Source organism: Triticum urartu, chromosome 3A, assembly GCF_056163025.1.
Source record: "Triticum urartu cultivar PI428250 chromosome 3A, HENAU_Tu73, whole genome shotgun sequence".
Lineage (NCBI taxonomy): Eukaryota > Viridiplantae > Streptophyta > Magnoliopsida > Poales > Poaceae > Triticum > Triticum urartu.
The window spans coordinates 712,152,726-712,213,673 of NC_141875.1; the positions used below are offsets into that span (position 1 = coordinate 712,152,726).

Sequence of the window (60,948 nt, forward strand, 5' to 3'; positions counted from 1 at the left end):
GGGGCCACACCCCGGAGCCGCGTGCTATCTCTTCAGACATGCCACCACACCTTAAGGCATGTATGAGGGCCCCGCATGATGCTCCGGTGGCATTGCTACCCCCCAAGGCCCCCGTCCTGCCAAACCCTGCAGGAGTTGACTAGGAGATCTAACCCTTTGACTTTCACCAGACGGGCTTTGACCAACGGACCTCTCCACCCGGTTGTGGTAGGTCAGCTCATAGTAACACTTCGGAACAAGGTCCAGGCCAAACCCATTGCAAGATTCCCTCCGTGTCGACCCGACGCAGCCGTTACCCCCTCCAGGTGCCGGCGGCGGCGCCGTCCGTGAAGGAGGTCACACTCCGCAGACGCGTGCCGGGTGTTGGCTCCCGCCACCACACTTCTAGACCTGTAAGAGGCCTCGACGCAAGATTTGGTGGCTTGGCTAGCCCCCGAAGGCCGCCGGCCACAATCGTAGACACGCAAGAGCAATCCGCGTAGAGGGAAGTGTTCAGATACTTCTGCATCACCAGAAATTATGAAAAATTACCATCCGTACTATATCACATGTGCCCACGCGGTGTAAGAAAATCATGATTTTATCGCGCTCAAAGTATTCAATAATATTCACGCCGCACCGTTGCCGCATAACGTTTAATATACCGTGTCATCGTCGTCCGTGAGGGGGGCCACACCCCGGAGTCGCGTGCTATCTCTTCATACATGCCACCACACCTTAAGGCATGTATGAGGGCCCCGCGCGATGCTCCGGTGGCATTGCTACCCCCCAAGGCCCACGTCCCGCCAAACCCTGCAGCAGTTGACCAGGAGATCTAACCCTTTGACTTTTGTCGGACGGGCTTTGACCAACGGACCTCTCCACCCGGTTGTGGTAGGTCAGCTCATAGGAACACTTCGGAACAAGGTCCGGGCCAAACCCACCGCAAGATTCCCTCCGTGTCGACCCGACGCGGCCGTTACCCCCCTCCAGGTGCCGGCAGCGGCGCCGTCCGTGAAGGGGTCACACTTCGGAGACGCGTGCCGGGTGTTGGCACCCGCCACCACACTTCTGGACGTGTAAGAGGCCCCGGAGCAAGATTTGGCGGCATGGCTAGCCCCCGGAGGCCGCCGGCCACATTCGTAGACACGCAAGAGCAATCCGCGTAGAAGGAAGTGTTCAGATACTTCTGCATCACCAAAAATTATGAAAAATTACCATCCTTCCTATATCACATGTTCCCACCCCGTGTAAGAAAATCATGATTTTATCGTGCTCCGAGAATATTCAATAATATTCACGCCGCACCGTTACCACAGAATGTTTACTATACCGTGTCATCGTCGTCCGTGAGGGGGGCCACACCCCGGAGCCGCGTGCTACCTCTTCAGACATGCCACCACACCTTAATTCATGTATGAGGGCCCCGTGTGATGCTCCAGTGGCATTGCTACCCCCCAAGGCCCCCGTCCTGCCAAACCCTGCAGGAGTTGACTAGGAGATCTAACCCTTTGACTTTCGCCGGACGGGCTTTGACCGATGGACCTCTCCACCCGGTTGTGGTAGATCAGCCCATAGGAACACTTTGGAAGAAGGTCTGGGCCAAACCCACCGCAAGATTCCCTCCGTGTCGACCCGACGCGACCGTTACCCCCCTCAAGGTGCCGGCGGCGGCGCCGTCCGTGAAGGGGGTCACACTCCGAAGACACGTGCCGGGTGTTGGCACCCGCCACCACACTTCTAGACCTGTAAGAGGCCTCGACGCAAGATTTGGTGGCTTGGCTAGCCCCCGAAGGCCGCCGGCCACAATCGTAGACACGCAAGAGCAATCCGCGTAGAGGGAAGTGTTCAGATACTTCTGCATCACCAGAAATTATGAAAAATTACCATCCGTACTATATCACATGTGCCCACGCGGTGTAAGAAAATCATGATTTTATCGCGCTCAAAGTATTCAATAATATTCACGCCGCACCGTTGCCGCATAACGTTTAATATACCGTGTCATCGTCGTCCGTGAGGGGGGCCACACCCCGGAGTCGCGTGCTATCTCTTCATACATGCCACCACACCTTAAGGCATGTATGAGGGCCCCGCGCTATGCTCCGGTGGCATTGCTACCCCCCAAGGCCCACGTCCCGCCAAACCCTGCAGCAGTTGACCAGGAGATCTAACCCTTTGACTTTTATCGGACGGGCTTTGACCAACGGACCTCTCCACCCGGTTGTGGTAGGTCAGCTCATAGGAACACTTCGGAACAAGGTCCGGGCCAAACCCACCGCAAGATTCCCTCCGTGTCGACCCGACGCGGCCGTTACCCCCCTCCAGGTGCCGGCGGCGGCGCTGTCCGTGAAGGGGTCACACTCCGGAGACGCGTGCCGGGTGTTGGCACCCGCTACCACACTTCTAGACATGTAAGAGGCCCCGAAATAATGAAATAAGGGGAGAGCGTTTCATTTATAAAAACAATGAAATAGAAATATAAAAAATACAATAAGATGAAAATAAAATAAGTATAATACAAAGACAATAAAAATAAAATGCAGAAATTATAGACCGTGTATTTTTCTTATTATTGAAATAATAAACATTTATTATTGAAATAAAATAATAAACTTTTATTATTGAAATAAAATATATTTTTTATAAACCGTGTATTTTTCTTTGACACTCGGCTTGCTCTTTTGTTGCGCACGGGACTTATCGAAAATAGACGCGCGAAGAGCTCAACTTCGGCCCAAATCGACCGTGCTCTCATAGCCAGGCCGCCCCTGCCTCTTCCCCTCCGCCCCTGTCTTCCCCCAAATCTCTGCCCTGCACTCCCCGCCGGCTGCGCCGCCACCCGCTCCCGCGCCACCACCCGCCCCCGCGCTGTAGATCCACACCTCGCCACCTCCCTCTCCTAGCATGAGCTCCCCCAACCAGGCCCTCCCACCGGCCGCCGCCCTGCCTCCCCTTGCCGTCTGCTAGGGTTGAGGTCGCCGGGCCTTCTCCGCGGCGCTACGTTCCCTCCGCCGGCAGGTACATCTCTCTCTCTCTCTCCCTCACTCTATCTCTTTCTCTGTCCCTCTCTCTCTCTCTCTCTCTCTCTCTCTGACCGGCCCTGCTGCAGATCCGGTTCGGCTCCTTCGGCGGTAAGGTGCTTGGCGAGGAGAAGGACGCTTGGAAGGTGACCCAGACGCAAGTTGCTTGGTTCCTCCGGCGGCAAGGTGAGAGGCAACATGTTCTCTGTACACACATATGTTCAGTACAGAGCGGACGTTTAGGTTCAGTTTGCATCTTCAGTACATACACATGTTCGGTTCAGTTTGCATCTGTCCATTCCAGTAGAAACTAATAAACTGCTGATCTCCTCCTCCTCTGCAAGGTGCTCCGGTGGCAAGGTGCTTCGGCGGCAAGTTGCCCCTGCTGATCTCCTCCTCCTCTGCAAGGTGCTTCGGTGGCAAGGTGCCCCTGCTGATCTCCTCCTTGTCTGCAACAACAGCAGCAGCAAACCAGGTCTTGGCTCTGGTCCCTCCCACAATTGCATCTTCAGGAACCAAAATTATGGCAGTACTTATGTTAGGCTATGGTAATCGAGACAAAACCATTGTTAGGCTATGGGAGTTGAGAAGAAACAGTACCCATGTGGAGTTGAGAAAAAGTATGTTGTGTTCTAGTTTGTGCATGTTAATTATGTTTGATCTTAGATTGCACTTTATTGCAGGACACACATTAGTTTGATGTCGGGACCGTCATCGTAGGGCTGGGCTTCTTGCTGGAGGGACGACCGGCACCAAACACAGTTATAGGGTAAGAATCATTCGCCTCGTAGGATTTATGTATATGTAAATCATGTAGCTAGCTAGTCGCATTACCTATGCATCTCCCATTCGAAAGAGTTACATTATTTATAAATATGCAACTCTTTGCATATTTATAACCGTAACTTTTTCGAATTGTCCAGCGTTTTCCACGGACAGCCCGAGGGTGTGTAGGCTAGCTTCGTTTTCATGCTCTACTCCGATCCGATATAGAATTTCGGCGGCGTCTTCCCATTGTTCTCCGGATGCACATTCTCTCGACTTGTTGTTGAGACGTGTATTTGGAGAACAGCGGGGATGTGCTGCCGAAATTCTGTGTCGGATCGTAGTAGTGCATGAAAACGAAGCGAGCCTACACAACCTCGGGTGGGATTAGGACCTATCCTTGCCTATTATTTAGTTTGAGTTCATGTCGTAAAACCTAAATAATTATATTTAATTGAACTAATACTGGGTGAAACTACTTGGTCAATGTAAACACATCAGATGGAGGATCGTGAGTGGATGTATAGTGGTTGGCTGAGTGGGGGGTGGGGGTTGTGCTTCCGGAATGGATTACAAAGATGAATCAGTTCTTGGAAGCAGCATTTGCCAGACACACGGGACGTGGTGGAGTGTGGTGCCCTTGCACCATTTGCGGCAACACGAAAGAAAAAACAAAGGATGAAATGGGTAGGCACCTTCTCAAGAATGGGTTTATGCCAGACTACCACCGATGGGACGCACATGGTGAGTTTGAGCCCCAGCGTGCGAGAGAGGAGGTGGTACGACAACGCACAGGCTCACCCGAATATGTTACTCATGCTGAATTCATGCTAGAGGACCTGGAAAATGCTGCAGCGCCTGAAAATCCAGCCGCAGGTGAAGAGGGGCGGAGGGAGGAGGATGAGGAGCAAAGGACTAGCAAGTTCTATGAAACTTTGAATGAGGCACAGAGGCCCCTACACGGGCATACAGAGGTCACTCAACTAGATGGCATCGCACGCCTGCTTGCCGTGAAGTCCCAGTTTGGCTGGAGTAGATCTTCCTTCGATACACTTTTGACCGTTATTCGCACTCTATTGCCGAAAGAGAATATTTTTCCAAAGAACATGTACGAGTCAAACAAAATCTTCCATGAACTTAAGTTGCCATATGAGCGAATACATGTTTGTCCAAACGCATGCATCTTATTTCGGAAAGAACATGTGAATGCAAATTACTGTCCAGAGTGCAAATCCTCTAGATATATTGAGGTCGAGGTGATGATGGTCAGAAGAGGCAGCTCACAATTCCCCAGAAGGTCCTTCGGTATCTTGATCCCATACCAAGGATCCAACGCATGTTTATGTCCGCGGAATCTGCCCAAAACATGAGGTGGGCGGCAGAAGGGACTAGATACCGCCCTGGAATCGTTATACATCCGTCTGATGCTGAAGCATGGAAGGATTTCGTTAAGCGATACCCATACAAGGCTGGCAAAAAAGACTGTAGCAATTGCAGTAACAACCGATGGGTTCAATCCATTTGGTATGACTAATGCCACATATAGTTGTTGGCCCGTGATTGTTATTCCGATGAATCTGCCCCCTGGCTTCTGCATGAAACGACAGAACATGTTCCTGTCGCTGGTCATTCTAGGTCCTAGATATCCGGGGAAGAAGATGAGTTTGTACTTGGAGCCGCTTGTGGATGACTTGATTGTAGCTTGGGATAAAGGGATACGGACATACAATGCCCTAACAAAGAAGCACTTCGATATGTATGTTTGGTATTTCACATCCCTGCACGACCTACCGGCACGTGCGATTTTCTGCGGCTGGTGTGTACATGGAAAGTGGCCTTGCCCGGTGTGTATGCAGAATCTAACATTCTATTGGCTGAAGAAAGGTGGGAAGTTTACCTGCTTTGACAAGCATCGCCCGTTCCTTCGTCCTGATCATCCATTCAGACGAGACAAAAAGAACTTCAAGAAAGGAAAAGTTATCGATGCTCCACCCCCACCTATAATGACGGGTCACATGATCAAGGCTCAGTTAGATGCTCTCCAGCCCAATGCCAACGGGTCAGGTTTTGTGGGATATGGGGAGACACACAACTGGACTCACATACCATGCCTGTGGAAGCTCCCTTACTTTCAGGATCTCCTTCTCCCACATAACATTGATGCGATGCACACTGAGAAGAATATCGCTGAGGCCCTTTTTGGCACAATATTCGACACGGAGAAGACGAAAGACAATGTCAAGGCCAGACTTGATCAAGAGAAACTATGTGATAGGCCGAGTTTAAATATGATCGAACGTGGACCCAGAAGAAAAAGGTGGCGCAAGCCACCGGCCCCGTTCTGCCCTGTAAGGAAGCACATGAAGGTAATGATGCAGTGGGTCTTGGAAAAATTGCGGTTCTCTGATGGGTACGCAGGAAATATAATGAAGGGAGTGAATATGAGTACATTGAGAATAGGTGGGCTCAAGAGCCATGACTATCATGTCTGGCTTGAGCGAGTAATGCCAGTGATGATTCGAGGCTATGTCTCCGAGGAGATTTGGCGAGTGCTGGCGGAGTTGAGCTATTTCTTCCGTCAGCTTTGTGGTAAAGATTTAGACCCAAAAGTTATTGAGAAGCTGGAGAAACAGGCACTAGAGTTGTTGTGCAAGCTAGAGAGGATCTTTCCACCAAGCTTCTTTAATCCGATGCAACATATGATCTTGCATCTTCCGTCTGAGGCACGATTGGGGGGGGGGCCTGTGCAGTACCGTTGGATGTATGCACCTGAGAGAGAAAACAAGAATCTTCATGCCAAATGCAAGAATAAATGTCGTATTGAAGCATCCATAGTCGAGGCCTATCTCAACGAGGAGGTGTCAAACAACACGACAAAGTACTATGATCCCAATATTCCCACTCAGCATAATCCAGTCCTTCGTTACAATGTCATCACCCCAGCCGATCTACCCCCACTTAGCATCTTCGCAGGGGTAGGTGGCGGAGCAAGTGGCAGAAGACCCAGGCACATAAAACATCCAGAGTGGACAACTATTATGTCGTATGTGTTGACAAACATGCCAGAAGTACAACCATACATTGAGTAAGTGCTTCCTATATTTTTCGCAAATAATCAAAATTAAGTTTGTGTCTAACTTCATTTGTTTCTCATTGCTATAGTGAATTCACACTTGAATGTTGGAACCTAGAAAGGCCCCCTACCGAGGAGGAGAGGGAACATATCTTTAAAAAAGGCGGTAAAGGAAATGGCGGCTTCATTCCTTGGTTCGCGGCAAAAGTATGCCAATCTGTCCAACCTTCTTCTAGTGCTGACATTTCAAGTTGGTCTTACTTCCAACTCATACATCAAACTTTTCTTATTATAAACTTGTAGGCAAAAAGGGACCCTATGAGAGCCCATTTGAAAGATTTTTCCACAGGCTTCGTATGTTCCGCCAAGAAATTAAAGGCTTATGATGTGAATGGGTATCGCTTCCATACCCATTCTTATGACATGAGTCGGCCCGGTCAAAAAACAATAAATAGCGGGGTTGTAACACCAGGGACAGATGGACTTCAGTACTATGGAAGAATCGAGGAAATGATCCAGCTGGATTATGGTTTCGGCAACCGGCTGAACCCCGTTGTTTTCAGATGCCATTGGTTTAACCCAACCAGAGTCAGGCGGTACCTAGACATTGGGTGGGTCGAAATTCAGCGGGCATACAAGTATGATGGAGATGATGTCTATATTTTGGCTAACCAGGCCAAGCAGGTATTCTATCTACCGTACGCGTGCCAAAACGTGAAGTACCTAAAGGGCTGGGATGTTGTGTACAATGTACCCACGCATAATAAACCGGCTGCTCCAACCAATGAAGATTTCCAACGCATAAACCCCAACACATATGAGGGTGAGTTCTATCAGGAAGATGGGCTCACAGGTGAATTTAGTATTCACTTGCCCACTGATGATGATGACATGGAGGAAGACGATGAGGAAGATGAAGATGAGGGCATGGAAGCAGGCGATGAGCCAGACAATGATGAAATCATTGAAGATCCCATGGACCTGAATTTACTTGAACGAGTCCGTCTAGGTGAAGAAGATGAGCCAGATGGTCCACCTCCAGACTATACTCCGGAATGGTGGGATGACATGCGTGACAGCGATGATGAAACTCTCGGGCCAACTAATGATCCAAACGACGAGGACTATGACTTTTGAAACTTGTAACAACTCTATGTACTATGAACAATGAGTACAACGTGCGTGATAGTGATGATGTACTTTTTGATGTAAACCAACTATGTACTATGAACTTGTACTCTTGAATGTAAACTTTGCCGAATCTTAACTATTCAATGTACTTCTAGATGTAAGAAAACTATGTACTATGAACATGTGCTTCTCAAGAAGTTCTTCCCTATGAGTTTTAACTTATGCATATGATTTTTTTATGACTTTTAAACATGGACTTCTCAATTGCTCTACTTTTGCATATGAATTTTTAAACATGGACTTCTGAATTGCTCTACTTTTGCATATGAACTTTTAAACATGGACTTCTGAATTGCTATACTTATGCATATGAATTTTTAAACATGAACTAATCGAAATACTCTTTCTCATAGCAGGTGACTGAACGATGCCAGGAAACAAAAAGAACAAAGTTGCGAGCATCGATAATGTGATTAAAAGGTTAGGCAAGGTGACAGGGGCCATAAAGAAGGGCACCGGTGTGGCAGCTTCCACACAGGTGGGCAGGGCCAAACCTGCTCAGCGAGCCACGGTGGATAGTACCCGGGGTAGACGATGTGGTCGTACCACTGTATCCCGTGTTGCTAGCCCTATCCCCTCTGCCGATTCTGAGGACGAGTCAGAGGAGGGGGCAGAGGAGGATGTAGAGGAGGAGCCAGTTGTGGAGGTGGAGCAGACGAGGTCTCGTTGTGATTGGCAGCATGTGAAAGGGTCATCACGTGGTGCGACTCAGGAGGAGGAGGAGGAGGGGGAGGAGTTGGAGGAGGGAGAGTATGAGGTGGAGGTATCGGCAAAGGACATGGAATGGCCGGTTCCTAAGGAGACCAAAATATGGTTGCGTGGGGTGTCCACGCTCCCTTGCCGACCATATCCACATAAGGGGCTCATTGTCAAACCAGTCGGTGTGAGGTAAGTGCTTCTGTGGACTATTATTTGCGTCTTTACATTCAAGATTTTTGTAGATACTAACTTACTTGCCTTTCCATTGTGCAGGGCCTTGCTGGTTGTAGGAGAAGACATAAAGGTGCCACGCCAGCCAAGTAGCATCATTGGATGTCTTTGCAGGCATTATTACCCTGGCTTGGTCCCCATAGGAGATGGTGAGGAGGAGCCAGCTTGGTCTTTGGAGCATTGGAAACGCGCTCCGGATACCAAAGACAAGTGGGACAGGGAGTACAACAATGCTGCCGACCAAGTGGTCAACGATTTCTGGGTAAAATTTCTTTGTCATTTTTCATAGTTATTTCTTTGCCAATATTCAAAATTATTGCATTGATAACTATCTTATGCGGCTTTATACACTTGTGTAGGACTTCTTTACTTGTGCCGAGGGTATGAAAGATGAAGCTAATGAGGTCGTCGAGGCGATTGCCAAGAAGATTGTCCAAGACATGCACTACGAGGGGCGCGTCGATGCCGTGGTGAAGTATTTCGCGCATGAACGCAACATGCTTCTCAAAAAGCAACTAGCCCGGAGAGTCCATCTCACCCGTTCGATGTACATGAAGGTACTTTCCATTTGCTTATGACTGGTTGGATCAAAACAACTTCATTTCATTCCTAAGTTGGATGTATTTGGCATACCCTAGGCGGTTCCCTCATGGTGCAACAACAAGATTCCTTGCTATCAGCAAATCATATCCAAGTGGATAAACCCGGAGTGGAGGGTCACACATAGAGCGTGTTCGGAGCGGCGTGCCTTGATGGGTGGTCCGGTACACCTTCAAGGCAACCTCAACCTCCACGCTTACGTGCAGAACAAGGTAATAATATCATTCGGCTTATGAACTTCTGAACTTGTGCCCTTATGGATATTATTGCTTCTATTGCAGAACAGGGAGAGAGGCGAGGGAGAACAACCTCTCAACAGCTTCATGGGATTATGTCTTCCCCGCACGTCAAAGAAACCTGAAGGGGGGTGGGTCAACCCTGGTGCTGGTTCGAGGATTAAAGCATATAGTGGGAAGTTCAAGGAGTGCAACGGGCCCGACTCTGATCCGGCCTCACAGGACATTGACGTCATGGTTTCCCTCATGTCGGGAGAAGGCAAGAAGGGTGGTCGGTTATATGTTGGTGATGGTGCCATCCGTAAGAAGGACATTCCAAAACTCGCCCACCTCCGTGCTACCACCTCGAGCTCAGGTCCTTCTATAGAGCGTCGCCCATAGCCTGGGCTGGATATGCTGCATCAATTCGAGGTATATTTTGCTTTACTGATATTCCTTGTGATTTTTTCTTTGCATTGCAATGATGGTGAACTTGTTGTGATGGCATATTGTAGGCATGCCTACAGGAACAAAACAAGTTGCGGCAGGAGGCTCAAGCCAATGCCCAACTTCAACAGGACCAAGCCATGAAAATGCAACAAGCCCTCCTGCAACAACATGAATTCATGGTCAAACAACAGTCAGCCCTGCAGGAGACGTTCGCTCGGTTGAGAGCTAATATGCAGGGTTCTACTTTGCCAGATCTTCCTCCTCTTCTGCCTCTTCCTACTTTTAACTTTGTAAGTCTTCCAACTTTCTAATAATGCATCTTACCATCATGCTTAAAGATCATGAATCTTACCATCTTACCTTCTCATGCTTTAAGTGTTCTCAGTCGGGACAAGACTCAAATAACTTCGTGGTACCTGCACCCATACCTACCCAAGCAAGCCCAGTGACTCCCACTACAGCTCATGGCGCATCGACCTCCTTGCAACAATAATCACTCGAGGTAGTTGTCTATGTTTGTGCATTGTTGATGCTTGAGTCTTGTCTTTGTGCTTCTCAACTTACAACTTGTGCATTGTTGATAGTAGAGCCCACAAGTGTTGATGCTTATATTGTTCATACTTCTTAGCTTCAATTTGAACCTTATATGTTGATGCTTGTTGACTCTTGTGCCTTATCGATCATTTGAAACTTAACTTTGAAAACTCATGCGTTTGGTAATGGACTTATAGGTTTGCATCGTGGATGCCATTGACGGTGGAGTTCATTGCATCTTTGAGGTTCATGCTTGGTGTGAACTTGGAACTCATGCTTTTGTTTGTGAACCTTGTTGGATATGCATGTATGTTGTTGTGAACCTTGTTGGATATGCACGCATGTTGTTGTGAACCTTTGTTGGATATGTACCTGTGTGGACTTTGACCTCATGGTCAATTTGTAATCGTTGTCAAGTTGTAATATATTGTTGTTGTGAACCTTCATTGTAATATACTTGTTGGATCTATATATTGCTGGACATTTAGCTTGCTGGATATATAAGCCATGTTGTCGTTGGATAAATATATTGTTGGACGTGTAGCTTGTTGGACATTTGGCCTATAAACCGAGTGTCCCAGGGACATGGCACCTGGCTTATAGGCATATTATGCCACGGGAGATGTGTAAGCCGAGTGCTCCAGGTGCCAGCACCCGGCTTATATGCAACTTTATATAACAGCGGCTGGACTATAAGCCGAGTATAGCAGGAGTTGGCACTCGGTTTACATAAAAACCGTGTGGCTCATTTCGGCACTCGGTTTATATAAAAACCGTGTGGTCTAAGCAGGCACTCGGTTTATATATAAACTGTGCTCCTCATTTCGGCACTCGGTTTAGAGGTAAAACGTGTAGCGCTCGCCAGCACTCGGTTTATATATAAACCGTGTGGCTCCAGTAGGTACTCGGTTTATAGAGACGGTGACACGTGGCCGTTATCTCCCGGCTGCCGTCATGTTACTTTAGTAAGCCGAGAGCCTTGTATAAACACACGGCTTAAATGTAAAGCGAGTGTTTTTGTGAGGGCACTCGGCTTATACCTTATAAGCCGATGGAGTGTAAACCGTGTCATATAAGCCGGAAGTTTTATTCGGTTTATATATAAACCATGTTCATATCAATATAAGCTGAGTGTATTGGGTACACGGCTTTAAAGTTTTTTCCTGTAGTGCATCCCTCGTTGAAGAAAAGATGGATACCAATGGGATTGACGCAGGTCAACGAGCAACCACCGATCAACCCTAGCAGCAGGCCTCACCGCACATCGGAGACAAATTCTTAGGATTCCTGCTCCGGCAGCCAAGGTCAGCATAGAATAATCCGATCTACTGCTACGGTGATGATGACCATGTACGGAACTATAGATCCACATGCCTTGTTTTCTCTCAGTCACATGGTACGCTCACACTAGTGTACCTTGTAACCACCGGTCCATCTATCCATCAAATATACTTTTTACGTTTCAAATTACTCGTCGTGGTTGTAGTTTAAATTAAAACTAAAATCACGAAAAATAATTTGAAACGAGGGAGTATATGCGATATGCTCGGACTGCTTGCCCGTGGCATTATTTTTGGCAGCAATGATGACGGACTAACGTGCCATGCTCTGGCTGCCAGCAACGAGGAACGCGTGGCGATGGCGATACATGCATGTAGATGCATATAAGCATGGGACGTATGATTTGTTGCATGCGGGTGACACGTCAGGCCGGGTCCATCCGGCAGCATCCAATAAGCATCATGTCGATCTAGAAAAAAACAGAAAGGCCAATCATCAAACGGCGTGTAGTGTAGCGCGTGTTGCATTCTCCGAGTCCGGTGTTCAAGTTGCGCAAGTTTCTTTTGTTTTTACACAGTACCCTGCATAGGTCCCCTGCTTCTGGCCAACTTGGTCTACTCCTTCCGTTCCTAAATTTTTTTATAGATTTCAATGTAAACTACATAAGGAGTAAAATGAGTAAATGTACGCTCAAAAATATGCCTATATACATCCATAGTATGTAGTTATTATTGAAATCCTTAAAAAAGACTTACATTTAGGAACGGAGGAAGTATTTTATAGCTTATGGGGGGAGCACATGCCTAAATGTCAAACAATCCAACCAAGAACATCAAACACTCATCAACGCGTACAAGATTGCTAGACATACTGCATATATAATTAACCTCTGCGGCCACCATATAAGTTTTTCCAGATTCAAACATTTGTGAACATTGACAATGTTTATAGAATTGTCTTTAACATTTACAATGCCATTAGATTCATCATGAAATATGTTTTCATCTGGTACATATTCGTTAGTGTGCTCATATTTTTCTTCTGCAAACTTGATCAAAGCCTAAAAATTTGACTCCAGGGAAAAACTTATATACACTTCAATTTGGTAAAGAGATAGTAAGACATTGCACACAGCTTGTACAAAAAATATCACATTTTAACTAGTGCTCTTTATCTTATTTTTATTGGTAGACAATAATTTACCATTAAGGGTACTCCATTCTAAGATAGGGTAACTCGATCGTAACTAACTAGTGTAGTCATCGCAACTATTATGTACTTGTAATATAGTGATGATGAATTGACATGTGCAATTCCGGCCCATGCATCGATCACACGTTGGCGGTGGCGGCAGCGGTGGCATTAGCGGTGACGGCGGCGGCGAGGCCGAGCTCGGTGAGGTGGAAATATGTGTCTTCTGGGTGGCCCTCAACATTCCTTGGGCGATGCGGCAGCATCCACCACCCGCCCTTCGTCCTGGCCATGCCCTTGCTCAACTCCTGCCGCCACCCGTCCGGCACCATGTGCTCGTCCATCAAGAAGTCCATCGCCCTGTTCACCAGTGCCGGATCCTTGCCCTCGAGCTTGAACTTCTTGTCGTGCCCCTGGTAGTCGGACGATGTAAATGCATCATTATGTAGTTATATGAGTTTGTATGAATTTGAGGTATGCTAATTAAGGTGTCCGGTTGTGAGAAGGTAATTTAAGGCTTAACCGGTCAGTCGGACGCGCTCAGGTGCCTCCGTAGATGTTTGAAGGGTCGGATTTATCAAGTCTGGTTGTAGATGCTCTAATGTGCTAGCAACTGAGGTGCCCATGCATGCGTGCATGTTCATTAGCATAAGCACGGGATGTACGATTTGTTGCATGCCGGTGACAGGTCCGGCCGGGACCATGCACGCACGACTCAAGTGTTCGCCCGGTTATATCCATTTGGCAGAATCCAATCAGCACCATATCGATCCAGAATAAAACGGACAGGCCCATCACCAAACGGCGCGTAGTGTAGTGTGCGCGTGTTCCATGCTCCGGTGTCCAACTCGAGCAAGTTTTTTTTTGGTCAGGCAAGTTTTTTTAAACACAGTACATTGTGTAAGTCTTTTTTTTTTGACAGCATACATTGCCTAAGTCTTTGGATGGATGTAGCATCACCAACTTGCGCAAATCTTTGGTTCGTTCTGGTATGACCAATACCAGTTCAGTTAATGATTTGATTTTCTGGAGTTAATTATTTGTTAAATAGCACACTGCTCATTGCATTTTAGGCTTCTTTTTTGAGGGGTTCATTGCATTTTAAGCTAATAGACGTGTAGTATTGGTGGTGAAATTTTTTCTCTTGGCAAAACATTTGTATTTTCTTACCTGGAATCATTCCTCTGATTTGGAATAGTAAGTTACTACCTTGTTTTCATAACAATTCTATCCGTGGAAATATCCATAAGCCTGCTATATTTTGAGTTGTCATCCATTATTTCATCTTAGCTAACTTCAAATCATTCATATCTCTTAAAACCAAACTTTGATTTCAAAACTTTTTACATATTTGAACTCCTGTTGCAAAGACCTATAAAACAAGACTGATTTTGGATGCATTTTCAAGCGGTTCAAAATTCATGGAATATATTTCACATAAATAACATCCATTTCAATTGTAAATTTTTGAAATAAAATATTTCATTTTTTGAAATAAATTGTTACACATTTTCAAATAATCAGTTTCACAAGATGGCATTTCAGTTTCATATAGTTGCCATTTTTAGAACCCACATTTCACTTTTCACTGGTTTGTTTCACAAAAATTACATCTAGATTCCACATTTTTGAAATAACATATTTCAATCTTTAAAAAAATTGTTACACATTTCCAAATAATCACTTTCGCAAGTTAATATTTCAATTTCATATTCTTATCCTTTTCAGAAGTCACATTTCACTTTCCACTTGCTTGTTTCATAAAAACCACATCTATTTCATAAATTGACATTTCAGTTTCATATTTTGAATAAATAGATTTCCAGTGAAATATGTTGGCTTCACATATTTCTAGTGAAAATTAGGTTTGTTTCACATTTTCTAGTGAAATAGGTTTGTTTCATATATGGAATGTGAAACATAAAAAATTAAACGTGTTTGAAATGTATCCAAGATTGTTATAGTTCTAAAGGTCATTTCGCCAGGAGTTCAAATATATAAATTATTTCACAAACAAACTTATATTTTCAAAAGATATGAGTTATTTAAATTGTCTAAGATCAAATAAAGTTCATGGATTTGTTTGGGAGGGAGAGAGAGAGGAGAGATGTGTAACTGGCGTACTACACTGACAACAAGATAAAATTAAGTCTATGCATGTGTCCTTTTTCTGACTATAGGTAAACCCCGTGCATTGATTTGACTCTAAAATATAAAAGGCTAGTCATAGTGAGAGTAACTTAGCTAGTAACATAACGCATCCCAAAACAAGTTTACTTATGTGGCACCTAGTTAATGAGGAGAGAGGTGTTTGGAGTAACATATTATGTTACCATCACATAGCGCTTCCCAAAAAATGTTGAGTCTATGAGCTAATAAATAGAGCAATCTATGACGCTACTACTATATTACTTTGCACTATGAAGGTAGTAACTTAGACTAGTGTCACACTAGTCTGAGTTACTCCCCACTATGACCAGCCTAAAAGGTAAGGTGCACAATACACACATATACAACCGCCGAACCACACTGGGCCCTAATCGCACAAATCTTAAAGAATGTGGACAGTGGCAGATGTGCCCGCCCGGATGTACAGGTAACAGACTGATTTCCTATGTAGCGCCCTGTCTTGGCAGGTTCGCAAGATTTCTCTTGGGGAACTCAACTCTACCAGTCATTTAATTGCAATCGTGAGCTCGTGACATTTTGTACTTACCCGTTGAGGAAAATGTGACATAACATACATACTATTGCCACATATACTGCATAGACAATTAATCTATTTTGCTAAACTACGGTACATATAAGTTTTTCTAGATTCAAAAATTTGTAAACATTGACCAAGCTTATAGAAAAATTATCAACATTTACAATACTATTAGATTCATCATGAAATATGTTTTCATTTGGTACATATTCGCTATTGTGCTCATGTTTTTCTTCTGCAAACTTGATCAAAGTCGAAAATTTTGGTTCCAGGGAATAAATTATATACGCTTCTATTTGGTAAAGAGATAGTAAGACTTTAACTAGTGCTCTTTGCCTTATTTTTATTGGCATACAACAATTTATCATAAGATTATTTGACGATCCAAAATTCCATGAAGGCTACTCCATTCTAGATAGCGTAACTCGTAACTAATTAGTGTAGTCATTGCAACTACATATATACTTGCAATAGTGATGAATTGACATGTGCAAGTCGATACGGTGCGTCGATTGGTCATGTGTTAACGGTGGCGGCAGCGGTGGCATTGGCGGTGATGGCGAGGCCGAGCTCGACAAGGTGGTGATCGGTGTCTTCCAGGTGTCCTTCGACATGCTTCGGGCGATGCGGCAGTTTCCCCCGCCCGTCCTCGGTTCTGACCATGCCGTTGTTCAACTCCTGCTGCCACCCGGGAGGCACCATGTGCTCGCCCATCAGGAAATCCGCTGCCTTGTTCACCAACACTGGGTCCGTGCCCCCGATCTTGAACTCCTGGCCACGGCCCTGGTAGCCGTCGAGAAGGTGGAGGTGCGCTTCAAGGTTGTGGTAGCACGCCAGGTCAAATACGTTCTTGAGGATGGGCGAGAGCATGTGGTCGAGCACTATCTCCACGCCGATGTGGGAGTAGACGCTGGGTAGGCCGAGCGCACTGGCCATCCGCAATAACGGCATTGGGAGGACTGCCTCGGTGAATATGTCGGGCACCTTGCGCACCAAGTCGTGCACCTTTGAGGATGGGCAACGCATTCAAGCCAAGCTCCTCCTCGAACCGCTCCTTGAACCTAGGGTTCCCCACGCGTGAGCCTGAGTAGGAGAAGATGCAGACGGGCGCCTTGGCTCCTCCGGTGGACACATTGGAGCCTGTGTCGGCGATGTCCTAGGCGCAGAGGACAACCTTCTCAGAAGCCTCAGGATCCTTTAAAGTTGCCAAAAGGCTGCGCTTTACGAAGCAAGCTCTCTTGATGAAACCCCATTCTATTCTATCAAAAGATTTGACAAGATCCGTTTTTAGCATAAAAGCTTTACGTTTCCAAGAACTAAGTTTAAAAGAATGAATAATCTCTTGAGCAACAACAATATTATCAACAATTCTTCTTCCTTGGATGAAAGCTTGTTGAGATTCATGAATGTAATCCGGAAGATCTTTGAGCCTATTAGCCAAAGTTTTAGTGATGATTTTATAAATTACATTACAAATACTAATAGGCCTAATATCTTATGCTAGCTGAGCATTGTCTTTCTTAGGAAGTAAAGTGATGTTTGTTTTATTTAACTGAGGATGAAGCTTACCTGTGGTGTAGAATTCTTGCACCAACTTTGTGACATCATCTCCTATCCACTTGCAAGCAGCAAGATAGAAAGCCACATTGAGCCAATCTGGTCCTGGAGAAGCATTATTTTTCATTCTTTTGTGAACCTGCAAAATCTCATCTTTGTCTGGCATGGTTGGACAGTATATCATATTATTTAAATTATTATGGAGAGAAGGAAGAATATTTAGATTAGGATTTATAGAAGTAAAAAGATTTGAAAAGTATTTAATAGAACATGAAGCAATCTCCTCGGGATTTTGAACCATTTTATTATTCTGATCAAGAATCATACTAATTCTATTTTTCCTTCTCCTCTTTAGAACGGAGTTATGAAAATAATTAGTGTTCCTGTCTCCTTCGGTGGCCCAATGCCTTTTAGCCCTTTGCCTGTAGAATTCTATTAGTTTAGTCATGGTCTTGTCGTATTGATCCATAGGGCTAGCTTCCAAAGTGTGATCCTGGAAATGACCATTTCTAGCTCTTTGTGTATGGAGTTCAACTGTTGCTTTAAAGATCTCCTGTTTCTACTCCATTTCTTTAGGGTACTTGCAAGTAAAGAAGTTCTAACATGGTATGGTTTGTCATTAGTAGTGATCCAGATATTATTGGCTATATTATGATAATCGTCTTCAAAGAGCCCCCAATTTTTGAATTTAAAGTTATATTGGTTTTTACAGTCTTAGGTTTTGAGATAGTAAGAATAGGAGCATGATCAATGTACATAAAATAGGAAGGTTGTAAACAAAAGTATTAGGAAATTTATTACACCATTCTGCATTGGCAAAACAACAATCAAGTCTCTCATAAGTAGGCATAGAAGTAAAACGCTTATTACACCAAGTGAAAACAGGACCATTATAACCCATGTCTATAAAACCACATCGTTTAACATGATTGAAAAATCTAGCCATATGATGATAGTTTGGAATAACATTACTGTTCTTCTCCGAGAGATCAAGTATATCAATAAAGTCTCCCATGCAGTACACTGGCTTCCGTGGAGAACAAGACACAAAATCCTCAATCATCTTCCAGATATTCTTAGTTTTATCCCTACGATGACGAGGATCGCCATAAACACAAACTAAAGCAAAAGTAAAGTTGGTGCTAGTATGAACAACTGACGATAATGTTCACTCGCATTATATGTCTTTCAGTTGTAGATTAACTCCATTCCATCTGTAGCAAACCAATCCTTGCCCCATAAATACTAAAGATTTAGCTTGTTAGCAATGTATACATAGCAATCCATATCTATTTTTATATCTTACACAAACAAACCCCACCAACAATCATTAATTGCTATTTTGTTGCCTCCACGTCACCTAATGTTCAGTGGCCATTTGATTCAAAACGTGCGCTCCAGATGTGCCTCCTCCTTCCCCATTCCTACTGGTGCCACCAAACCAGCTCCAGTAAAAAAAAACCTTCACCCGGTACAAAAACCACTGCCCAATGCATGATCCGTGAAACTGCTCACATTCATAGCATGGGACATTCAATGTGTCCGGTACTTGTTCACCCCAAAAGCATACCTAGCCTAATACAAGCATCAATTGAAAAAAAAACACATCTAATTCCCAGCAGCAAATCAGGCATGCAATCTACAATATCAAGATAGATAAATGCCGCTTTCGTTTTATGCATCTTTTGTTCAAGTAGTAATCTTTGTATTTTTTTTGTAATTTAAGCTTCGGTGTTGGTTTGCTATTTCTAAAAATAGTTTCGCTAAGTCTCAGTCGACTGAGACTTCTTGTGTCCCAGTCGATGCTATATTCCTTTGATCTTGCATTGAGATTCGTACACACTTCTTCTTTTCAGTTTTCCTTTTTTTCCCTTCTTATATACTATGTCACTTGACTGTGACTTGGTTAAATTTCAGTGGACTAAGATCTAGTCACACCCTTCTAAGAAATAGCTATACTTGTTTTCCTAGGCCACACCCTTCTAACCCGGTAGATATTTTGTACTGGGAAATGTGTACTGCCACATGGTTTATTTCTACTGGCGGGGATTCGCCGATTTTTGTCCCAAAAACTCGGTGAACATTCGTGCCACGTGGCTCTTCCATTAACCGCGCGGTCATTCTGACGGTGAGGTTCGCCGAGTTTTTTGTCACCGAAACTTGGCAAACATTGTTGACATATGCACTGAGTTCTTGATAGAATGCACTTGGTAGTATTAATGATTGACGGGCCCATCCAGGTAAGTGCGATGCGCCGAGTTTGGCACTCGGTGAAGATGTCGCCAAGTTTGATAAGTGCTCTGCCGAGTTTCTTTGGAACTCGGTGTAAACGTCGATTCTAGTAGTGTATTTTCATTCACGACTATAAGAAAAGCATGGTTATTTGGGTAGCAAGTTATTTTCAGCAATCATGCAACAAAGTGCAAAGTGTTCGCCAATTTCTTTTAGCATTACCGCAGCAATGCACGGGGTGACCTTCTGGTTGTCTTAACAATAAGGATCATCGTAATATGCGAGTGCATGCATGCACGGCAGCATAAACACATACGTACATTCTCCACACAAAAGAAAAACATGCGTGCAGTACCAATGCTTTAGCCGTGCATGCCAGGTTTAGAAAGAGGAAGCACGTCTCTAGTCACATGCACGCGGGAGTTCTATGTTGCTAAACTCTGAGCTAGGCCAAGGCCAAGGATCGCCGGAGGCGAGAGGCACCGGCGGTCTCCCCGGCCGACAAGAAGAAGATGCGCCCAAGATGAAGAAATGCTTCCGATATGTTGGCGGGCCCAGAGCCTAGCGATCGCTAATTCAAACGTCCGCACCACACACGTACTATTCTTGCTCTTGGCACTTGGCAGGGTCCATCAGCACGATTCACGTGTGCGTCCGGCCAATTCCCAGTTTTGGCAGCTTCCAAAGAAGCGCCATGGACCATGCTTGGATTCGTATTTTCTCGGACGGTAATACCCAATCACCATCAGGGCCGTATCCGAGAAAATGGAGGCCCGGTGCGAAATCAAAAATTAGACCCTCAATATAACAAATAGCAATCAGAAAAATCAAAGCTTGTATCTGCACTCTGGTTTTCACAAGAAACTATGATTTTCACAAGTAACTTCGATTCTTTTGGTAAAAACTTATCAAGAGCACATTTCCGAGGTTGAATTTTGTGCCTTTTCTTACGTTTTTCATAAATTGACTCGAGATTTGTAATTCTAGGACCAGAATACATTTCAGAAATAAAAAACAGGATGCGAATATCATGCATTAAAAGTTAACTTAGGAACAAAAATTGATGAAACAACCTTCGATTTATTTGGAAGGAACACCATTCGGCGGCAGCGAGGCTAGGGTCTTCCGGTTCCTCATCTCGGTTAATCGGCAACCTAGCGTTTGTGGCATGCCTCCAACTCCGATCAATGCATCCAGGTCGCAGGTCCAGCAGCAAGCAACAATTGGGATTAAAGGAAGCAGCAAAGATGTGTGAGAAGATGAGACAAAAGAGAAACCGGATAAATAGATCGACTGAGTGTAGAAAAATATCAATTCATTGAATAAGGAGATTTGTTTTGGGGAAAATGCGAAGGATTTGATCCGCTGGAATGGAATAGAATCGAGACTTTTGGTGGTGTGATTGGATCATGGGGAGAGAAAGGGATTTGCGCTAGAAGCGAAAGAGAACGGAGAGAGAAGAGGAGACGTGCGTGAGATGGGGCCTCCGCCTTGGAGTTATTTCGTTCCAGGTTCCAACGTATTAATATTTGCTGATGCGTTGATTACCCACCTTTGAGTTGGATTACCCACACCTAAACTAGTCATCAATGTTCTACATATAAAATTTGGCCCTGTCAATTTGGGGGCCCTGTACAGTCGAACACTCTGCACAGGTGTGCCGTACGGGCCTGATCACCATCAATCGGATACAACACAAGATCCACATGCGCCTTAAAGCAATTCTTTATTTGAATCAGAGCCTCATAACAAAAATAGCATGTTCTTCATTTTGTTTGCCTGCCTCATAAAAGGGAAAAAGTGTACATTTTAAATGTTTTAACATAGTACAGACGCAAGCGCTCATATATACGCGCATACACTCATCCCTATAAAAGAACACACGCACACCCTATCCTATGAGCACCTCCGAAAGACTGAGCTGACATATCATCTTTAGATTTTACGAAGTCATTGTATGTGCCTCATATTTGACGGGAATGTCTCTTTCCACTGAACTTGCATCGCTGTAACTCCTGAAATAAATTCAGGATAAATGCGAGCACCAGCACTTGAACTCTGGTGGGCTACAGATACCACTGTCCACCTAACCATCCAACCACAGGTTGGTTCACGGTGTACATTCTAATTGTTATGTAAAATCTTGTCACATTTTATATTTTAATTTTGACACGTGACATATGTTTACCATATTTTCTTACTTTGTTTAAAACATAAAAACATGCCAAATGCCATGAAGTAATGGAAGCTGACTGTGCATACAACTCGATGTACCATACCAAATTATTCAAACTTTGTGTTGTTCAGTGAGTTTACTCAAATCATATGAATTGTATGCATGGCTTGCTCCACACCAAACTGCTTCTACACCATATCGGATATACATGTAGGAAATGGAGACTGACTTATTCCTTTACTCAGCTCCACGTCATCCCGTCCAGACATTGGTTTGTGTTATTAGTTTGGCTAAAAAAAATCATCACATGGTCACAACGGTGCCAACAGGGGTAAAGGTAATCCCTCCAGCCACGTATATGCGATATCTCTTCAAAATCGACTTGTACACAAATATAAGGCCACATGTCCACATCTTCTTCCCACTCCCTTTCACGAGATAATTGAAAATTATTTTCCAATCGCCATGTGTCAACGCACGATTTGCGTAGATCATGCATATCGGGAAATATGTAGTCGAAAACGCATTAGTGGGGCGATACAAGGACCTCACACAATAAATCTCCAATAAGATCGAAAGAAGAAGACACATAATTTATCCAGGTCAGTCCCCGATGCGGGTAATAACAACCCTCGATCATGCATTGCAGTGATCTTATAATTTGAAGATTGTTACAAGGTGTGTTTGCTGGCAAAAATGACCAAACCCTAGATCGGCCAGGGCTTCCGCGGTGTTTTTGGTTCAATAGTTTCTCACACTTCTCGTGGTCTCCGAGTCCTTTTCAGTTGAAGATCAATCATATCTAGTGTATAAGATCCTACCAAGCCAAGGAGATGTATCTTATATTCTTGTATGGTTTGCCTAGACTCTTACAATTCCTTTCTTATCTACACTCGCATCCCTTTGATCCTTGCTTTTGATCTTACAACACCTTTCCCTGCATGGTCTGGGGTATGACCTTCTAAAAGATCCTTCCTCACATAAAATATTTTGTCAGGTCTTGGGGACTATGGAGCTATCTAAAACTAACTAAACTGGACTTGCGGACCCCACCTATTTGCCATTTACATCCATACTCACCAGCTAGGCACGGCGGTCCATCCATGTGCGTGTGAACCCTAGCGACTTTGGAATATCAGAGCTGTCGCGAACGTGTTCCATGCTGCGCATGATATGAAGAATAGCATCAATTACCGAGTCATAGGTAGCCACGGCTCGATGACCGGCACACATCGCATGTAAGTCTTGAACAAGAACACTTATTTTAACAATGCAAGCAAGCAAACCATTGTCCAATTGACCAACAAAGGCACACATAAATCTACAAATAATCAACAAATGTTTGACAAAAAGGTAGCAGCTCCAACAGGTTGTTCAGTGCTCACTTTTTCTGAAGAGAAAAATATGCATACATAATTGATGGCATATAACACATCAACCAGATACGTACAGTATATGATGCAGCCTACTTTTCAAATGAAGCACATGAATCCTACTATGAACATGGTTGGATGAACAGGAGGTAACGAATGGCTCTCACCTGTACAGCAAGCAGCCCGGTTCCAGTGGCATGGCAGAGGAAGCAGTGGCATGTAGCGCTTGATAACAAGCAGCATGATGATGCCCACAAAGTCCTGCAAATCCAGTGATGACACAATTATCCACGGCAACAACCCAATCCTGAAGTGTAAGCAAAGCAGCATCAAAATTATCAAGGACAAATACTATTGAATACTTTTATAAAAAAAGGGCAGCCCAGTGCATGTAGCTCCCGCTTGCGCAGGGTCCGGGGAAGGGTCCGACTACTTTGGGTCTATAGTACGCAGCCTTTCCCTACATTTCTGTAAGAGGCTCTTTCCAGGACTCTTATATTATTGAATACTATTATATTCCAGAAATATATTTCGGTCTGTACCTTATAGTCTTCTGGTTTTAGACTGTTATCAGCAATAATAGCAAAGCCTTTCTTATTTGCATCATGTATAAACAATACATGTTAAAGGAGCCGATGATATGAAGAATAACATCAAGTACCACATCAAACAACCCACCCTAACTACTGGAACAGACAAATCATGCTCAGTCTATACAACAACGTTAATATATGCAGCAAACAATATAAGAAAAAAGTTGTTGAGAAGATGGGATAAAATTTATGTTCGATTAGGCGCTTATTCAGTGGAGCTAATGCAATCTATGTTCAATTCAATACAATATAGACTAGAAGTATATCAAAATGGAAGATATACATAAGAGGAATACCAATTGCATAAGAGGTAAGATGGCAGTGAAAGATTAAAAAAACACTGAACAAAGGAGCGACTTCATATTGGCTCGGCTTCATGTTTAAACTGTAAAAGGTGATGATTCGGTTTCATTGGAATAAGATGTGGTGAGACTGACGCACTTGCCTTTCAAAACGAATAGGGAATTGATTTGTTCATGTCAAGTGCTAAGTAATTCAGCAAAAAGTACAAGGGGCGGTAACAACTACAACTAACTCCCTTCCCACCATCCACCATCTACAGCATAGATTTTCTTCCCTTTCCGCGGCCTGTAACAACCACAACTCTCAGCCTTTTCTTCTTTACATAGATATGCTCTCCTGCGTGAAATATTCAAAAAAGCTCTGAGTCAGGCCTCTGTCCCTTATAAAAAGAAGTATCTAGAGCACTTTCTAAGTGACGGCCCAGGACCTAAACAACCCAGAAAAGATAGAATCTACCCGTGATGAATATAAATTATCAAAGCACCACTATATTAATCTATCAACCATAACCGGATCATCTCCAATTCCTTAGGAAAGAGAATGCATGGTTGTTCATTCCACGCACTGAATCGGCACATGAGAAGCACCTAGCATCACAAGCTGCTGGAATTAATCATCAGGACAAAAGGACAGTTCTGATTCTCCTAATTATGTCGATCTCTGACTAATTAATTAGTAATTACTAGCCAATGAGCGCGAATACGATGACGACGGAGTATGAGTATGAAACAACAATGATGATGATTGACAACACAGCACAGAACTAACATGTTAAACCACTGAAGCTAGAAGCTTAGGTTTTCCTGCAGTTGAAGATCAATCATATCTAGTCTAAAAGATCCTACCAAAACAAGGAGATGTATTTTATATGGTTTTTAGCCTACACTCTTGCAATTCCTTTCTTATCCACACTCGAATCCCTTTGATCCTTGCTTTTGATCTTACAACACCTTTCCCTGCATTGTCTGGGGTATGTCCTTCTAGAAAGATCCTTCCTCGTAGAGATTATTTGGCTCTGAGGGACATTGCCCTGACACACATAACCAGCGTCCCCCACGTCGCCCTCCCTGGCGGCGACGGGGGAACCCAGATCCGGCGCCTTACACCCTTCCCACCTCCCTCCCCACCTCGCCGCCACCGGAGGAATGGCCGGCGAAGCCGGCGCCGGCTCCCGGGGTGGTGGCGGTGGGGCGAGACCGCTCCCTTTCGGTGGTGAGGGTCCGGATCTGAGGCGGCGGCCTCGTTGGTGCGGACGGCGCTCCTCCGGCGGCGGGGAGTGCTCGTCGGTGAGGTAGGCCGGATCCCCTCGGCTGCGCAGGCAGCGAGGTCCCGATGGGCACAGGTCATGGCGCGGGGAGGCCCCGGGCTCCCCTCGCAGATCGGAGGCGATCCTGGTCTGCTCGTGATGCATGACCTCCGGCCGGCCTGGATCTCCAGCATAGACGCGCCTGCTGATGTTGTGGCTGGTTCGGTGGTGGAGGCAGGGCGCTTGGCCGGGGAAAATCCTTGGCCGCCGGTGGCGGTCACGGCGTCGATGGCGTCCCGGACGCCATTCCCTCCTTGGTGGCGGCGCCGAGGCTAAACCTCCCCTGCCTCCCCCCTTCCCCTGCGCCCGGGTGAAAACCCTAGCCCCGGTGGCTAAGCGGCGGCGGCGCCACAGCGTCGTCACCTTCTTGAAGGCGCCGACTTGGGCATGGGGATGCTGGGTGTGCATGGCGATCTTGTCTGGTTCCTGGTGGCGGCCCGCCTGACTACTGCGTCGCAACTCCGGGCAGTGTCTCGGGGCTGCGGTGCTTCTCTTCCGGCCGTGTCTCCGATGGGGACCTCGCCCTTCCTCACCTTGTACATGCCATGGTGGAGCGGTACTTCATCTCACTCATTGATGGCGGCGAAGATTGGCGGCATGGCGCTGTGGAGGCTCGCCGCCCGATGCGCGGAGATGGACTCGCGCAGGAGGAGGTTGCTGTCTGGCATCATGGTGACGTCGATGGCAGAGTGGCCAGTCAAGGTAGAAGCCTCAATATGATCTGAAGACGGATCTGTGGAAGATGGCGGTGACGACACACGAGTGCGTCTGACCGGATTGTGCCCCAGACCCGGTATGTGGCTCGGCTGAGGCTTCCGAATATGTTTCGGTTTCCGGCTTTTGATATTAGGCTTAGGTGAGTGGTTTGGGTAGTGGCCCAGCTAGCACCCCTTCATCATTTTGGATAGAAGTAGCGGCATGTGTTGCCAAGATGGTGGATTCAGACTCATTGTTGTAATATTTTGTAAAGTCCTGAGAATAATCAATAAAGTGGCCGTATGCATCTCCCAGATGCAGAGGCCGGGGGTCATCCTCCTTTTCTAAAAAAAACTAACTAAACTGGACATGCGGACGCCACTTATATGCCATTTACATCCATAGTCACCAGCTAGGCACGGCGGTCCATCCATGTGCGTGTGAACCCTAGCGACGTTGGAATATCAGAGCTGTCGAACGTGTTCCACGCTGCGCGGGCGTGTATACATACTCGCGAGGCCGCGACCCAACCTCTCAAACCTCATCGACCATCCACCATCAGCTACTCAAACAGTGAGTGAGTAGCTGCTCCAGCTCTAGTACGTACTCAACCTCACACACCGACGTACGCCCATCGATCAGCTAGCAGTTAACCAGCAATGTCCACCATGTCATGCTCCTCTAACCTCTCTCTCAACGCCCGCGCCCTCCCAGGCAGCGCTGCCGCCAGCCGGAGCGTGCCCCCAGCCGGCCGCCTGCTCCTCCCGCAAGGACCTCCCACCGGCACCCGCGGAGCGCACGGCTGTCGGCCGCGCCGCCTGTCTCATGTCACGTCGGCGGTGTCAGCCGACGAAGCGCCACCGACCAAGGAGAAGAAGGCGGACTCCTTCGTCGGAGACATGGAACGTGGCACCCTGGCCGAGGATTCCGGCCGCTCCGACGGCGAGCTGACGTCGCGGTGGCGGGAGATGCACGGCTGCAACGACTGGGACGGCCTGCTGGACCCCATCGACAGGACGCTCCGCGGGGAGCTCATCCGGTACGGCGAGTTCTCGCAGGCCTGCTACGACTCCTTCGACTACGACCGATACTCCCGCTACGCCGGCACCTGCAAGTACCCCCAGGAGTCCTTCTTCAAGGACGTCGGCCTCGCCGGCGTCGGTTACCAGGTCGCCCGCTACCTCTACGCCACCTCCCACGCCCGCTTCCCCAGCTTCGGCGTCCGGAAGCACAACCCCAGCGACGACAGGATGTGGAGCGAGACGGGCACCTTCATCGGCTTCATCGCCGTGTCCACCGACGAGGAGACCGTCCGCATCGGCCGCCGGGACATCGCCGTCGCCTGGCGAGGCACCGTCACAAAGCTCGAGTGGATCGCCGACATAACCGCGTTCCTCAAGCCTGTCGGCCAGTTCGGGCTGCCGTGCCCTGACCCCAGCGTCAAGGTGGAGGAGGGTTTCGCGGAGCTTTACACCAGCAAGAACCCGGATTGCAAGTACTGCAAATACTCGGCGCGGGAGCAGGTGCTCGCCGAGGTGCGGAAGCTGGTGGAGCGGTACACCGGGCAGGGCGAGGAGGTGAGCGTCACCGTCACAGGCCACAGCCTCGGCGCCGCGCTGGCCGTGCTCTGTGCCTACGACATCGCCGAGACACGAGCCAACGTGTCCACCGGCGGTGCCAAGGCGCCGGTTTGTGTCTTCTCCTACTCGGGCCCGCGCGTTGGGAACCCCATGTTCAGGGAGCGGTTCGAGGGGGAGCTGGGCGTGAAGGCGCTGCGCATCCTCAACGTGCACGACTCGGTGCCCAAGGTGCCCGGCATCTTCACCGAGGCCGTCCTCCCCATGCCGCTGCTGCGCGTGGCCGGCGCGCTCGGCCTGCCCAGCGTCTACTCCCACATCGGCGTGGAGCTGGCGCTCGACCACAAGCTCTCGCCGTTCCTCAAGGACGTCTTCGACCTCGCGTGCTACCACAACCTAGAGGCGCACCTCCACCTTCTCGACGGCTACCAGGGCCGCGGCAAGGAGTTCAAGCTCGGGGGCAGGGATCCCGCGCTCGTCAACAAGGCCGCCGACTTCCTCATGGACGAGCACATGGTGCCCGACGGGTGGCGCCAAGAGTTGAACAAGGGCATGGTCAGGACCGAGGACGGGCGGTGGATGCTGCCGCATCGCTCCAGGAATGTTGAGGAACACCCGGAAGACACCGATCTCCACCTCGCCGAGCTCGGCCTTGCCGCCGCCGTCACCGCCAAGGCCACCGCTGCCGCCACCGCCAACGTCTGACTGATCGTTCCATCATGGGCTGGCCGGACATGCACGTGTCCATTCATCATCACTATATTGCATTGCAAGTATATATATAGTTGCGATGAATACACTAGTTAGTTACGATCGAGTTACCCTACTATATCTTAGAAAATGGAGTAGCCTTAATGGAAATTATACGTGGATCACCAAATAATTGATCTTATGGTGAATTATTATTGTATTGTATGCCAATAAAAATTAAGACAAAGGGCAGTGGTTAAAATGAGGTTTATTTTTTTGTACGGAGCTGTGTGATATGTCCTTTTACTACTGTATCTCCTTACTTACCAAATTGAAGTGTTTATATACGGTTTTTTTTTTTTCTAAAGTCAAATTTTGTAGACTATGATCAAGTTATTTTCAGAGGAAAAACATGATCACAATGACGAATATGTACAAGATGAAAATATATTTCATGATGAATCTAATGGCGTTCTAAACGTGGATAAGTTTTTCTACAAGCGTTGTCAATGTTTACAAATGTTTGAATCTAGAAAAACTTGTATGCATTGTAATTTAGCAAAGAGAGAGTAGTTGTCTATCTAGTATTTGTGAACAACTTATAGTTCCTCCTGATCAAATTATGTTTTCATTATGCTCACTCAGCAACAACACATCCGAGGATGCTTAATTATGGTGTGCCCGGTGTCCATATCCTCTGATGAGTGTGTATGTTATGTCACATTTCCCTAAACGCGTATGTGTCTATTTAACGTCATGAGCTCACAATTGCAACTAAATGACTAGAAGTGCCCACTTTTGGGTTTTCCGTCAAAGTTTAGCGCGGATATATAGTTTTCTAATATAAGACATTCCAGTTGAGGTAATTGTCGACGTAAGGCACCATGAAGTTATGGTTTTGGTTAATAAGCTCGTCAGAATAAAAAGCATAAACTAGTTGTATATTCCAGCTTCACCCCAGGACATACTCCTAGAGTAGAGTTGACCAAGAGAAATCTTGTGGACCTGCCAAGATGGGGTCCTACATGAGTAGTCACTTTGTGTCTCTCACTCAACAAGATGATATAGTTTTCTTTCTATGGTAGCCGGATGCATGTACTCACCACGCATCTTTCAAATAGCCCCATTGTTCAGTCGAGCTTGAATACTATTACAACAGATCAATAGACATGTACTCTCTAACACATACACATGAGTGCGCCCTAGGCACTGGCCGTTAACTACTCTGAAAGTGTAAACTGCAGTGCTGGGGTTAGTCACAGATGAAGACAACCCAGGGTTTGGTTAGCCACATACGCAAATAGCTAGTATAGGCTCATGCACTAGACAATAACGAACTTGTTCTCCATTAACCATCCCTCCGAAACACCTATGATGAGCAATGGTACCGACATTTAATTTAATTTTGCAAAACACAGGTTACAAGATATTATCGTCGTGTTTGACGTTCTTAATTGAAATATTTGACATTTAGGCATGTGCTCTTCACATAAGCTATAAAATTGACGAATCTGGCCTAAAAATGGGGACTTGCATTCATAAGATTGGTCTGTTGTCCTATTTTGCAATAGTTTGATTATCCACCTCGTTGAAGAAGACCAACACTATTCAACAATTAATGACAAATCAAGATATAGCAGGCATATGGATTATTCCACTGATAGAATTGTTAACAAAACAGGGCAATCTACTATTTCCAAATCAGGGGAATAATTCAAGGAGAAAATACTCCCTCTGTCCTATAATATAGACGTTTTTTAAGCTAGCTTTTAGTGTAAAAACGTCTTATATATATATTATGGGACAGAGGGAGTACAATGGTTGCCAAGGTCAATTGTACTCAATTTCCTGATATTCTAAAATGCAAAAAATAGTAACATTGCCACTTTGACTATTGAGATACTTTCTATCGAGGAGATCCACAAACTAGCCATATATTAAAGCATGCATTCGATGACTATTTAGCGACCATAGGTAGATTGGAATTTCTGAAGGGAATGGTTTTTCAATATATTATTTTGAGCTTGCATCTAGGGAATTATGTTTGGCCCACCATTTTGTGGCACACGATAACCTATCTAAGCCTCCATTTAAGACATATGTATCCCACATGTTTCTGGCCCTTCCATGTGCGATGTGCGGTGTTAATAGGCTTGATCCATAGTATTGTACTCAACTGCTATAACCTTCCATGGACATTATTGTTTAAGATCATTTCATTATTACCATTTTATATAAAAGGCCTAGGCCCAACTTTATAAACAAAGCCGACAGGCAACAAACGAGTTCACAACATCTAACCACAGCCCCAAGGGCCGGCAACAGGACATGTGAGTTTGAAGGACTGCAACAGCAGCAAACATAACAGTTTAACAGCATGCAGACCAGCAGCCTACTAGCAAAATACTACAACGACGACCACCAGGAAGAACCACAACCCATCCTAAGACGCCGTAGCATGCTCTTGATCGTGATACTTTCATTATTTTTACTTCTTGTTTTAACATTGAGATATTTCCAAAGTTATACCTCACAATTTTGCAATTATGGTACCTTTTGGCAGCCTGTTTTTATTTTATGAATCTCACCCACCTAAATTACATGTCTCTATCTTAGCCTAAAATGCAATGAAAAGTGTGCTATTGAGCAAATAATTAACTACAGAAAAGTAAATTATTAACGGTTTTGTTAAAAATATGCACTAAGTATTGCACATTGAAGTCATATGTCATTGATTTTATGCGCAGGTTCGTGCACGTATTTTCCTTTTTTCTTTCTTTCTTATAATTTAATTTTGATTGAGTCATTTAGATGTGCAATAATTAGGTAACATCTACACGTGCTCTAGGCAGACCCAATTATTAACTTGATGCCTTGGTCCTCCCTCTTTTTTCTCGATCGATATGGTGTTGATTGGATGCTGCCAGGTGGATATAACCAATCGGACGCGTGTGTGGACCTGGCCTGACCTGTCACCGGCATGCCGAATCTACATGCATGCACGTATCGCCAAGGCCACGCGTTCCTCGTTGCTAGCAATCTGAACATAGCACGTTACTCCATCGTTGCTGCCAAAAATAATGCCATCGGCAAGCCAAGTCCTGGCATATCGCATATATATTGGATGGATGGATGGATGGACCGGTGGTCACGAAGTACAAGTGCATGTAATAGAGGACCCATAGAACGAATTAGTACTAGTGTGCACTCTGAACGTACCCTGTGATAGAAAACAAAGCATGTCTATCTTTACCTCCGTACATGGTCATCATCATAGTGCCAGCGGGCCGGATACTCGATGCTGCTGACTTTGGCTGCCGGAGCTGAGATCCAAGATAATTTGTCTACGGTGTGCGTTGAGGCCTGGAGAATCTATCCCAGGACAATCTGTGCATGCAAGGCAATGTACCCTAGCTTGATCGGTGGTGGTGGGAATTATCACGGGTTAAGCTGGCTGCAAATGTCCGGCCGCGTCACTCCCCACATGCGAGATGAGAACGCCACCGTATGTGTCACATGTATTGATGTAGCATGTTGGCATTTTTCGATAAAAGACGCTTTTATTATCTTAAAATGTAGCATCAAGCGGATACAAATCAGGATGAGCAGGCCCGAGCCTAGGGGGGTGCAACCTGTGCGGGCGCACAGGGCCCCCAGGTTTTAGGGCCCTCAGATTTGCCATGAGTAGGCTTTGTCCTTTGTATATGGGCCTCTGCCCTTTAGGCCGCCATAGCGCTGGCGCCTGAAGCAGGCCTCAATCGCGACCAGCGTCTTCTCGGCTTCTCACCCCCACCATCCAAGCGCCAATCGAGAGGAGCGAGCGAATCACGGCGGCCCTTCCTTCGTGGCTTGGATAGGTTTCTTCGTCTGGCCGCCAGCGTGCAGCATCCCAGGATCCCAATGATACAGATCAAATCAATCAATCGATTCATCGGGCTTAAGGAGGGGCCAATGGCAGGATGAGAAAGGCAGTCAGCTGGACAGGGCGGTAAGGCAGGGGAGGTTCAAAAAGTTCGAGCCATCTGCGATTTCTTAGGCGTCCTTGCATCCATCGATCCCGTGAGCCCTTTTCCCCTTGATTTTGAGTTCCAATTTCCGCCTGATATTTAGTTCTCGTAAATCTTGTGCAGTAGCTAATTTTATTCTTTTCACCTATTGGGCTTTTAGTATTCCAAGATTCAAATCATGTCTTCATTTAGAAAACATGAATCTGGTTACCAAGAGTGTTTGAAGAAACAAAAAATATAGAGGATTTAACTCTGTGTAAGAAAGGAGATATGGATAAGTTTGTCATAAAAAATCACAAGTGTCCACCAATAATCAATGGCTTGATCAAAAAATCATTTCAAAGAACACTAAGAATGATGTTGTTTAAGTGAAGACTATACAACCAAGAATTGGTATGATTCTTTATATGTTACTTTGCTATGTGAGACATTATGATTTTTATATTGTAGTTATATTTATATAGTAGTTTTTTAGTGAGGTAGGGCCCATTTTAGAGTTTGGCATAGGGCCTCGGATTTTTCCGGCTCGGCCCTGAGGATGAGCGACACCCAGCCTCTTCATAGCTAAGTTGCACACAGCCACAAAAAGGGCTGAGTTCGGTTAGAAAGGCATTTGAACGTAATTTTGATAGAGCAGTTTTGCAAAGAAACCAGGTGGTAGCTCCCCGGGTCGTTGGCGCCAATCTTTTTTGGGATTAGAACAATGAAAGCTTTGTTGATTCTTTTAAGATCTGCGGAGCCGTTGTGGAAACTGTGAAGCAAATTGACCAGGTCATTCTTGACCAAATCCCAGTTGGCTTTAAAAATGGCCGGGCCAAAGCCGTCCGGGCCAGGGCTGGCATTGTCGTTCATTCCCCAGAGAGCAGTTTTAATTTTGCAAAGCATGAAGGGACGGACGAGGCTAGCCGCATCAAAAGGGGAGAGGGCAGAAGAAGAAACTAGGCTCTGCAGGTCGAAGTTGATAGACGAGGCAGCGGTTGTGCCAATGAGGTTTTTTGAAGAAGCTAAGTAGAATTCTCTCCTTATGATTGTGGGCGGTGAAGCTCGAGCCCTCAAACATCAGAGACTTGATTTGGTTTTTACGGAATCTGACTGAGGCGCAGACATGCAGGTAGGCGGAATTCTAGTCACCAAGAGTAAAATCTCTAATTTTAGCGTGCTGACTCCAATAGATGGCCAAGATTTTGTTGTGGCGGTGAAGGGAGAGCTTAACTGCCACCCACGGCTGAAGCTCCAAAGGAGAAAATCTTCTAGATTCCTCCAGTTTGTCTAGCCTCTTAATGGTGGTGGAGCAGTTTTGGGCAATTATCTTCGGAGACTTAGCGTTGAAGGCCCATTGCTTAGCCATGTTCCGGGTCCTCTTGGTTTTGAGGCAGAGAGTACCAGCAGGGTCTAGGCGATCATTGGAGACGTTGGACCAGTTTTTCAACACCAAATTTTTGAACAAAGGAAGGTGAAGATGGTTGTTGTTTAGCCGAAACACTTTGGGCTTCGGGATCGAGGTGGACGCCGAGAGGCAGAGGGGCACGTGGTCTGAAGTTGTCCGAGTGCAAGAGAGGACTGAGGAGTCTAGGAAAGCCATGGTCCAGTCCACATTGATCAGAGTGCGATCAAAATGGGGTTATCTTGCTGGTTGGACCAGGTGTAAAGGCGATCCAGGAGAGGAAGTTCTTGCAGTTGCAACGATTGAATCATAGAGGAAAACATTGCCGCCTCGGAGTGATTAAAGTTCGCATTGGATTTTTCGGACCGACAAAGAATCAAGTTGAAATCGCCGATAATAGTCCATGGGCCGGAGATCATGGTCTTCAGACTAGAGAGGGAGGCGAGGAACTCAGGTTTACGCGCGTGATCCGAAGGACCGTAGACATTAGTGACAAAAAAAGAGATATCCGAAGCCCTAAACTCAAACCAGCATGTGAGGGAGTGTATATCGGAATTTTTTTTGAACCGGGCTTTACCCCTTTCCATTACTAAGAATGGAAATACAAACCAGTTCAAGATAACAGGAGGACGGAAAGAGGGTAGAGCGAGTTCAAGCATTACTAGGAAACCCACCACATCCGCCTACCATCGAAACGGATGTCATGGGGTGAAAACCTGGTAACACTAACATCAAGTCTATTACAGCGAACAAAGAACGACAAAACAGACGCAAACCACACATCGGACCGCCCGAACTGGCAAGACTAGACAAAAGTATCAGACGACGAGATAGGACGGAGAGGATCGCCTCCAGCTCCAGTTTTCCACCACGCCGAGGCCGCATCTTGGTCTTCATGTCTGGATCGTTTGCTTGACAGGGTCACATAGTTTCATCAGCTGCAGCGTGCCGTTCCTGATCATCACTGCACATGCACGAAGCTCTCCAGCCGCCTCTCCTTTCTGCAAACCTGTCTAGTACAAAAGAAACGAACAGAGGGAGAAACCAATCTCAAAAGGAGTCTTAATCTGTTTTTTCTCAAAGGTGGCTCGATTACGCGCCAGCCAGATGGCCCAACAAGTAGCAGCTAAGCCCACAGTATAGAAGGTTTCTTTGCCAGGAAGAAATTTACTGCACCAGACGAAATATTGCCAATAGTTGTTACGGCATAGATCAGTGCCCAACACCACCCCAATAGATCTCCAAACCACCCTAGCAACAGGGCATGTGAAAAAAGGTGGTTAGAGGTTTCTACCTCCCTGCAGAAAGAGCAATGAGGATTCCCTGGCCACTTTCTTTCCCTCATCACTTGTCTTGTGAGTACCGCGTCTTGAGATAACTGCCATAAAAAGATTTTGATCTTGAGAGGAATTTTTGCTTTCCATATCCACTTATAGTTACACCCAGCGAGGGGTTTTTCCAACAGTTTGTACACAAATTTGGTAGAAAACTTTCCGTTCTGGTTAAGCCCCCAGGAGACTTTGTCACCATCTCCACTTTTAGCAAGAGGGATGTTATTGATGGTAGATCGCAACGCTTCCCACTGCTTAAGCAGATCAGGGGTAAGCCTGCGTCTAAAGAAAGAGCTGGCATTGTTGCCAGCCAACTTCTTCACAGTACAATCTGAAAAATTGCAGATATCAAACAACTGAGGGAACTGTTCCTGAAGAGCAGGAGACCCATTAATCGAGTCTTTCCACATCCTAGTGATCTCCCCTATTTTTGTTTCTATTTTTCTGCCCAACATATATACATTTTTTTACATTGAGCGGTGATTTCCAGCAAGGTGAGTAAGAGAATCTGGCAGTAACATCCGCAACAGTTTTGTTGCGAAGGTATCTGGCCCGGACAATATCCTGCCAGAGTCCTTTTTGTGTTTCAAGTTTCCACCACCATTTGACCATCAGACTAATGTTTTGTTTCCGCAGGTCCTTGATACCCAAACCTCCTTTATCCTTGGATCTACAAATTCTACTCCACCTCACAAGGTGGTATCTCTTTTTCTTATTACACCCTTGCCAGAAGAATTTCCTTCTGTATTTATCCAATCTCTCAATAAAAGTTTTATTCATAAGCCACATCGACATATGATGCAGAGAGATTTGTGTAACCAAGGAATCTAACAGGGTATGTCTCCCACCCATCGAGGCCGCATTACCTATCCAGGCCTCGAATCTCCTTAGGTACTTGCTCACAATGAACTCCCAATCAGAGTTTTTCAGGTTTGTATAGCTCACAGGCATGCCCAAGTATTTAATGGGAAAGCTGCCTATCTCACAGTTAAACAACTCCGCATACTTTTTCATAGTTTTTTCATCCCCCCCCACGGTGAGAATTTCACTTTTCTGAAAGTTAACTTTTAACCCAGACATCATTTCAAACAAATATAGCAGCAACTTCAAGTTAACTGCCTTATCGATATCATCCTCCAAGCAAATTATGGTATCGTCTGCGTACTGCAGAACAGCCACCCCCTCAGGAATGAGGTCAGATGCCAGACCTGTGATCAACTTATTATTCGTGAGGCATTCCACAACCAAGTTGAGCAGAAAAGGAGAGTGGGGGTCACCTTGGCGGACCCCTTTAGCACTTTGGAAGTATGGGCCCGTACAGTTATTCAACTTGATGCTAATTGTCCCCTCGTATAGGATTTATTTAATCCATCCACACCAGGTTTCATTGAAGCCACACATTTTATGGCATTCAAGAAGGAAATCCCACTTTACTTTGTCATAGGCTTTTTCGAAGTCCAGCTTAAGGACAATTCCCACTTTTTTCTTGACATGTGTATAGTTGAGAATCTCATGGAGTGAGAGCACACCATCCATGATGTTCCTCCCTTTCACAAAAGCATTCTGGGTGAGGCTGATTAGTTTATCAGCGTATACTGCAACCCTACGGTCGAGCACTTTAGTTATGAGCTTATAGGGGCAACGGAGCAAATAGATTGGCCTAAATTGCTGAATTCTCTCAGCACTAGACACTTTAGGCAGAAGGGTAATAATCCCATAATTGTGACGTTTTACATCAAGCTTACCTTGATGGAAATGGTCGAAAAGGGCCATAATATCGTCCTTAACTATATCCCAACAGACCTGATAAAATTCAACAGGAATATTATCTGGTCCGGGGGCTCTGTTTGGGGCCATGTCAAACAGAGAAGTCTTAACTTCTTGTTCTATAAATTCTCGACAAAGATCCACATTATCCTTCGCAGAAAGTTTCTCATCATCAGTCCACGTCTCAGGGTTAAGATGGAACAAATTACTAGGAGCTGGGCCAAATAGATCTTTGTAGAAATTAGTGGCATGGGCAATCAGGTTATCAGTGCCCTCTATGGTAACATCATCCCCCACCTTAAGAGAATGGATGGTGTTTTTACGCTTGCGGCCATTAGCAATCTTATGATAGTAATCTGTGTTTAAATCCCCTTTAAGGAGCCAACGCTCATTTGATTGTTGTAGCCAAAAGATCTCTTCATTGACAAGTAACTCGTGCAACTCGAAGTTGGCATCCATCTTCCTACTGTAGAGCTCACGAGGAAAGTGGTCCATCTTCTTCGAGCTCTTCGAGCATGGATAACTCCATTCTAAGGTCCTCCTTCTCTTCTTATTATGACCATATCTATCGGAGCCCCACCGTCGGTGTCAAAACCGGTGGATCTCGGGTAGGGGGTCCCGAACTGTGCGTCTAGGCGGATGGTAACAGGAGACGAGGGACACAATGTTTTACCCAGGTTCGGGCCCTCTTGATGGAGGTAAAACCCTACGTCCTGCTTGATTAATATTGATGATATGGATAGTACAAGAGTAGATCTACCACGAGATCAAGGAGGCTAAACCCTAAAACCTAGCCTATGGTATGATTGTTGTATGATGAAGTTGTCCTATGGACTAAAACCCTCCGGTTTATATAGACACCGGAGAGGGTTAGGGTCACACAAAGTCGGTTACAATGGTAGGAGATCTTGAATATCCGCATCGCCAAGCTTGCCTTCCACGCCAAGGAAGGTCCCATCCGGACACGGGACGAAGTCTTCAATCTTGTATCTTCATAGTCCTGGAGTCCGGCTGAAGGTATAGTCCGGCTACCCGAACACCCCCTAATCCAGGACTCCCTCAGTAGCCCCTGAACCAGGCTTCAATGACGACGAGTCTGGCACATAGATTGTCTTCGGCATTGCAAGGCGGGTTCCTCCTCCAAATTCTTCATAAAAGTTTGTAAACACCAAGAGTAGTGTGCGGCTCTGCAAAATAAGTTTCCACGTATTGCCACAGAGAGAATAATATTAACACAAATCTGATCTGCTGACGTATTCCGCAGCGTGACATCACACTACGGCCAAGCCTTTATTCGAATCGTTTTCACTTTTCCACCTCAGCGTGTTTTGCGAGGCGGTTTCCTTGGCACGTCTTGTCAAAGCAGAGATCGTGTCCCCTTCATTTACGGGATTCTCATCAATACGGACGTGGGTAACCCAATCGTGCCCGTTAGCACGTCTTCTCAATTAAAGGCGAATCCCAAACGGTTACGGGGAGGGCTCCTGGTATTCAACCTCTTATAAAGAGACCAAGGCCTTACTCCTTTTCTCCAATCTCAAAACAAGTTCACCCGTCGCCTCGAGTTCCAACACCCTAGGCTCCAGATTCCAGGCGCTTCAAACCTTCGACAATGTCCGGTTCCGACCTTCAAGGCCGATGGATGCCCTCCTCCATCACGGAGGAGGACGTGCTAAAGTTGAGAGAGGCTAAGTTCTTGACTGCCAAAATTTTGCATAGGTTGCCTGCTCAAAGGCAGGCTATTCCCAGTCCCCAGCCCGGTGAGAGCGTAGTGTTCATGTCTCACTTCCTTCGGGGGTTAGGCTTCCCGATGGATCCCTTCGTGAGGGGGCTGATGTTCTATTATGGGCTGGAATTTCATGACTTAGCTCCGGAGTCCATCCTCCACATTTCCTCATTCATCGTTGTGTGCGAAGCGTTCCTCCGTGTTACTCCTCACTTCGGATTATGGCTCAAGACTTTCGGAGTGGAGCCGAAGATGATCGAGGGATGGCACGCAGAGTGCGGAGGCGCTGTCATAAGTAAGAATGCTGATGCTCCATGGCCCGAGGGCTCCTTTCAAGAGGAGCTCGACTTGTGGCAACGAGAGTGGTTCTATATCACCGCTCCCAGGAGCGCCAAGTGGGTGGCGCCTCCTGCCTTTCGCTCGGGTCCCCCACCACGGCTAGCGTCATGGGTCAACAAAGGATTAGATTGGGGGTTATCCAAAGATGTTCCCTTGTTGCAGGGCCGCATTAGGGATCTCTTAGAAAGAGACCTCAACCTGGTCAAGGTGACGCAGGTCATGCTGATTCGCCGAACACTGCCCGACAAACGTCGCTCCCTTCGTCTGTGGGAGTTTAATCCGGAGGGACCACGAGCTCTCCAGCATTTTATGGGTGCAATGCCTGTGGAGATGTATAAAATGTTCTTCGGATCACATGCAATGTGTCCGGATTTGACCGAGGACGCAGGTTTAAGCTGCAATCGCCCGGATACTCAAGTAAGTAACCTTGTGCCCGGACTCGCTATCCGTAAAATTGTCATAAATTCGCCCCTAAAAAGAGATGTCCTTTTAAACAGGAGTGGATAGCGAAGGCAAAGCTGATCAGGTGTCCGGCTCCCCTTCCTGAGACCAGGCCGGATCCCGTGCTAGTCAGGATGTTGAAGATCGTGCCTTTGGAGGGAAGTGAGGGGGAGGACAAGGAAACTATGGCCTCCTTGAAGGAGGCTGCTCTGAAGGGAAGATGGTCCCGAACTGTGCGTCTAGGTGGATGGTAACAGGAGATGAGGGACACAATATTTTACCCAGGTTCGGGCCCTCTTGATGGAGGTAAAACCCTACGTCCTGCTTGATTAATATTGATGATATGGGTAGTACAAGAGTAGATCTACCACGAGATCAAGGAGGCTAAACCCTAAAAGCTAGCTTATGGTATGATTGTTGTATGATGAAGTAGTCCTACGGACTAAAACCCTCTGGTTTATATAGACACCGGAGAGGGTTAGGGTTACACAAAGTCGGTTACAATGGTAGGAGATCTTGAATATCCGCATCGCCAAGCTTGCCTTCCACGCCAAGGAAAGTCCCATCCGGACACGGGACGAAGTCTTCAATATTGTATCTTCATAGTCCTGGAGTCCGGTTGAAGGTATAGTCCGGCTAACCGAACACCCCCTAATCCAGGACTCCCTCACCCACCCATTGAAAAAGGTTTTGAATCTTTTCAGTTTGATATTCAGGATGTCTATGGGATCAGAAGATTTAACTTTTCTTGTCCAGATCTGACTGACTAGCGGCAGGAAACTATCATCTTTAATCCAGGAAAGATCAAAACGAAACTCCCTTGGTTTGGGAGAATCTCTCCCCTCCTCTCCCGTGGATATAAGCAAAGGATTGTGATCAGATATCTCACGAACTAGTTTTCGAACAGAGACAAGCGGAAACATGTCTTCCCAATCTTCAGACATGAGGATACGATCCAGTTTTTCCAAAGTGGGGTGGGCCTGTTGGTTCGTCCAGGTATACTTACCCCCATTAATGTGGATCTCACGAAGAGCAAAGGTATTGATGATGGAATTAAACAGATCCATAGATTTATGATTGTTAAGTTTCTTGTTCTTTTCACCAGAATGTCTCAGGATATTAAAATCGCCCCCAACAATGTAGGGCACTTGCATCCCAATACAAGTGGCAGCTAGTTCGACCAAAAAAATCCCCTTTCAATTCTTCATGAGCTGGACCATAAACTACTATCAAACCCCACTTCAACTTCTTCGGTTTGTCCAGCAACACTAATTGTAGAATATGTTTCCCCTTAACACAGGAGATGATATCTAGCTTGTCACACCTCACACCACATAGGATGCCGCCAGATTTCCCAACAGAAGGAATCCAGTTCCAATGGAAGGATCCAAAGGGTGAATTCTCCTCAAGCACTTAGGGGAGAAGTTTTTCTTCGTAGTTTCTTGTAGGCCCAAGAAATCAAGGGAATCGTCACTAATCATGTCTGAGAGGCAGGTGGTGTTGGGGATCGTAGCAGAAATTTAAAATTTTCTACGCATCACCAAGATCAATCTATGGAGTAATCTAGCAACGAGGGGAAGGAGAGTGCATCTACATACCCTTGTAGATCGCTAAGCGGAAGCGTTCAAGTGAACGGGGTTGATGGAGTCGTACTCGTCGTGATCCAAATCACCGATGATCCTAGTGCCGAACGGACGGCACCTCCGCGTTCAACACACGTACAGCCCGGTGACGTCTCCTACGCCTTGATCTAGTAAGGGGAGAAGGAGAGGTTGGGGAAGACTCAATCCAGCAGCAGCACGACGGCATGGTGGTGGTGGAGGAGCGCGGGACTCCAGCAGGGCTTCGCCAAGCACTATGAGAGACGAGGAGGGAGAGGGGTAGGGCTGCGCCAACAGGGGAGGAACTTCATGTGTTGGGCTGCCCCTTTGCCTCCACTATATATAGGGGGAGAGGGAGGTCTGCGCCCCCACCTAGGGTTTCCTCCCTAGGGGTGGCGGCAGCCCTAGATCCCATATAGGGTGGCGGCCACAAGGGGAAGAGGGGGAGGCGCACCTGAGGTGGGCCTTAGGGCCCATCTGCCCTAGGGTTTGCCCCCTCCCCTCTTGGAGGCGCCTTGGGCCTTGGTGGGAGGCGCCCCAGCCCACCTAGAGGCTGGTCCCTTCCCACTATTGGCCCATGTAGGCCTCCGGGGCTGGTGGCCCCACCTGGTGGACCCCCGGACCCCTCCGGTGGTTCCGGTACACTACCTATGATGCCCGAAACACTTCCGGTGGCCAAAACCATACTTCCTATATATTAATCTTTACCTCCGGACCATTCCGGAACTCCTCGTGATGTCCGGGATCTCATCCGGGAGTCCAAACAACATTCGGTAACAGCGTACATACTTTCCCGATAACCCTAGTGTCATCGAACCTTAAGTGTGTAGACCCTACGGGTTCGGGAGTCATGCAGACATGGCCGAGACAACTCTCCGGTTAATAACCAACAACGGGATCTGGATACCCATGCTGTCTCCCACATGCTCCACGATGATCTCATCGGATGAACCACGATGTCAAGGATTTAATCAATCCCGTAAACAATTCCCTTTGTCTAGCGGTACGATACTTGCCCGAGATTCGATCGTCGGTATCCCGATACCTTGTTCAATCTCGTTACCGGCAAGTCTCTTTACTCGTTCCGTAACACATCATCCCGTGATCAACTCCTTGATCACATTGTGCACATTATGATGATGTCCTACCGAGTGGGCCCAGAGATACCTCTCCGTTTACACGGAGTGACAAATCCCAGTCTCGATTCGTGCCAACCCAACAGACACTTTCGGAGATACCTGTAGTGTACCTTTATAGCCACCCAGTTACGTTGTGACGTTTGGCACACCCAAAGCACTCCTACGGTATCCAGGAGTTGCACAATCTCATGGTCTAAGGAAATGATACTTGACATTAGAAAAGCTTTAGCATACGAACTACACGATCTTGTGCTATGCTTAGGATTGGGTCTTGTCCATCACATCATTCTCCTAATGATGTGATCCCGTTATCAACGACATCCAATGTCCATGGTCAGGAAACCGTAACCATCTATTGATCAACGAGCTAGTCAACTAGAGGCTTACTAGGGACATGGTGTTGTCTATGTATCCACACATGTATCTGAGTTTCCTATCAATACAATTCTAGCATGGATAATAAACGATTATCATGAACAATGAAATATATAATAGTAACTAATTTATTATTGCCTCTAGGGCATATTTCCAACAGTCTCGCACTTGCACTAGAGTCAATAATCTAGTTCACATCGCCATGTGATTAACACTCACAGGTCACATCGCCATGTGACCAACATCCAAAGAGTTTACTAGACTCAATAATCTAGTTCACATCACTATGTGGTTAACACTCAATGAGTTCTGGGTTTGATCATGTTATGCTTGTGAGAGAGGTTGTAGTCAACGGGTCTTGCTATATTCAGATCCCTATGTATTTCGCAAAACATTATGTCATATCGTAGATGGCTACCACGTTCCACTTGGAGCTATTCCAAATTGTTGCTCCATTATACGTATTCGGTATCTCTACTCAGAGCTATCCAGATAGGTGTTAATCTTGCATCGACGTAACTCTTTACGTCGAACTCTTTATCATCTCCATAACCGAGAAACATTTCCTTATTCCTCTAAGGATAATTTCGACCGCTATCTGGTGATCCAGTCCTAGATCACCTTTGTACCCTCTTGCCAGACATGTGGCAAGGCACACATCAGGTGCGGTACTTCAGCATGGCATACCGTATAGAGCCTATGACAAAAGCATAGGGGACGACCTTCGTCCTTCCTCTTTCTTCTGCCGTGGTCAATCTTTGAGTCTTACTCAACTTCACACCTTACAACTCAGGTAAGAACCCCTTCTTTGACTGATCTATTTTGAACTCCTTCAAAAACATGTCAAGGTGTGCGTTCTTTGAAAGTATCATCAGACGTCTTGATCTATTTCTATAGATCTTGATGCCCAATATGTAAGCAGCTTTATCTAGGTCTTCCTTTGAAAATCACTCTTCAAACAACCATTTATGCTTTCCAGAAATTCTACATCATTTTGAATCAACAATATGTCATCCACATATACTTATCAGAAATGTTGTAGTGCTCCCACTCACTTTCTTGTAAATACAAGTTTCTAGCAAACATTGTATAAACCTAAAAGCTTTGATCACTCCATCAAAACATATATTCCTATTCCGAGATGCTTGCTCTAGTCCATAGAAGGATTGCTGGAGCCAGCATACCTTTTAGCATCCTTAGGATCGACAAAACCTTTTATTGTATCACATACAACCTTTCTTACGAAAACTGGTAAGAAAACTTGTTTTGACATCCATCTGTAAGATTTCATAATCGAAAAATACAGCTAATGCTAACATGATTCCGACGGACTTAAGCATCGCTACAGGTGAGAAATTCTCATCGTAGTCAACTCCTTGAACTTGTGAAAAGACTCTTTCCCACAAGTCGAGCTTCATAGACGGTAACATTACCGCCCACGTCCGTCTTCTTCTTAAAGATCCATTTATCTCAATGGCTTGCCGATCATCGGGCAAGTCCACCAAAGTCCATACTTTGTTCTGATATATGGATCCTATCATGGATTTCATGGCTTCTAACCATTTGTCGGAATACGGGCCCACCATCGCTTCTCCATAGCTCGTAGGTTCATTGTTGTCTAACAACATGATATCTAAGACAGGATTACCGTACCACTCAGGAGTAGTACATATCCTTGTCGACCTACGAGGTTCGATAGCAACTTGATCCGAAGCTTCATGATCACTATCATTTACTTCCTCTTCAACAGACGTAGGCACCACAGAAAACATCTTTCTGTGTTGCATCACTCTCTGGTTGAAGTAAAGGATCAACAACCTCATCAAGTTCTATCTTCCTCCCACTCAATTCTTTCGAGAAAACTCCTTCTCGAGAAAGGACCCGTTCTTAGCGACAAACAATTTTCCCTCAGATCTGAGATAGAAGGTATACCCAACTGTCACCTTTGGGTATCCTATGAAGATGTGTTTGTCTGCTTTGGGTTCGAGCTTCTCCGGCTGAAGCCTTAAGCATCGCAGCCCCAAAACATTAAGGAACAACAACTTTGGTTTCTTGCCAAACCAATGTTCATACGACGTCATCTCAACAGACTTATATGGTGTCCTATCTAAAGTGAATGCAGCTGTCTCTAATGCGTATCCTCAAAATGAAAACTGTAGATCGGTAAGAGACATCATAGATCACACCATATCTCATAGGGTTCGATTACGATGTCTGTACACACCATTACCCCGTGGTGTTCCAGGTGGCTTCAACTGTGAAACAATTCCACAATGTCTTAAGTGTTTGCCAAACTCATGACTCAGAAATTCTCATTGATCAGATCGTAGGAATTTGATCTTCTTGTTATGATGATTCTTAACTTCACTCTGAAATCGCTTGAACTTTTCAAACGTTTCAGACTTGTGCTTCATTAAGTAAATATACCTATATCTACTCAAATCGTCAGTGAAGATGAGAAAATAGCGATATCCACTGCACGCTTCAATTCTCACTGGATCACACGCATCAGCGTGCATGATTTCCAACAAGTCACTTGCCCGTTTCATTGTACCTGAAAACGGGGTCTTAGTCATCCTGCCCATGAGGCATGGCTCGCATGTGTCAAGTGATTCAAAATCAAGTGACTCCAAACATCCATCGACATGGAGTTTCTTCATGCATCTTACGCCAATATGACCTAAGCGGCAGTGCCACGAGAAAGTGGTACTATCATTATTAACTCTACATCTTTTGGCGTGAACATGTGTATTACCACGACCGAGATTCAATGAACCATTCACATAGGGTGCATGACCATGAAAGGTACCATTCATGTAAACAGAATAACCATTATTCTATAACTTAAATGAATTACCGTATTGCAATGAACATGATCTAATCATATTCATGCTCAACGTAGACACCTGATAACATTTATCTAGGTTCAATACTAATCCCGAAGGCAGATGGAGCGTGCGATGGTGATCTCATCAACTTTGGAAACACTTCCAACACACATCGTCACCTCGCCCTTAGCCAGTCTCCGTTTAGTCCGTAGCTTTTGCTTCAAGTCACCAATAATAGCAACTGAACCGGTATCCAATACCCAGGTGCTACCAGGAGTACTAGTGAGGTACACATTAATAACACGTATATTCTTTGTTGAAGTTGCTAGCCTTCTTATCTACCATGCATTTGGGGTAATTCCGCTACCAGTGACCATTCCCCTTACAATAGAAGAATTCAGTCTCGGGTTTGGGTTCAACCTTGGGTTCCTTCACTGGAGCGGCAACTGGTTTGCCATCCATGAAGTTTCCCTTCTAGCCCTTGCCCTTCTTGAAACCAGTGGTCTTGTCAAACCATCAACACTTGATGCTCCTTCTTGATTTCTACCTTTTGCGGTCTTAAGCACCGCGAACAGCTCCGGGATCAACTCCATCCCTTGCATGTCATAGTTCATCACGAAGATCTAGTAGCTTAGTGATAGTGGCTAGAGAACTCTATCAATTACTATCTTATCTGGAAGTTTAACTCCCACTTGATTTAAGTGATTGTAGCACCCAGACATTCTGAGCACATGCTCACTAGCTGAGCTATTCTCCTCCATCTTGTTGGCAAAAGAACTTGCCAGAGGTCTCACACCTCTCAACACGGGCATGAGCCTGAAATCCCAATTTCAGCTCTTGGAACATCTCATATGTCTTATGGCGTTCAAAACGTCATTGGAATCCCGATTCTAAGCCGTAAAGTATGGTGCACTAAACTATCAAGTAGTCATCAGGACGTGTCTGTCAGGTGTTCACAACATCCACAGACGACGTTGTAGGGGTTTGCACATTGAGCGGTGCATCAAAACGTAAGCCTTCTGTGTAGCAGTGAGGACACTCCTCGGACTACGGACCCAGTCCGCATCGTTGCTTACAATATCTTTCAACTTGGTCTTTCTCTAGGAACGTATTGAAACAGGGAGCTACAATGTGAGCTATTTATCTACAACATATTTGCAAATACAATTTAGACTATGTTCATGTTAATTGAGTTCATCTAATCAAATTATTTAATGAACTCCCACTCAGATAGACATCCCTCTAGTCATCTAAGTGAAACATGATCCCAATCGACTAGGCCGTGTCCGATCATCACGTGAGACGGACTAGTCATCAACGGTGAACATCTTCATGCTGATCGTATCTTCTAACGACTCATGCTCGACCTTTCGGTCTTCCGTGTTCCGAGGCCATGTTTGTACATGCTAGGCTCATCAAGTCAACCTAAGTGTATTGCGTGTGTAAATCTGGCTTACACCCGTTGTATTCGAACGTTAGAATCTATCACACCCGATCATCACGTGGTGCTTCGAAACAACGAACCTTCGCAACGGTGCACAGTTAGGGGGAACACTTTTCTTGAAATTTTAGTGAGGGATCATCTTATTTAAGCTACCGTCGTTCTAAGCAAATAAGATGTAAAACATGATAAACATCACATGCAATCAAATAGTGACATGATATGGCCAATATCATTTTGCTCCTTTTGATCTCCATCTTCGGGGCTCCATGATCATCGTTGTCACCGGCATGACACCATGATCTCCATCATCATGATCTCCATCATCGTGTCTTCTTGACGTTGTCTCGTCATCTATTACTTCTACTACTATGACTAACGCTTTAGCAATAAAGTAAAGTAATTACATGACGTTTAAGTTGACACGCAGGTCATAAATAAATTAAGACAACTCCTATGGCTCCTGCCGGTTGTCATACTCATCGACATGCAAGTCGTGATTCCTATTACAAGAACATGATCAATCTCATACATCACATATATCATTCATCACATCCTTTTGGCCATATCACATCACAAGGCATATGCTGCAAAAACAAGTTAGACGTCCTCTAATTGTTGTTGCAAGTTTTTACGTGACTGCTATAGGTTTCTAGCAAGAACGTTTATTACCTACGCCAAAACCACAACGTGATATGACAATTTCTATTTACCCTTCATAAGGACCCTTTTCATCGAATCCGATCCGACTAAAGTGGGAGAGACAGACACCCGCTAGCCACCTTATGCAACTAGTGCATGTCAGTCGGTGGAACCAGTCTCACGTAAGAGTACGTGTAAGGTCGGTCCGGGCCGCTTCATCCCACGATGCCGCCGAATCAAGATAAGACTAGTAACGGCAAGTAAATTGACAATATCTACGCCCACAACTGCTTTGTGTTCTACTCATGCATAGAAACTACGCATAGACCTAGCTCATGATGCAACTGTTGGGGATCGTAGCAGAAATTTAAAATTTTCTACGCATCACCAAGATCAATCTATGGAGTAATCTAGCAACGAGGGGAAGGAGAGTGCATCTACATACCCTTGTAGATCGCTAAGCGGAAGCGTTCAAGTGAACGGTGTTGATGGAGTCGTACTCGTCGTGATCCAAATCACCGATGATCCTAGTGCCGAAGGGACGGCACCTCCGCGTTCAACACACGTACAGCCCGGTGACGTCTCCTACGCCTTGATCTAGCAAGGGGAGAAGGAGAGGTTGGGGAAGACTCCATCCAGCAGCAGCACGACGGCGTGGTGGTGGTGGAGGAGCGCGGGACTCCAGCAGGGCTTCACCAAGCACTACGAGAGACGAGGAGGGAGAGGGGTAGGGCTGCGCCAACAGGGGAGGAACTTCATGTGTTGGGCTGCCCCTTTGCCTCCACTATATATAGGGGAAGAGGGAGGGCTGCGCCCCCACCTAGGGTTTCCTCCCTAGGGGTGGCGGAAGCCCTAGATCCCATCTAGGGTGGCGGACACAAGGGGAAGAGGGGGAGGCGCACCTGAGGTGGGCCTTAGGGCCCATCTGCCCTAGGGTTTGCCCCCCTCCCCTCTTGGAGGCGCCTTGGGCCTTGGTGGGAGGCGCCCCAGCCCACCTAGGGGCTGGTCCCTTCCCACTATTGGCCCATGTAGGCCTCCGGGGCTGGTGGCCCCACCTGGTGGACCCCCGGACCCCTCCGGTGGTCCCGGTACACTATCGGTGATGCCCGGAACACTTCCGGTGGCCAAAACCATACTTCCTATATATTAGTCTTTACCTCCAGACCATTCCGGAACTCCTCGTGATGTCCGGGATCTCATCCGGGACTCCGAACAACATTCGGTAACCGCGTACATACTTTCCCTATAACCCTAGCGTCATCGAACCTTAAGTGTGTAGACCCTACGGGTTCGGGAGTCATGCAGACATGGCCGAGACAACTCTCCGGTCAATAACCAACAGCGGGATCTAGATACCCATGTTGGCTCCCACATGCTCCACGATGATCTCATCGGATGAACCACGATGTCAAGGATTTAATCAATCCCGTATACAATTCCCTTTGTCTAGCGGTACGATACTTGCCCGAGATTCGATCGTCGGTATCCCGATACCTTGTTCAATCTCGTTACCGGCAAGTCTCTTTACTCGTTTCGTAACACATCATCCCGTGATCAACTCCTTGATCACATTGTGCACATTATGATGATGTCCTACCGAGTGGGCCCTGAGATACCTCTCCGTTTACACGGAGTGACAAATCCCAGTCTCGATTCGTGCCAACCCAACAGACACTTTCGAAGATACCTGTAGTGTACCTTTATAGCCACCCAGTTACGTTGTGACGTTTGGCACACCCAAAGCACTCCTACGGTATCCGGGAGTTGCACAATCTCATGGTCTAAGGAAATGATACTTGACATTAGAAAAGCTTTAGCATACGAACTACACGATCTTGTGCTAGGCTTAGGATTGGGTCTTGTCCATCACATCATTCTCCTAATGATGTGATCCCGTTATCAACGACATCCAGTGTCCATGGTCAGGAAACCGTAACCATCTATTGATCAACGAGCTAGTCAACTAGAGGCTTTCTAGGGACATGGTGTTGTCTATGTATCCACACATGTATCTGAGTTTCCTATCAATACAATTCTAGTATGGATAATAAACGATTATCATGAACAATGAAATATATAATAATAACTAATTTATTATTGCCTCTAGGGCATATTTCCAACAGGTGGCCATCCCTTTCTTGCCCACCCCTCGACAGTTCCAAATGAGGCCTCTCATTTGGAACGTTTCTTATGGAAATTGGAATGAGTAACCCTACCAGGAGGCATTGTAGGGTTACAAATCATATCTGTCTCTAGGGCACAACTTTTTTGACTTCTAGTCACAGGTCTAGAAGTTTTAATACCTACTTTCTTTCTATTATTCTTCTTGGATTTACTGGAAGAGATCTTTTCAAGGACGTGTTCTTCTTGATCAAGCCATTCTAGATCCACATGGTTACTTCTGCCCAACCCATCAATTATCACAATATCTTCATCCATTCCCTAAGCAATGGATTCAGTTTTGCTCTTGTTAACTAGCTCACCTCTAACAATCTCTAACTCTCTGATAACATCCACAGAAGTGAACGAGTCATCAGGTATGTCCACCCCCATTTTACTAGCTCTACTCAATAGCTCATAATTGTACAAGACATCAAAAGAATTTTTACAAGCAGGTTTGGAAGTACCTTCAGGGTCTTTTTGCAAGCCAGCTTCACCGCCCTATCTTCCATCTTGTCCTGCATTTTGGAAGTGTTACGCTTGCTGAACCTGAGTCTAGCTTCGGTTGCAAGAGGAGGTGTCAGGACAAAATCCTCAAGATGATCCGGGGATGGGAGTTGTACCACATAGTCACATGAAGTTTTCATGCCTGGATCTGTTTCACCCACCACATCCACAACCTGATCAAAGTTAGTAACAGCGGCCACAAAATTTAAGCTATCAACATTACAAGCATCGCCAGTCACCTGAACATCTTGTGAATCTGTCACAAAGTTAGTAGTTTCAATGGGCACGATCCACTTGGAGGAGTTCGGCTTCTCCTCTCTAGCACAATCATTAATCTCCTTCTGCATTGTTTCAATAAGCAAGGAAGTGTCTTCCCCACTATCAGATGAGGCCTCATCCTCAATTTCTTCATTATCACTAGGCAACAGGCGACAGGCCTTGCCCCCACGATAAGAGTAATCATTTTTGCCAGATCGATGCTTATCAGGTGGGCTCTCCTTTTTCTCCTGATCAGTACGTCTCCTTTTAGGAGTGTACTCAGGATTGGTTTTGTCATCAGCAACAGGATCCACAGGCTCCTCATTAACAGGGTTTTTAACAAGAACCTCTTCAATTTCGTAGGTGAATTTATAGAAGCGTCCCCCAAGTACTCCTTCCGCAGTGACAAGCAGTTGGGATACAGATCTGCATCCTATTTTTTCTCTGACAGAAGAAGGGCGATTAATGGTCGACATATCCACTTCTAGGGTGATCCCAACCAACCCCCCCACATAAGCTACAAATTTATCAGATCTTTTGTTAGGTGGGATCTTACCAATTCTGACCCATGGAACTTCCAGAAGCCCCTCAGAGTCAATATCCTCAGACCAGGGGGAAATTTCACACTAACTCCACATTGTTTAAGTCTAACATGTTCAACAAAAAGAGCTCTGTCAACCTCTCTAGGGTTCGGCATTCTCATAACAAATTTTTGCGGAGCAAAGAATCTAGCCGAACATCTCCACCCCTGACCCACATACACGCTCAGCTCATGTTCAATATCTTTAGTTGGAGCGGACCCTTCAGTAATAGTGACAACAATATTGAAAATGCGCTCTCTAGGCTGCCTATCCACACCAAAATCAGGAATGTAAAAGAAACCTTGCCCTTTGGACTGAAACGCACACATCGCAGGGGTGCATTCCCATGGAAAGAATTCATTGCAAACAACATATAAGTGACCCCTCTTCTTGCAACGATCACAAAGAGCTTGAGGACATCTAGCAGTGAAGTGGCCAGGAGTATTGCAAATCTGACAGTGTATATCGGAATGAGTTTTAGTGCATACGAGTGTGCTGTCGTCCCAAGAAGTAAGCAGCCCACCCGAGGCTCCGATTGAAGGAGAGAAGTGGAAACTTCTAGACGTAGGAGGAAGAAAGGAGGAGGCTTTAAAAGTGGAGATATCTTGAAGTTTAGTCTGCTGCATGCAAATTACAGATGCAGGGTTGGTTGCTTAATAAGGCAGATTTGACATTAGTACACTTGTTCGGTCGCCCCAGTCCACTAACGTTCCAAGATAAAATACGTAGGTGTCTATTCATTGGGAGTACATGGATTCATCGAGATAGAGCGCGGGAACCCGAAGCAAAAAGCAGAAACAGAGATAGACTGGGCCTGCAGGCATGCAAACCTAGAGCACCCAGAAAGCGAAGGCAGAAAATAAGAACTAGAAAGAAAATAGCTAGGGGGTGCAGGTAGTCCTCTCGATGCAAGCCAAAGAAACTACGGCTAAAAATGAGGGCGGAGCCAAGTTCATGGGGGGCGCGGGGCAGAGAGCATCACTATCCACTTCTTAAACCTTTTAAATCGGAGGTATCATTTACTTTATTTTCTCTAGGGCTTGAGTTGAACAGACAGTATGTGCTGAGCTGAGTTTGAGCTCAAGGAAAAGAAACGCCGTTCGTGCGGCGTGGCGTATATCGCCGAAAAAACTTTGTGGCCGAGTGATTTGGCCTAGTTGTTGGTACCGTGTGTTGTGGCCGTATTGCACATAGGGATGTGGCTATGCATCAGGTGATTAGTTAGTTGCATGCAGTTCCTGAAGAGATTCTAGGAGGAGATAAGGCATGGAGATTAGTTAGCTGGGTTGTGCTCGTACGTGAGTGAGTGGTCGAGTATGGTGGCCGGGTTGCCGGGTTAGTGCGTGCGTTGGAGACTTGGAGTCACTTGTACAAGCTACTACTCCCTCCGTCCGAAAATACTTGTCGGAGAAATGGATGTATCTAGACACATTTTAGTTCTAGATATACATCCATTTTTACCCATTTCTTCGACAAGTATTTCCGGACGGGGGAGTACTTAAGTTGATCAGATGAATGAAAATGAGGCCGTGAGGGCAGCAGCAAAAATGTAGCCAGTGTGTACACCAAGGAGAAGAGCCTCTCGGCAAAGATTTGTGCTCCTCCTTGGTACATGATGTGCGTGTGTTTCCGAGTTTATTCTCACCATGTGTGTGTGTGTGTGTGTGTGTGTTCGTGAGAGAGTTGAGAGGGAGGAGAAGAGAGAGTTGTGTCAGGCAGCAAGAGGTAGAAGAAGAGCGGCGTTGCGACAAGGCGGCGCCAACACTCTCCACTACTAATTCATGTGAATGCTGCTATGTCTCTTGATTTATTTTCTTTTTTTCCTGGGTTTAACTCTCCTACAAGCTTGCCCTCCAAACAAATGATGCATATGAATCCACGAGAAGGAGAAATAAGCTATGCTCACAACTTCAATATTCAGGTATATTATTTCCTCCTGATTACTTCCTCCGTTCCTAAATATAAGTCTTTTTAGAGATTTCAACAAGTGACTATATACGGAGCAAAATAAGTGAATTTACACTTTAAAATATGTCTAGATACTTCCGTATGTGGTAGTCCATTTAAAATCTCTAAAAAGACTCACATTTAGGAATGGAGGGAGTATTTCACTAGCAATTAACAATAGAACAAGGAGATACTAACCTAGCAATCCTCTCTCTCAGTTTACAGGGCGTGCGCGTGCCCCTAGATTGTCAATTCGACCAACCTAATACAAGTCATATATTACAAAAAATATATCAATATAAACTTTAGATGTTCTATTTTCAAACCGTATAATTTTTGTGTTGTATAGTTTATATTAAGATGATAAAATTGGTAACCTAGGTATACGCATAGGACTTGTAAACTGAAACGGAGGTAGTATTTCAGTTTGGTGTGCACAATCAGCGTCGAAGTACTAAAATATCAATGACCTGTTGCAACGCACGGGTCTTTTTGCTAGTATGTAGTACTAAAATATCAATGACCTGGAAGGAGTAATACTGTGTTGGCATGGTTTTGAACTCAAGACCTCTTGACTTCAATATCATATTATACATTTCAAAACTTGCACTGGTGAGACGGCCTGACCTCAATTTCAACATTGTGCTCTGCGCGTAACTAGCTGCACACGGCATCTCACATGTCATTTCAGTGAAAAAACAAAATGCTGATGGGGATCTGTTGAATCAGTACATACTGAAGGATGAGCACTGGATAGTGTCGTTCATGCGTGGCCGGCCATAGTGTACATTTCGATTACTAATTTGTTCGTGCACTAGTTTGTTGTAGGAACGCGGGCTAGATTGAGAAGACGGAAGGATTTGCATACAACCGGGAGGGATTTGCATGAGTACGAACGGACTGCTGTTAATTGGATTGCATGAGCCGCCTCTCGTAATTACCATGAGGACTGCTGTTGATTGGATATGGAATACGAACGGCGCCAGAACATTTATCATGGGAACGCAAACGATCGCGGTGAGGTCAATCGTCCTCACATTATATATAAGCTACGCACGGGGATACCCATCTACACCTCGTCAAGGTTTTGGATCCCGAGCGAACCTTTTTTCTCGTGGGGCACCGGAATTTGCGGTTACCACGGTAACCACGAAATTCCGGAAAAATTTCGCACGAAATTTCAAATCAAATTTTGAATTCAAATTTTTTTGAAGTAGATATAGATATGTTTATCAGTCCAAAATATCACTAACGCTTCTCTGGCCTAGTGGCTATTCGGCAGCAGCTACCACTTGTGTAGAAGTCCTGAGTTCGAATCTTGGTCGCCCCACAATTTAGCAGTGCTTTTTAACTTTTGCATCCTCAAAAAGAAAAATAAAAAGCATATAGACATTTCGAACCCGCGTCTAGCAGCTTACAAAAGATTGGCTTTACCACTAGGCCGCGAATAGCTCTGCGGTTGGATAAGAGATGGCCTGTATTTAACTATGCTGTGAGCATTTGAATTCAAAATTTTCAAATTATTCAAGATTTTTTGCTCGGTATGCGTAGTTCTCGAGGGGGGGCGGTAACCGCGCGAGATCTCGGAATTTCGCTCGGTACCCAAAACAGTGCACCTTGTACACCATGGCAGAGAATCGTTCTGAGAGCACCATAGCGGCTGAGTGGTCATCGTGCATCCTCAGGGATCTCGTGCGCTCCGTCGGCGACTTGCTGTCCGCCACGAATGACGCGGACATGAGGGCCGTCTGCAGCAACCTGAGCGCCTCCATCGTCAAGCCACCTCCACTAGGCCTGGGCGGCGATCACCGTTTCCTCGAGCGCGAGTGGGTCATGCTCGACGAGGAGAAGCCCGCGGTTGGCGTCGACGGCCGCCTCTTCCTTCACGTCTCCAGCGGGCGCTTCCTCCGTCTCCCCGTCCCGCTGCTCGACGAGAAGGACTACATCCTGGTCGGTGCCTCCGATGGTCTCCTTGTCCTCGGCGACACCAAGGGCCTGCACCCTGCTCGTCTTCTCAACCCCTTTACTGGCGACCTTATCCCCTTCGCAGCCCCAATTCCTCAGGAAAGCGGCGTGCTGACTGCCGTGGCCGGGTCTAGCTCTAGCCTCACGCTTCTCTTCTGGTTTGAAGACTGCCGCGGCAACGACGTGGTTTACTGTGCTGAACCCACCAGCCCGCTATGCGAGGTGCAGTTCGAAGGCTGCGGGGAGAGCGAGTTCGGCCTTCGCAGCCTAATTTCCTACGCCGGCCACTTTTACGTGGTCGACTACGATGGAGGGTTATTCAAGGTCGTGGGCACGGCGCCGCGCCATCGCGGTGAGCTGATAGCCAAGACGTTTGACGAAAACCCTTTCTACTACCTTGTAGAATCTGCTCGGGAACTGCTCCTTGTTAGTCGTTGTCCTTGGGAGGACCTGGTGGAGGTTTTCAAGGTCGACACTGAGCGAAAACTGTTAGAACCTGTGAGGAACATTGGCAGCCGAGCACTCTTTCTTGGTTTCAAGTGTCTATCTGTTAATGCAGATAAGTTGCCGTCCGTCGACAGCAACTGCATATACTATGCTCATTGTTTTGGCACTGACAGCTTCACAAAGTATGATCTCAGCAACGGCAAGGTAGAGAGGCTCTCCTGCATTTTTGAAGATAATAAAGCCATTCGTCCTTTAAGCCTTGTTCAGACGCTCCTCAGTTACTGCGCAACTGCCCATCCAGACATATGTGCTCAAATTGAACGTCTGAAAGATTGATCCCAATTAGTTCTGATCATGCTATAGTTATATGTTCTGCTACATGCAACCTCTAATAAGCTTTGTTTTGCTATGTTTGAGTTATGAGACGAGCCATGTTGTCGCTGGGGCTGTATTGTAAGAATTTATCTGAAATGATGCACTGCTTGCATCAATCTATAATCCTATGTTATTAGCCATTGTTTTCCGTGTGCCTTGCTGTTGTGTTTGAGTCCACCATGGAACATATATGAAAATGAATCAAAGCAAAGAAAGAATCTAGCAGGCCCGTTCTTTTGGCTATTTTGAAAGAATCTAGCAGGTCGTCAAATATTGTATGATGTACAGTAAATTGCATTCATAGTTTGTATTTTGTGAATTCTGTTTTACAAACGGCACGGTGGATTCTGTTTTACAACCTATATTTGTATTTTGTGACAGCTATTTGTGCCCCTCACTTATTTAGCAAAAGTTGTGCACTAGTATTTTAGCACATCAGTCCTTGGTCGTCTTTCCTTAGTGCCGGAGCTTCCCAGGGCCAACCTCGGTCATGCCTCTCCAAAGCCCACGAGGAAACATTTGTATTCTGCCCGTTTGTCCATTCTCATTTGCCAACGAAAAACCAGTCAAAGCAATCGTTGTTGTGCCCCCAAGAATTTACCCGAGCTCCGCCGCCATGCCCATGCTAGCTGCCTCTGCCGAACACAGTGGCTCGTGCGGCAGCGAGGACAGTTGGGAGTGCGAGGTCACCCGCATATCCGGAGCACAGCATGAGCGCGGGTGCGTGATCGAGTGGCCAGCGGCATGCGGGCGTCGAGGCGGGCTCACATACATTGGGGCCAACCTCGACCACGCCTACGCGTGAGCCAGCCCTGAATGGAGCAACATTGTCTAAATACACATTTTAAAGAGAACAAAATTCGAGAAAAAAATCATGCGTGTAAATCCAGACATTATATGTGCGTGCACCATGTTTTGATGAAAAGGGACTTTTTTTTGTGGCTTGTGTAAAAAAGACAATTTTTGATGCTTGATTACAGCTATCCGCAAGGCATTTCTTTTATCTTTTTAATACATGCCGCAAAAAATGTCTTTTTCACTGAAATTTTGTGTGCGAACATAGGATGTCCGGAGGTACACGCGGGATTTTTTTCTCAATTTTTTTTAACAATTTGAAATGTATTTTTATACAAATTTCATGTGTATCTACACCTATGAGCCAAAACGCCACTCTCAGGGATGCGTTTTCACTTTTCACTTTGGCTCATAAACCTCTTTTACCAGGAAGGATTCCCATAGGCCGGAGATGAAGACAGGCAGTGATGGTTTCTATCTCATCAGCACATTGAATAGTAGGCCTATAAGCACATAAATTTGGTCCGAGCTCCGCAGCCGTGCCCGTGCTAGCTATGCTAGCTGGCTTTGCCGGACACTGTGCCTCGTGCGGCGGCGAGGGCAGTTGGGAGAGCGAGGTCACCCGCTTGTCCGCACCATGGCAGGAGCGCGGCGCCTTGTTTGCCGTGCATCCTACTGCAGCGGCCTTGAGGTGTTGAGTTTGTTGTATCAAGTATGGTTTGGTTTGGACTTGAGCCTTGAGGCGTTCAATCAAAACCAAATCATACCAACCATGTCGTTTGTTAAAGTAAATGGTCACGCGCTGGTGCTTGCTTTATGCAGTTATAAGCGAATTAAGAAGAGTGTCAGATGAACACACAGGCAGAGAGCCTCGTTATGCAACATACTTAAATGATATTAAGGCTGGTCATGGTGGGAGCAACATAGGTACTGTCTCCCGTCCGGTGTATTGGGCTCACTAGAATGAGCAGCGCGACCAAGGCAGATGATGACGGGCTACTAACGATTCCTTTTCTTGAGCCTTCGTTCTAAAAAAAACTAACGATTCCTTTGTTCAATAGTTTTCTCCAATCAACAATTAAGTGGGAATTGTGCAGTTAATTAACCTACTAGTAGAATGCCCGTGCGTTGCTATGGGCCATGGATATATGTTTTGCTGGTTGCATATATAAATATAATGCATGCGTGCGTTGTAAATTCTGAGTTTTCTATTTGCTTTCGTGTTTCTGGGAAGTATCCATGAAGTTTATTCAAGAGCGTGGAGAATATATTCAACTTATTGTTGAAACTGGATGGAAAAGCTTCCATAATAGTATCCATCACATTAGACCTTTGTCCTGTACAAGGTCGATTTCCCTTCTTATATATGAAGAAAACATGCGGCACCACACAAGAATATTGGGAGGTTCACCACCGGAATATTGACACATTGTGAATATACCACCGGAATATTGGGAGGTGCACCATCCAAGTATTGTGTCCGTCGCTAAGAGTTTCTGCAGCAACGCATGGTGTGTCATCTAGTTTCGCTAACAAGCACGCACAAATGCTGAAGTATCTATTGAACCACAATACATACAGATGGATGGATCCCTGGATCTAATACTTGGTGGCGGGGTCCACAAACAGTAGCAACCCTTCTCTAGACTATTCCATAAAACATAACTCTTTCCAAAAGATCCCGTAAAATTAACACCTCAAATTTCAGGACTTAAAAATTGTGTTGACCTACTCCTTGTCTGGAGACTTGACTCCACGTGGAAGCCTCTCCCTCCTTTTTTCTTTTTCCATAAAACAACCTACCAAACCCCATCTCCCCTCCACGTGGAAGCCTCTCCCTCCTTTTTTCTTTTTCCATAAAACAACCTACCAAACCCCATCTCCCCGACGGTCAGACTCCCCACCCAACCAACCCAGTCGCCGCCACCGCCAAACCCGGCGATCCCTCCCCTTCTCCATGGCAGCGAAATCCACTCCGGCAGCGATCATAGCCTGTGGTTGCGGCTATCAGCCTTGTTTTTATGCATATGTGTTGATCTGTGTGCGCGCAGATTTTCCCATGGTGGTGCTTCTATGTCGTGTCAGTTTTGCTAGATTCTTAACGGAACCTCACCGGGTCGGCAGGGGTGTGTTTGCATCGGGGCCAGACCATGGTCGGGAGGGCGGGGAAAAGCGCCCTTGGCATTGGTGGAGGAAAGAGAGCGTTGGGGAGGATTGAGAATTGAAGGAGAATGGTTTTCTTCTCCTCAAATTTGAGCAGAAAGAGACAAGTTTGAGGAACAACCCTTCAAATTCTTGAAGAGTTAAAAATTTGAGGAAAGGGCTAGAAAGGGTTAACTGCTCAAAAGATATCCTCAGTTTTGTGCGCACGGGAAGTATATTCTTCTTTCGACTTTTGATGGTGAAACAGTGCATAGCAAAGCATCAATGCCGATTCAATACATGCAATGATTATGAATATAGGAGCTCCGGTTCACATACTCAACACAAAGACACTAACTCCTCCAGAACACTTGCGTCCATATAAAATAAGGGCATTTTTAGGGAGTTAAGAACATTTATTTGGTTGATAAACCATTCGTAGTACAGCTGCAATGTAGCTCTCATTCTTCACAGAAGTAATGTAGTATAGCACACACTTCCGATATCAAATACATTGGTCCAAATGATAAGCTAGACTACTCCTTGGTCGCAGCTAAATCTTTCTCGGAAAGTGTATGCTCCTTATATTTCTGGCCGGTCCTAGATGTAGATGTACAGTACTCATAAAGTAAGAAGAAGGGCGAAAGCAAGATAAAGATAGTCATCATAGAGATAACGACAAAGTGAAGGACTGCACATGCCATAGCTGGAAGGGATAGTATAAAGTCCTGAAAGTGATAAACGCCAAAGTGTCGTTTGAAATCTTCAGCTGACCTACGAACAGTATGCGAGTTAATTAAACATACATTGTCACGAATTAACTAATCAACAATGAGTACCTAAAAATTATGTAGATACATAGCGCAGTAATTCCAAATATATAATCATATGTAATTACCATGGTTTTGAAGGGGGTCGCCCAAGCAACTGGAGCAGCTTGGTGTTCTTCTTGATCTCCATGGTGCATCTCTCAGCTTGAAGATCGTCCATCTCGCGGAGCAAACGGAGCAACTCCTGCCGCTTCTCCTCCAATCCTCGTGTGCCGAGGCTCACAGGGAAGTGCTGCATGGGCAATGAAATGTAGATGATTGTTGCATGCATTAGAATTTAATTACTCTTTCCGTTCACAAATATAAAATGCTTTGAATATTTCAATATGGACTACACACGGACTGAAATAAAATGAACAAACATAGTAAACTGCATCTATCTGACGCAGAAAAAAGGGAAGCATCTTATATTTGTGAATGGAGGGAGTACTAGCGAGTAAGTAAATTCTTTGGTTCCACGACCGCACACACGTAGTTAGTTAGTATGGTGATTTGGTTCGGTTCAACATACAAAATAAATTCTTTGGTTTCAACTTACAAAGGAGCGCACGCGACGTACGTACCTTGTGATTGTTGGTGAGAGGATCGTATGGTGATTCAGGGGTGCTGCTGAACCACTGGAGTGAGCGCAGCCTGCCATGGAAAATAGTCCACGGCAGCTTCCGCGGCTCCTCCTCCTTGACGACGGCGATCGACCTGGCCGCCATGAAACTGCCCTGCAGTGGCCGCTCAAGGCCGGCATGGCCGCAGACCTTCCTCGCGGCAAACCGAAGCAACGCGGCCATCGAAGCTCCTTCTTGTTCCCTCAGGTAGATAGATAGTATGCTTTGTTCTCCCCTAGCTAGCTAGCTAGCTTCTTTCAGGGTAACTTATAATACCGGCGCGCGCAGTCACGTTACACCCACACCACCCGGCAACAAAGCTGCGTGACATACCAAACCCTACTCAAACGAGTTGGTTGTTAGTTCACGTGGACAGCGTGCACTCCCACGCACAATATTTTGAGCTAAATATGTAGGGGTGCTTTCAGAAAAAAAAAGAACCCGGGGGGGGGGGGGGGGGGGGGGAGCCATGGGAACGTATCTGGTGCATGGGACACAGTTGCACATTTAAAAATGTTCACAAAAATCCGGAAACAAATTATTATTGACACAACATCAGTGTATGTAGTCACAAAAATTTAACTCAAAATTAAAAACATTGCTCGAGATACAAAATGACAAATTTGTCATCAATTTGCTAGTGGGCAAAACTGAAGCCCAACTTATGTTATTCAGTGTCAAAATTGTCTTTGGGCACAAACGTCCTAGAGCCGTAGTCGTCGCGGTTGAAGCCTTGCATAGATTTGAAGCACCCGACCGGAAATTTCGCCACATGGCAAGAAACCCTAACCATACCACTTCAAGAAGATGGCAGGAATCTACGTTGGGAGCTCCGTCGACTACGTCTAGATAGATGAACTCATCGATCGAAACTCG

At 45.8% G+C, this 60,948-nt stretch overlaps 5 protein-coding genes across 5 annotated transcripts; 3 read left to right on the forward strand and 2 right to left on the reverse strand.

The window, feature by feature from the left end:
- Positions 1–6,193: 6,193 nt before the first annotated feature.
- On the forward strand, positions 6,194–7,977 carry LOC147982021 (uncharacterized). The gene is made up of 3 exons (XM_087516174.1): positions 6,194–6,852; positions 6,930–7,047; positions 7,144–7,977. Exons 1-3 carry the CDS (start codon positions 6,194–6,196, stop codon positions 7,975–7,977), a joined length of 1,611 nt encoding a protein of 536 aa, XP_087372300.1.
- An 18,717-nt stretch (positions 7,978–26,694) lies between these two features.
- Positions 26,695–28,723, forward strand: LOC125546151 (phospholipase A1-Igamma1, chloroplastic). Its single transcript, XM_048710315.2, has one exon. It carries the CDS (start codon positions 26,835–26,837, stop codon positions 28,455–28,457), a length of 1,623 nt encoding a protein of 540 aa, XP_048566272.1. The 5' UTR covers positions 26,695–26,834; the 3' UTR covers positions 28,458–28,723.
- Positions 28,724–34,726: 6,003 nt separating this feature from the next.
- On the reverse strand, positions 34,727–50,864 carry LOC147982022 (uncharacterized). Its single transcript, XM_087516175.1, has 3 exons — positions 50,370–50,864; positions 50,091–50,303; positions 34,727–34,846 (listed from the first exon to the last, which is right to left on the reverse strand). Exons 1-3 carry the CDS (start codon positions 50,862–50,864, stop codon positions 34,727–34,729), a joined length of 828 nt encoding a protein of 275 aa, XP_087372301.1.
- Positions 50,865–54,542: 3,678 nt separating this feature from the next.
- On the forward strand, positions 54,543–55,664 carry LOC147982023 (uncharacterized). Its single transcript, XM_087516176.1, has one exon. The coding sequence runs from the start codon at positions 54,543–54,545 to the stop codon at positions 55,662–55,664; it is 1,122 nt and encodes a 373-aa protein (XP_087372302.1).
- A 3,361-nt stretch (positions 55,665–59,025) lies between these two features.
- LOC125549376 (uncharacterized) lies at positions 59,026–60,301 on the reverse strand. Its single transcript, XM_048712809.2, has 3 exons — positions 60,034–60,301; positions 59,539–59,702; positions 59,026–59,414 (listed from the first exon to the last, which is right to left on the reverse strand). Exons 1-3 carry the CDS (start codon positions 60,253–60,255, stop codon positions 59,177–59,179), a joined length of 624 nt encoding a protein of 207 aa, XP_048568766.1. The 5' UTR covers positions 60,256–60,301; the 3' UTR covers positions 59,026–59,176.
- Between the last annotated feature and the right edge of the window lie 647 nt (positions 60,302–60,948).

Bases quoted from the DNA above. Each gene is read 5' to 3' on its own strand.
- LOC147982022 (XM_087516175.1), bottom strand. From the start codon at position 50,864: ATGTCGACCATTAATCGCCCTTCTTCTGTCAGAGAAAAAATAGGATGC. The intron at 50,304-50,369 runs GTGACTGGCGAT...AACTTTGATCAG, and splicing joins CAGATTCACAAGATGTTCAG to GTTGTGGATGTGGTGGGTGA. The intron at 34,847-50,090 runs GTACTTCCAAAC...CTTTTGTACTAG, and splicing joins CTTGCAAAAAGACCCTGAAG to ACAGGTTTGCAGAAAGGAGA.
- LOC125549376 (XM_048712809.2), bottom strand. From the start codon at position 60,255: ATGGCCGCGTTGCTTCGGTTTGCCGCGAGGAAGGTCTGCGGCCATGCC. The intron at 59,703-60,033 runs GTACGTACGTCG...TTGCCCATGCAG, and splicing joins CTCTCACCAACAATCACAAG to CACTTCCCTGTGAGCCTCGG. The intron at 59,415-59,538 runs GTAATTACATAT...TACTGTTCGTAG, and splicing joins CGACCCCCTTCAAAACCATG to GTCAGCTGAAGATTTCAAAC.
- LOC147982023 (XM_087516176.1), top strand. From the start codon at position 54,543: ATGGCAGAGAATCGTTCTGAGAGCACCATAGCGGCTGAGTGGTCATCG.
- LOC147982021 (XM_087516174.1), top strand. From the start codon at position 6,194: ATGAAGGGAGTGAATATGAGTACATTGAGAATAGGTGGGCTCAAGAGC. The intron at 6,853-6,929 runs GTAAGTGCTTCC...TCATTGCTATAG, and splicing joins GAAGTACAACCATACATTGA to TGAATTCACACTTGAATGTT. The intron at 7,048-7,143 runs GTATGCCAATCT...ATAAACTTGTAG, and splicing joins TTCCTTGGTTCGCGGCAAAA to GCAAAAAGGGACCCTATGAG.
- LOC125546151 (XM_048710315.2), top strand. From the start codon at position 26,835: ATGTCCACCATGTCATGCTCCTCTAACCTCTCTCTCAACGCCCGCGCC.